The sequence below is a fragment of the Notolepis coatsorum genome (assembly GCF_963971535.1).
Source record: "Notolepis coatsorum genome assembly, chromosome: 12".
Classification (NCBI taxonomy): Eukaryota; Metazoa; Chordata; class Actinopteri; order Aulopiformes; family Paralepididae; genus Notolepis; species Notolepis coatsorum.
Genome location: NC_140176.1, coordinates 52,883,577 through 52,949,182, shown reverse-complemented (window position 1 = coordinate 52,949,182; position 65,606 = coordinate 52,883,577). Strand labels below are relative to the sequence as shown.

The 65,606-nt window shown below is 44.9% G+C and overlaps 1 protein-coding gene across 2 annotated transcripts; it reads left to right on the top strand.

The window, feature by feature from the left end:
• The first annotated feature begins 17,855 nt into the window (after positions 1-17,855).
• Positions 17,856-35,905, top strand: cdk13 (cyclin dependent kinase 13). 2 transcript variants are annotated; one of them, XM_084326556.1, is made up of 15 exons: positions 17,856-18,565; positions 18,796-19,911; positions 20,448-21,017; positions 22,824-22,997; positions 23,115-23,254; positions 23,607-23,777; positions 25,144-25,333; positions 25,495-25,551; positions 26,177-26,278; positions 26,847-26,924; positions 28,479-28,595; positions 28,698-28,829; positions 31,640-31,836; positions 33,572-34,081; positions 34,220-35,905. In XM_084326556.1, the coding sequence occupies exons 2-15, from the start codon at positions 18,800-18,802 to the stop codon at positions 34,918-34,920; spliced, it is 4,251 nt and encodes a 1,416-aa protein (XP_084182682.1). In that variant the 5' UTR covers positions 17,856-18,565; positions 18,796-18,799; the 3' UTR covers positions 34,921-35,905. The 2 variants fall into 2 exon arrangements, with proteins under 2 accessions (XP_084182682.1, XP_084182683.1); XM_084326557.1 differs by lacking the exon at positions 17,856-18,565 and having other exon boundaries at positions 18,590-19,911.
• Positions 35,906-65,606: the final 29,701 nt, after the last annotated feature.

Sequence of the window (65,606 nt, the reverse complement as noted above, 5' to 3'; positions counted from 1 at the left end):
TCCACGAATTAGATTGGTAACCTTGGTAACCAAATCCATAACATGGCTGTAGTCAAGCTTCTTGGCACAGAGAGCCTCCTATATCAGATACAAAAAAAAAAAAAAACGATTTAACGACTCTCGCATATAATTTGACTACACTCGACTCACATTGGTCATTATAATGACCCACAATAGATGGAAATTATGTTAGCGAACTTACCTGATGTATAATGCAGTGCAGCATTGGACACTCAATGCCACTCTGCCTTAGAAGCCCGGCGAATCCTGTGCGTTTTCCTTTCATTGCCGGTGCTCCATCGGTAACAACAGCCGACAGTCTATCAAAACCCCCATATTGCTGCACGGCACTTTCAACAGCGTTTCATATGTCCACACTAGGGCTGACCCCTATTAGTCAAATAGTCGACTAATCGATTGAAAGGAGCCATAGTCGACTGCCAACTCTTCTTAGTCGAATACAATACAAAAAAATAAAAAATAAAAAAATAAAAAAATAAAAAAATAAAAAAATAAATAATTTTTTTATTTTTTTATTTTTTTAATATTGGCCTGGGGCCGCATAGAACGTCGGTGAGGGCCGCATGCGGCCCGCGGGCCGCCAGTTGCCCCTCCCTGACATAGACCAAAGAACACTGTGAAGTATGTCCCTCTTCTTGGTACCTCTTTGTTTGTAAGACGCATTTATTTTTATTAGATAGTTGCTAAATAATTTAATGTCTCAATTTACAACATTGTTGACAGAGCTTATTTATTATAAACCACTATAAGTCTAATTACTCCCAAGCTTTTACATTGACAATAAGCGTGCTATAAGTTTTCATTTAGCTGTTAGGCATTCCTGTTTTCAACCCTAACAAAATATACATGGATAAATTGGCTTCCCTTGAAGAATTCCTTGATTTTGATTTGGACACAGAAGACGAGATCCAGTCGAAGAGCCACATCCAATCCAATCCAATCCACTTTATTTATATAGCACATTTAAAACACAAAGTTGACCAAAGTGCTGTACAAGTCCACAAACATAGGATAAAACATAAAACATAAAAAATGTAATAAAAGCAGGGCGGCTACGTGGCGTAGTGGGCAAGGCACTCGCCACGAAATGCTGGAGACGCTGGGCTCGTCAGTTCGAGCCCAGCGCTCCACATTTGCTTTCAGTTTAGCTGGTCGTCCGTACTAATACACATTGGCCGTATTAGGGGGTGGGAAGCTAATGGGTGGGGATCGGGCGTTGTGGACAGCGACTCCTACAGGTCGGTTGGTGCGCCTGCGCAGTAGAATCAGGAAGTGTCGGGGGCTCCTCGCCACTGAGAGATCGAGCTGCGCAGGTGAAAAGATGCGACTGCTGTTACCTCAAGTACCGGAGGGGACTTGTGCTATGTATGACTTAGTCCACATTGCAGCCGGCTTGTGGGAGGCAAGAAACAGCGTCCGTGACAGGGGAGGGTTGAATTGGATGATACGAGATTGGGATGGGAGAAAATATAGAAAATGGGAGAAAAAGTTAATAAAAAAAAATGTAATAAAAGCACATAATAAAACAGTACAATGTGTCACATAAAAAAGGCCAATCTCTCAAAAACGGTTTAAAAAACAAAAGCCAGAGCAAATAAGTGTGTTTTGAGGCGTGATTTAAACACCTGCAGTGCAGAGTGGGGGCCTGCCTAACATGCAGTGGCAGCTCATTCCACATGTCTTGCATTGCAAATAAAAACTTTGATTCAGGTATATTATACCTTGATTGGTGTTCTGCAATACATTACACCAGTATCACACCTCGCCTACGTTCAGTGGTAACTGGCTCTCATGTCTCGCACAGATTTAATTCAATGTGTTTGTTTGTAATAATTTGTTTTCTCTTTGTTTATTTTATTTATTCACGCAATCGGTCTGCCTTTCTGTTACTTAAAATGTATTCTTGTGAATTGGCTTGTGGACTGGATGAGGCCCAAATATTTATGGCAGGATTTAAATGGTGATGTTTAACAAGTTGTCTGGACATATTTTGTGATGTTTGTGTGAAAACTCTGCATACTTCAACTTGTTTTGCCTTTTATATAAATACCATCGGATTTAACTGGATATCTATTTTTGTTTGTATAGTTTGTATGCACATCATTATACTTTATTTTGTCTGTTTACTTATTTTTAACATAACCTACGTATTCCTATCTATTTGCGACTGCAAGAAATGAGATATAACTTTCAGTAAATTTGTATGAGTTATTTGAAAAGACAAATAAAGCAAATAATATTGAGAACATTTTACAAACATACCCAAGCTCTTTGGAAGAGTTGTGTCTTGACTAAAGAGACAATCTGAATACTTAATTGTGACCATGTTTCTTTAGTCATGAATTACATATTTCTGTATTACGATAGGTTAAAGGTGCTATAAATAACATTCAGCCACTAGATGTTGCACTAAAGCACCAGCATGTCATTTATCCAATCGGGTGCATTCCACATGGCGAAATGGGAAATAGGGAGGGGATACATGCATGCATGTAAACAACATTCATTTTGGACCTGCCACATTTTTTTTTATTATACTTTCTTTTTGGTGGAAAAGCAATATTTGTATTCCACACTTTTCTAAAAGCTCTGTGGATGTATTATTATTATATATATATTTTATAATATATAAATTATATATTTATTTATATATATGGTACTATACGACTATGCTTGCACCTCATGGTACCAAAGGCCCTAAAAAGACTACTCCTAAAACCCACCTCACCCCTGCCCATTTTGACAACCTAGGATGGCTTAGAGTAGACGACAGAGTACAGCAACTTGCAATGGGCCTGGTCTACAAGATACACTACACCACTAAGATACCCATGTACATGTCGAAATAGTTCCCAAAGGTCAGTGAATTCCATGACCACAACACCAGAGGCTCAAACAAGGGACTAAACACATTTTGCAATTATGCCAACAATGTGGAACGCCCTACCCACAGCTGTAAGAGAATGTGAATCCCTACCCTCCTTCAAAACCGCTCTCAAAGGGCACCTATGGGTGGCTGCAATTTGAAACTGGCCCTGGTAAATGTCCAAACCCCCCATCCACCCAACCCACTCCAATGTACAGTTTCTTCCCCCTCGAATGTATATATTTTTTTTATGATCTCTTTCTCTGAAACTACTGTATATCTTGTATGTCATACATGTCTGGATGAAACGGTACTGGAAATAAAGCTGATTACGGCAAACCGCGCAATGTAACCATGAGAAGATTCACATGCATCACATTAGATGAACTCTGCAAAACTGTCTCAGAATGTAACTCCTCCACCTCAGACATTGATCCTATACCTACAGCTTTCTTCAAACGGGTGTTTAATAGTGTCTCAAGCCCTATGTGCTAGATATCATCAACACTTCCCTTAGAACTGGTATTTTCCCAGATGCCTTTAAAACAGCAGTTGTAAAGCCATTACTAAAAAAAAATTACTTGGATAGTATGTACTGGCAAACTATCTACCAATATCTAACCTACCATTCATTAGTAAAGTACTTGAAAAGATAGTTTCAGGTCAAATGAATTCCTTTCTTGAAGAAAAAAACATCTTAGAAGAATTCAGAAAATATAGCACTGAAACTGCCCTCACCAAAATAATCAGTGACCTCAGACTAAACTCTGACGAGAATAAGGTCTCCATCCTTATCCTGCTAGATCTCAGTGCAGCATTCGATACAATCGATCACGATATTCTAATCAATCGTTTGAAAACCTTGTCGGTTTCTCAGACTATGCTAAGCTGGTTTAAAACACATCAGAGGGAGGAAATGTTAAACTAGGAGGCCACATGTCTGAGATATATGACAACAACTATGGAGTTGCACAAGGGAGTTGCTTAGGTCCTTTACTCTTCTCCCTTTACATGTTACCGCTGGGTGATATCATCAGAGAACATAATGTACATATCTGCTGAACCAAATGATACAGCTATTAACTCCATCATAGACTGCTTATTGGCAATAAATAAATGGATGAGTACGAACTTCCTGAAACTAAATGAGAACAAAACTGAAATTCTAATTATCGGCCCCAAAACAAAGAAAACGTTAATAAAGAACCTGGGAGGACTAACCCCTTGGATCAAATCTGAGGTCACAAGTTTTGGGGTTATCATAGATTCAGAACTGAACTTCAATTCTCATATTAACAAAGTGACCAAAACATCGTTCTTCCATCTCAGAAATATAGCAAAAGTACGACCATTTATTAATCAAAACGATGCTGAGAAGCTAATTCATGCATTCATATCTAGCCGGTTAGACTACTGTAATGCACCTTTTACAGGTCTCCCTAAGAAAACCACAGAGGCTTTGACAGCTAATCCAAAACTCTGCAGCCCAACTGCTTACTAGAACCAAAAGGAGAGAGCACATTAGTCCAGTCTTAGCTGCTCTACACTGGCTTCCTGTAACATTTAGAATTGACTTCAAAGTCCTTCTCCTTACATACAAAGCTCTAAATGGACAGGGACCTAGTAGCTACATCGCCAACACTAATAAATTACAGGTCAGCAAGAACACTGCGATCATCAGCTGCTGGACTACTAGAGGCTCCCAGAAACAGTCAAAAGAGGATCGGTAATGCAGCCTTTATCAACTATGCCCCAAAACTATGGAACAAACTACCCCAAAACATCAGGGAAGCCAACTCACTATAGACATCTTCAAAAGACAGCTTAATAACCTCTCTCTTTGCTCAGGAATTTAAATGAAACATCAGGGATATCCTGACACAAATTGTACTTTACCTGCACTATTCTTACCCTACCTACTTGTATACACTTCCTATCAAATTCATGTGTCGGTTCTATGCAAATGTTATCTCACTATCTCCTATGCACTGTCATTTTAAGAGCACTGCTCTGTTGTAATTCAGAATTGAACTATTTTATCACACTTTTTTACTTCTTACTGATGCACTGCTCTGTTGTATGTTAAATACCCTGTTGTATGTCCGTTCTATTTTATAATTTTTAGCCTATTTTTAAACTGAATCATTTAAAACTATTTTTATTATTTGTATTACTGAATGAAACTGTAAACAGAAAGGCCTATTTGGATGCTAGATCCTAATGTGAAACACTGTGATTTACCTTACCTTGCTACCTCTATATTTTTTATGCTCGCTTATGCCTGTATTTTTTACTGTTGTGAAGCACTTTGAACTGCAACTTCTGTATGAAAAGTGCTATACAAATAAAGTTATTATTACTCCGTAGCTAGCTATCAACATTTACGCTTCGTTCCTGTTGAAATTGGGCAATGTTAATAAGTAGTTGTAGTAGTATTAATACTATTACAGGTACTAAACTGTAGTAGCAGAAAAGGCACTACTGTAAAGAAAGAAAATAAAGAAGTCTTTATTTTGTCAAGCACCTCAATCAACATGTATAGGATGAAGATGAAGGATGAAGGACATCTCGTGGAGCACGTGAAGAGAGCAGTCTACCAGGGTGGTCACATGTGAAGAGAGCAGTCTACCAGGGTGATCACATGTGAAGAGAGCAGTCTACCAGGGTGGTCAGTGGTCACATGTGAAGAGAGCAGTCTACCAGGGTGGTCACATGTGAAGAGAGAAGTCTACCAGGGTGGTCACATGTGAAGAGAGCAGTCTACCAGGGTGGTCACATGTGAAGAGAACAGTCTACCAGGGTAGTCACATGTTAAGAGAGCAGTCTACCAGGGTGGTCACATGTGAAGAGAGCAGTCTACCAGGGTCACATGTGAAGAGAGCAGTCTACCAGGGTCACATGTGAAGAGAACAGTACCAGGGTCACATCTGGTGGAGCACATGAAGAGAGCAGTCTCCCAGGGTCACATGTGAAGAGAGCAGTCTATCAGGGTCACATGTGAAGAGAGCAGTCTACCATGGTGGTCACATGTGAAGAGCGGAGTCTACCAGGGTCACATGTGAAGAGAGCAGTCTACTAGGGTCACATGTGAAGAGAGCAGTCTACCAGGGTCACATGTGAAGAGAGCAGTCTACCAGGGTCACTTTGGACATTTACCGGGGCCAGTTTCGAATTGCAGCCACCCGTAGGTGCTCTTTGAGCAGTTTTGAAGGAGGGTAGGGATTCACATTATCTTACGGCTGTGGGTAGGGCGTTCCACATTGTTGTGGCATAATTGCTAAACGTGTTTAGTCCCTTGTTTGGAGAAGCATGCAGCTGCAGAGCCAGCGGCGCTCTCAGGGCCGCACTGTGAGGGCCGCTCAGCAGCGCCACCCACCCAATCGCTGAATTGGAGTATTGCACTGTGCGGGCACAGCTGTGAGATCCGCGCGAGGCCAGAGGATGTACATACTGTATGAGTAAATTAACTATACTTTTGCACTGCTCTGTTGTAATTCAGAATTGAACTATTTTATCACACTTTTTACTTCTTACTGATGCACTGCTCTGTTGTATGTTAAATACCCTGTTGTATGTCCGTTCTATTTTATAATTTTTAGCCTATTTTTAAACTGAATCATTTAAAACTATTTTTATTATTTGTATTACTGAATGAAACTGTAAACAGAAAGGCCTATTTGGATGCTAGATCCTAATGTGAAACACTGTGATTTACCTTACCTTGCTACCTCTATATTTTTTATGCTCGCTTATGCCTGTATTTTTTACTGTTGTGAAGCACTTTGAACTGCAACTTCTGTATGAAAAGTGCTATACAAATAAAGTTATTATTACTCCGTAGCTAGCTATCAACATTTACGCTTCGTTCCTGTTGAAATTGGGCAATGTTAATAAGTAGTTGTAGTAGTATTAATACTATTACAGGTACTAAACTGTAGTAGCAGAAAAGGTACTACTGTAAAGAAAGAAAATAAAGAAGTTTTTATTTTGTCAAGCACCTCAATCAACATGTATAGGATGAAGATGAAGGATGAAGGACATCTCGTGGAGCACGTGAAGAGAGCAGTCTACCAGGGTGGTCACATGTGAAGAGAGCAGTCTACCAGGGTGATCACATGTGAAGAGAGCAGTCTACCAGGGTGGTCAGTGGTCACATGTGAAGAGAGCAGTCTACCAGGGTGGTCACATGTGAAGAGAGAAGTCTACCAGGGTGGTCACATGTGAAGAGAGCAGTCTACCAGGGTGGTCACATGTGAAGAGAACAGTCTACCAGGGTAGTCACATGTTAAGAGAGCAGTCTACCAGGGTGGTCACATGTGAAGAGAGCAGTCTACCAGGGTCACATGTGAAGAGAGCAGTCTACCAGGGTCACATGTGAAGAGAACAGTACCAGGGTCACATCTGGTGGAGCACATGAAGAGAGCAGTCTCCCAGGGTCACATGTGAAGAGAGCAGTCTATCAGGGTCACATGTGAAGAGAGCAGTCTACCATGGTGGTCACATGTGAAGAGCGGAGTCTACCAGGGTCACATGTGAAGAGAGCAGTCTACCAGGGTCACTTTGGACATTTACCGGGGCCAGTTTCGAATTGCAGCCACCCGTAGGTGCTCTTTGAGCAGTTTTGAAGGAGGGTAGGGATTCACATTATCTTACGGCTGTGGGTAGGGCGTTCCACATTGTTGTGGCATAATTGCTAAACGTGTTTAGTCCCTTGTTTGGAGAAGCATGCAGCTGCAGAGCCAGCGGCGCTCTCAGGGCCACACTGTGAGGGCCACACTGTGAGGGCCGCTCAGCAGCGCCACCCACCCAATCGCTGAATTGGAGTATTGCACTGTGCGGGCACAGCTGTGAGATCCGCGCGAGGCCAGAGGATGTACATACTGTATGAGTAAATTAACTATACTTTTGCTCACACAATATCTTGAATGAATGTGTTTATTTATTTCGAACATAAATTGAAAATAAATAATAATAAAAAACATGTAATAAACAGATTAAAAAACAAACAAGCAGGAGTAGGAGGATGAAGTGTAAACGTATGTATTCCTACCCCCTTGATTGATTGAAAGCTTTATTAACAGATTGCAGAATGGGTACAATACAGTACGGCTCAATACACACAATTGTTAAGGATCCGCAGACCAGAGAAAGACTTTCGTCATACATACATGACATACAGATAGATAGTATTCAGTATACCTTCACACTCTATTATCTTATTATTAACTCATATTCACTCCACAAACTGAAATATACATACATTGTTGAATGAACAGCCTGTTTCTTGAAGTTAGACTCTACTCTAAATTGAACCGCTTGTCGTAGAGACTTGCGGGTTGTACCATTGGCCTATTGCTTAATGCCAAGTCAGTAGTGCTGCTTTTGCTTCCGCGTTTTCCCTGATTGGCTGCGCCATGCCCCGCGGCAGGCGCGGCAACCGCAGAGCAGAGCGAGCGGAGCGGCAGAGCGAGCGGAGCGGCAGAGCGCGAGCGGAATTATGTAACCGCCCTAGTAATCCGCCATGATTTTCATTCGGCGCTTCAGCTCACCTGGCAGAGCAGCGGTCCTGCGGTCCTGCGGTCTGTTGTTGACGAGTTCGAATCCCATCAAATTTTTTTTTTAACATGATTTTTTTTTAACGTGTATTCTTTCGCCGGTTAAGGTTAGGCATGGTTAAGGTTAAGGTTAGGCATTGTTTCGGAGTTGGTTAAGGTTAGAACGGTTAAGTTTAGGCGCTGTTAAGGAGCTGGTTAAGGTTAGAGTTTGTCTTAGAGAATGGCAATATTCTTTCTATGGTTAAGGTTAGGCATGGTTAAGGTTAAGGTTAAGGTTAGGCATTGTTTCGGAGTTCGTTAAGGTTAGAACGGTTAAGTTTAGGCGCTGTTAAGGAGCTGGTTAAGGTTAGAGTTTGTCTTAGAGACAGCCTATTTCCGCACTGCCGCTCTCCCGCGTTGCCGCGGTCACATGGTCAAATTGTCACATTCTTGCACTACTGGCTTGTGAAAAAGCAACACGCGTACCATTGTACTCAGTAGGGATATCCTCTTTCATTGGTCTATATTGACCACTTCATTAGGCCACGCCCCCTTTTTGTATCTTTTGAACCGTTTGTCATTGAAACAATACAGACCCTCTCCCGTTGGCCGGTGGTGCACAGGCATCACCCACATGTGGTGTCTCCATTAGGCCTGTAGGCTGAGCTCTAACATAGAGTATGTGTTACACCTGGCTGGGTGTGCTCCTGTGTGACACACAAAGTAGAGTGTATGACTGAGCAAGGCAGCTCTTGGTATGGATGTGAATAAAGCAAGACGCTAGTACTAAAGTGTCCATTCCTCGTTCTTACTACGACATAACATATTGGCGACGAGGATGTCGATGTTGAACCTAAGCCAACCGGCACCTTTTCTTCAAAACGCCGGAGAGCCAGCCATTCCATTCAAGGCATGGATCCGCACGTTTGAAAATTACCTGCTAGCCATGTCCAAGAAGGAGCTACCTGACGCGCGCAAGCGTGCCCTGCTCGTCCATTGTTTGGGAGTGGAAGGACAGAGACTTTTCTATACAATGACGGTGGCAGATGATAAGTACACCACAGCTTTATCAGTTATTGGAAAGTTCTTTACACGGAAAGTTAATGTAGTGGCGGAGCGCTACCGTTTTCGCCAACGTAGCCAATGCAATGGCGAGAGCACGGACCAGTACGTTGCCTCTCTAAAAGAGCTAGCTACCACTTGTGAGTTCGGGGTGATGGAAGAGGAAATGATCCGGGACCAGCTGGTCGAAAAAACCAACTCAGCACGCATCAGGGAGCGACTACTACTGGAAGTTCCACTGACACTGACCAAGGCTGTAATGATCGCTGGTCAGATTGAAACTGCGGTGTCGGAGGCAAAAGTCATGCTTCAGGGACAGCCAGAGAGCACGGTAGAGGCGGTCCAGTTCTCACGCTCGCGACAGTACAAGTCACAGCGGGGTAATTTTAATGCGTCACCGCAACCCTTGCCTACACAGTCTATGCAGGGTAAGACATGTTACAGATGTGGCTCTCCTCAACACATCGCCAGCTTTGATGGATGCCCTGCTAGGGATGCACTGTGCAACACATGTAAAAAGAAGGGACATTTTTCAAAAGTTTGTCTGGGTTCTAACAGAGTGAGTGAGGTAACCGAGTCTGAGACTGTACCTGAAGTGACTGTATTGTGCATGGTAGATGGTGCACGCTCTGTTGAAAAGATAGTGTGTACAGTTCAGGTTAGCACAAATGAACGAGACGGTCAGGACATTGAGCTCATGCTAGATACAGGTTCAGCTGTGTCTATTTTGCCCAGAGCGAGTTACATGCAATTATTCCCATCTCTTACAACACCAAAGCTAAGTCTTGTCAGCTACGGAGGTAATGCAATCCCCGTCCATGGATGCTTGAAGGCTAGCGTAGCTTTTGGTGACCGCTGCACTGACGCAGATATTTACATTGTGCAAAATGGGTCTCCAGTGTTAGGGAGGGACCTGTTTACTGCGTTACAGATGCAGATACTAGACGGCAAGGTCACGTCAGCTCAGTGCAACCAGACAAATTCAGTTGCGACCAGTGTTGAGAAAAATACACTTCGGTGTGCAAAGGCATTCACACATCGGGTGAAAATGCATCCAGAAGTCAGACCTGTACAACAACCACTACGTAGGTTGCCATTCTCAGTTAGAGCAGCTGTATCCCAGGAGATAAAGAGACTGGTAGAGCAGGACATAATCGAGCTTGTAGAGGCATCTGAATGGATCTCACCCATAGTCGTTACTACAAAGAAAGACGCAGGATTACGCCTCTGTAGACCTGAGGGAGCCAAATAAGGCAGTAGTCATAGATGGGTTTCCACTACCCCACATGGAGGAACTGTTTACAGAATTGAGGGGCGCAACACTGTTTTCGACATTAGACCTTCAGAGTGCTTATCACCAGGTTACACTACACGAGGACAGCCGTAGCTTGACGACATTCATTACTCATGATGGACTGTTTCGCTTTAAGAGAGTGCCGTACGGACTGGCGTCGGCACCCAGCTGCTTCCAACAAATTATGTCAATAATCCTCAAAGGTCTGTCGGGGGTCCAGTGCTATCTCGATGACATCATTGTCACAGGTACATCAGTGGAGGAACACGACAGGAACTTACCTGACTGCGGTGCTGCGAAGCATAGACAACGCGGGGCTCAAGCTCAACTACTCCAAGTGCCACGTCAGGAAAACAGAGCTGACTTTCCTGGGGCACACAATGTCAGCCAAGGGACTATACAACCTGACGCATCTCACGCTGCTGCTGTGTCTGAGTTACCCCCACCTACAGATCTCATCAGGCTGAGGTCATTCCTGGGGCTCACAGGGTGGTATTCAAAATTCATCCCAGACTACGCCGTTGTCGTGGAGCCGCTGCGAGCGCTGCTCCGAGGGTCAGCAACATTCGACTGGACTCCTGAGGCTCAGCAGAGTTTTGAGGCAGTTAAAGGACTCATAGTTGATAGCCCTGCACTCTCACTCTTTGACCCTGAGCTGCCCACGGTCATCACTACAGATGCATCGGACTACGGTCTGGGCGACGTCCTCACCCTGATGCATCCGGACGCCTCAGAAAGGACTGTGGCGTTCGCCTCCCGCACGCTGTCCCAGGCAGAGAGAAAATATTCTACTGTGGAAAAAGAGGCGCTGGGCTGTGTGTGGGCAACGGAAAAGTGGAGGACATACCTGTGGGGAAGACATTTCACACTACGGACAGATCACAGTCCCCTGACCACACTGCTCTCTTCAAAAGGTCAAGGTAGAGCGGGCATGCGCGTAGCCAGGTGGTCCGCTAGGCTAATGTCATTCTGCTATGACATTCAGTACAAGCCCGGCAGAGAAAACATCACTGCGGACTGCCTGTCCCGTCTCCCACTACCCGGCTCAGAACCTAGCCAGGAGGAGGACGTGGAAGTGGTAGCCCTTGTCTCTAATCTCTCAGCTATCACGGCGGCAGAGTTCAAAGCTGCATGCACTGCCTGCCCGGTGCAACTGAAACTACGTGAGATACTCACCTCCAGATGGCCTAAATCCGAAAAGGATCTAGGCCCGGACCTACGGATGTTCTTCAAACTACAGAACGAACTCTCTCTACACGATGACTGTGTCGTGCAAGGCACATATAGACTGCTCGTCCCAGAGAGTCTACAGCCCAAACTGATCTCCCTGGCTCACGACACTCACCAGGGAATTGTGAGGACAAAACAGAGACTCAGAGAAGTATACTGGTGGCCTGGCATGGATGCCCAGGTTGAGTTGGCTATCAAAGCATGCAACACATGCCAGTCACATGACAAGTCAGCAGTCACACGCACCTCTCCACTGCAGCCTGTGCCCTATCCTACTGGGGCTTGGGAGAAACTGGCAATTGATAAAGCGCCCCTGGACTGTCGCTTTGCAATCACACTAATAGACTACTACAGTAAGTGGCCTGAGATAGATTTTGTGCCACAGGTTACATCACGGACTGTGACAATATTCCTATCTACAGTTTTCAGCAGAGAGGGCAATCCGAAAGAGCTTATCTCTGACAATGGCTCTCAGTTTGTGTCTCAGGAGTTTGAGGCGTTTCTCCAAGACAGGGGCATAGTGCACAGGAAGTCATCTGTGTATTATCCACGGGCAAATGGGGAAATAGAACGCTTTAACCGCAGTTTGAAAGACAGCTTGCAGACGGCCTCGCTGGAAGGCAAGCAATGGAAGGAGTTTACAACAGACTTCTTACAGGCCTACCGGTCTACTCCTCACTCTGCGACACAGCACTCACCAGCAGAACTGTTGCATGGTAAGCCTATGCGCACCAAACTCCATGTGGCTGGATTTCAGATTGCACAAGCCACACCACACTCGTCGGAGGACATAGCTGCCAGAGTAGCCGTGCAACAGGACAGAAGCAAGGCGTACACGGATCAAAGGCGAGGTGCGAAGAGTGTGTCATTCCCATGTGGCTCATACGTTCGGGTTAAGAAACCTGGCATTCTGCCTAAGACTCAGTGCAAGTTCTCCAAGCCACTCAAGGTGGTGGGACAGAAAGGACCGCACACCTACATGCTGTCTGATGGACGCTGTTGGAATGCTTCCCATCTGGCACCGGTCTCTCTTTGGAGAGGAGAGGGGGACGGCGAGGGGTCGCCTTTGGACGGTGACATTACAGCAGTGCCACTTTCTGACACACACACAGAACCTGTAAGACAGGCCAGGCCGAGACGAGCACCTGTGTGGACTCAGGACTTTGTGATGAGCCACTGAGAAAAGTGTTATGTAATATTGATGTTAGTAATGCTGAAAGGTGAAAGAGTTAACAGTTCTGGTTAATTATAATTGTGGCAGACTTGAATGCTAGTAATGCATAGAATTGAAAAATGTATACAAATGTTTATTCTGTTTTTCATAGGCCGGAATAGGAAAGGTAGAGTAAATGTTATTTTTACTGCTTAGCCTTAAAGTGGAGATGAAGCAGTGAACAATGTGATCCTAGTTTGTTTGTTGTGTACCTTGTGTAAGACAGGGTTCTATAATCAAATGTGAAATCTATCTTATTTGTCTGAAAAATCAAATATAATATCCCTGTTTTCAACATGGGCGCCGCCATTTTGTTGCTGACGTCATGGGGCTTGTTTGGTGTATACACTGCTGGTTAGCTGCCTATAGTGAATGGGTCAGTCAGTAAATAAAATGTTGCCTACAAAACAACGGGACCGCGGTGGTTCTGTTTGTATTGCTCCTGGCTGTTCAAACTAATTTTACCATGTGAGAGAGAGGAAAGTTGGTTAATTTCCACAAACTACCAGTGAAAAAAACAGTGTTGTTGGCACGTTGGCTCAGGCTGGCTGCACTCAGGCGGCGCGACCAGCCTGTTGGACAGGGAAGGAGGATCTGCAGCTGAAGCCGGACGCGGTTCCCTCAGTCTTCGACAGACAGACCGGCCCCGGCAGTTCAGCGTCGCGGAGCATTCAGCCTGCTGGCTACCTAGATCCACTTCAACCAGCCGAGCGTCGGGAGCTCCAGCAGCTTGTCGATGTGCTAATAGCCTGGAGCCAGCTACCGTTAGCTTGCCGAGGCTCCAGCACACCGACAAGCTGTGTAGCCAGCTACCGTTAGCTTGCCGAGGCTATTAGCACACCGACAAGCTGTGTAGCCAGCTACCGTTAGCTTGCCGAGGCTATTAGCACACCGACAAGCTGTGTAGCCAGCTACCGTTAGCTTGCCGAGGCTATTAGCACACCGACAAGCTGTGTAGCCAGCTACCGTTAGCTTGCCGAGGCTATTAGCACACCGACAAGCTGTGTAGCCAGCTACCGTTAGCTTGCCGAGGCTATTAGCACACCGACAAGCTGTGTAGCCAGCAGGCTGAATGCTCCGCGACGCTGGTTGAAGTGGATCTAGGTAGCCAGCAGGCTGAATGCTCCGCGACGCTGAACTGCCTGGGCCGGTCTGTCTGTCGAAGACTGAGGGAACCGCGTCCGGCTTCAGCTGATTAGTGGTCTTCTGGACAAACATCCCACCCCAACAACATAATCCGAGGCAATGAAGTGTTCGCTGCAGATCCTCCTTCCCTGTCCAACAGGCTGGTCGCGCCGCCTGAGTGCAGCCAGCCTGAGCCAACGTGCCAACAACACTGTTTTTTTCACTGGTAGTTTGTGGAAATTAACCAACTTTCCTCTCTCTCACATGGTAAAATTAGTTTGAACAGCCAGGAGCAATACAAACAGAACCACCGCGGTCCCGTTGTTTTGTAGGCAACATTTTATTTACTGACTGACCCATTCACTATAGGCAGCTAACCAGCAGTGTATACACCAAACAAGCCCCATGACGTCAGCAACAAAATGGCCGCGCCCATAATGATAAATGCTTCAAAAATGCACATAACAAATCGTTTTTTCTTAGAAACTGCTTATTTTTATAACGTTATATTTAATAAAGCGTATATATTATAAAGCCATTTTTTCTGTGGCTTATCTAAATACTAATGTGATGCTATGAATATGTATTTATCGCACTGCTTCATCTCCACTTTAATGGACTCTATCTTAGTTATAACTTAAGAAAGGTAAGAGTAGCCTACACACTTTGAAATGTTCTTTACTGTTTAGCCTTAATGTTTCTAAGTTACAGTTATAACCAGCCCTGTAAGTGCTGTCTTATTGAGAAGGATATGTGGTGTCTCCATTAGGCCTGTAGACGGAGCTCTAACATAGAGTATGTGTTACACCTGGCTGGGTGTGCTCCTGTGTGACACACAAAGTAGAGTGTATGACTGAGCAAGGCAGCTCTTGGTATGGATGTGAATAAAGCAAGACGCTAGTACTAAAGTGTCCATTCCTCGTTCTTACTACGACATAACACCACACTTTCACAATTTCCCCGCGCGGAATTGTCTATTTTTTGTCTGTCTAATTGTCTATTTTTTTTTTAATTTAAATGTTTTTATTAAAAACGAAGGTTTGAACGTCCGTTCGAAGAACCCTGACGAAGTTTGAATCCCAAAAACAGGCTTCGGGGACAGCCTTACCAAACATATTATTTATATTATTCAAATGGGACTCAAACATGTTCTGTTGTGATGTCACAGTATGATGTCATAACAGCACATTCTAGAACATTTGTGATGTCACACTACAGTATGATGTCATATATAACATTCTAGAACATTTGTGATGTCACAGTATGGTGTCATAATAGAACATTCTAGAACATTTGTGATGTCACAGTATGATGTCATAATAGAACATTTTAGAACATTTGTTGTCTATATTCAACAATTCTCTCAGAAGATCTCTCAGAAGACTTGTGGACTGTCGGGTGTTTTTTGTTCCATGTTTGTGTCTGCTTTCGGAGCCTGAGGGGGTGATTTTTTTGGTGGGTGTTGACAATTATTTGACATTTTTCAAAAAACAGCTTATATTCTGGGGGTTTTAATGCAGTTTTATAGGGCCTTTTTATTAGGCGGATTTAGGTGTCAATGGGTTAATGCTACGGCATTGGTTAAGGGCAGAACGGAGAGGATTGGGATGATGACAGGAGGAGCAGAGAGGAAGGAGACAGCCAGGAGGAGCAGAGAGGAAGGAGACAGAGACGATAGTAATGTGTTTTGAAGATGAGAAGAAGAAGAAGAAGAAGAAGAAGAAGAAGAAGAAGAAGAAGAAGAAGAAGAAGAAGAAGAAGAAGAAGAAGAAGAAGAAGAAGAAGAAGAAGAAGAAGAAGAAGAAGAAGAAGAAGAAGAAGAAGAAGAAGAAGAAGAAGAAGAAGAAGAAGAAGAAGAAGAAGAAGAAGAAGAAGAATGTAAACAATCAAAAGTTGATTTACCAGAGACCATACTATGGAAACCATACGAACTGAGGAGGGCAGTAATACGCCATGTCTACACTACCGGAAATTCAAAAGAAGAAGAAGAAGATCTCATTGTGCATCTTTGAACAGTACTGAACAGATAGACTAAACAACATAGATTGAAGCCTGCATTTCTCAACCAAGGTGCCTTGTGCCGTCGGTTGTGTGATAGTAAAGGGTTAACCTTCTGAGGATAGAAGCTTCTTCTGAGTCTCTCTGTGCTTGCCATGAGACTCCGGTATCGCTTGCCTGACCGCAGCAGTTCAAATTGAACCGTTTGTCCTTATGCCGCGCCCCCTTTTTGTATCTTTTGAACCGTTTGTCATAGAGACAATACAGACCCTCTCTCGTTGGCCGGCGGTGCACAGGCATCACCCACACTTTCACAATTTTCCAGTGGGGAATTGTCTATTTTTTGTCTATTTGTCTAATTGTCTTTTTTTATTTATTTATTTATTTATTAAAAACGAAGGTTCGAATGTCCGTTCGAAGAACCCTGACGAAGTTTGAATCCCAAAAACAGGCTTCGGGGACAGCCTTACCAAATATTATTAATATTATTTATATTATTCAAATGGAACTCAAGCATGTTCCGTTGTGATGTCACAGTATGATGTCATAATAGAACATTTGTGATGGCACAGTATGATGTCATAATAGAACATTCTAGAACATTTGTGATGTCACAGTATGATGTCATAATATAACATTCTAGAACATTTGTGATGTCACAGTATGATGTCATAATATAACATTCTAGAACATTTGTGATGTCACAGTATGATGTGACAGAGCCAGCCTCTTTGAACAGTACTGAACAGATGGACTAAACAACATAGATTGAAGCCTGCATTCTCAACCAAGGTGCCTTGTGCTGTCGGTTGTGTGATAGTAAAGGGTTAACCTTCTGTAGTCTGGCAGTGAAAGGGTTACGGTTCAACAACATTATATTGTCATTATATTGTAAAAAAAAAAAACAATTTAAATAATAATGGTAAATGTCTTGGGAGAGTGGGAAGCCTTCATCTGATAAGTTGATGAACGTGATTTACTTGAAAAATGTAAGGCTGACAACTTCAAGATGACAAGGGCTAATCAGTGCCAGCATAACCGGAACACATATACCACTTCAACATAACCTTTAGTGGTCAATTAATGAGGGTTGAATTCTCCTAAGCACTGATATACAAGAATGTAGTTATGTGTAGTTTTACTTTTCAGTATAAAATATGTGTACTTTTATACCAGTGTACTCTGGGTAGGCCATTTCTGTTTTTACTGAATAAAGGAACTGTGTACTTCTTCCACCACTGTAATTTAATATTACCTCATTGTCATATTAAGTTTACTGTGCAGGGTTTGTATACAGCCTTGCAAGCACTAGCTTGCACTCACTAATCATCAATAGCTATCTGAAACATAAATATTTGATTCCATCATTAGCCTGGACATTAACAAAGATCGCACTTGTGGTGACGTACCCACTGCTCTGGATTACGCAGGCGGGTATCATTGGTCACAACAGCGACGCACAAGGCCTACTGTTTGAAAGCTCTCGGGGCCCAGGCGAGCTGTAATGTCAGCTACTTTGCGAACAAAGTTCAAACATTTGGATGCAAATTCAAGTAACTGCTTGACCAATTAAACAGAAAATAACACTGTATCGCGTTTTTTTAAACTGTGCAGTTGCGAATAGGATTACCCAGCCCGTCTGGATATGTGGCAGCAGATGTGTTTGTGAATGTTTTATTGAATCTACCGGAGTTGACTTGGAAGTCCACACGCAAGGAGAAAGAAAGCTAACTAGCTAGCCGTTAGCTATCCAGCCAACTCGCGTGTGCTAGTTACTTCCTTGTTGCTCGTTGGGAGTGCGATGGAAGAAGGCGTAAAGAAGTTTGTGAGCAGGGGGGAAAGAGTTGTTACTTTTACTTTGATCACGTTTATTGAATGGATTTAAACGCCCACATAATCGGTGGCATTTGTGAAGAACTCACTTTTCAACAAATCGGGAGTCTTCGGGCCTGCTGTGCACACTGAGCACGGAATGGAATGCGACCGTCTAGCTGGACACCGTTGCTAGCGAGTGACGGCTACTACTAGCTAACGTTGGCTAACTCGTCTAGCTAGCATTCGCTAGCCGATCAGGGGAGATGTTCAGCTCTGGAATACAATGATCGATCAACCAGATGGCTCACTAACTAAACTCGTTGTTGTGGAATTGGATCGGATCGTGGATGTTACTGGTGCCAAATGTGATGGATTACCATCTGGGATATAGCTCGCTGCTCCTGCTGGTTAGTCATTATTAGCTTCCAGCTAGCTAGCTGTGGAATGCTAACGTCCTGCTAGTGAGTTAGCTGACGTTAGCTTAGCTATGCATGTCGCTGTCACGTTAGCTAACTAGCTTGCTACCCGGTTAACGTCACGTTAGCCAAATGTCTTGTTTTTATTGTGTGGACCAAGGATCATAGTTTAGGCGAAAGTGAAAACAAATAATAACACTAAGCCTTGTTGTATTTCATAGATAAATGCCTAATTCAGAGGTGCTCCGCGAGGCCCGGGGAAGGAGCCCCTCGGCACAGAGACATGCTGCTAACAGACGCAGTGATCCTGGAAGCGGTGTCGTCCAGAGGCACAGAGACAAGAGGCGGACATCGGCTTCCAGGAAGAAGAAACGCAGACAGGCCAGGGGGGACAGAGACCCCTGGCACACCGGCACACAGGTAGAACTCGGCGGTGAACGGAAGAAGGGCGCCTTCCGGAGAGAAGGTGAACTCGGGACAGTGGTGGAATATGACGACGTGAGCTCCCAGTCGGAGCGCTTCTCTGGGAGTCCCTCTCCCAAACTTGACAGGCTGTCGGTGGACCGACTCAGCGAAGTGGACTTGGTTGACCACAACGGACCGTCGTTCCCGGACAGAAGACACCACCAGAGAGGCCGTGGTGTGGTGCACCCCGCAAAGGACGCGCAAACCAGGGGGGCATCGGAGAGAAGCAGACCGGACAAGGAGCCGAGGAGAAAGGACCGCCAGAGCCGCGAGCGAGACGCTGTGAAAGCCCGTAGTGGAAGTGGCGTGAGCGGCTCTAAAAACAACCGCGACACTACAAGAAACAGCGACAGAAACGGGAAAAGGACACCTGCAACTCAGCCCCCATTGTCTGTGGATAAAAGGGATTCTAAGAGTCACAGGAGTAAAACGAGAGCTGACAAGGAACCCCCGTCTGCATACAGGGATGCACCTCAATCATACAGAGACGACCGTGACGAACTCAGGGCCTACAGGAGGAGTCCTGGTTTCAAAGCAGAAAGTCCCTATGGGACATCACATTCATACGGATACCAGTCTCCTAGTGGTAGCTACAACCAGTTGATAACTAGACGAAGCCCCTCTTATGGGAATAAAAGACTGTCCCCTAGTTCAGCATACCACACCCGAGACCCAGAGGTTTATGGTGCCTATAACATTTCAAAGTCACCCAGTACATACTCTAGCAACAAAAGAAAGCGGTCCCCCACCAGCCCAGCACACTGGCGCAGGTCCCCAAGTTATGGCCGGCACAGTCCATATGAACAAGGGGAACTGGGCACAAGTCCCTATGGAAACCGGAGGAGATCACGAAGCCCAAGTCCAGATGTCAGGTAAGTTGCCTGCCAAATGACTTGTGTGTTAAGGACTCGCCTCTTTTTCTCTTATGGTGATTGTGTCGAAATGCATTATTAGCCCAATATCCTCTCCTGTCATAGTTGTGACTTCTGAAATGACTGACGTTGGTTTGGTTTATGGCCTAAGTAGGATTTTTGCGTTGTGTTGTCCAGTTATGCTTATGGTACGTGCAAATCCGTTCATCTCACTGGCAGGCCCATTCCTCAGATCAAATGGCTTTTTTTCTTTAAGATTCCTCACATGCATTCATTACACAACGTGAGCCCGAGGGGTGTAATACTTAGTTAGCTTGTTTGATATATTCATCTCTCACCTCATCTTCTCAGTTCAGAGTGCCGTAAGCCTTCGTTGATTCTATTCAGTATTCATTCATTCAATATTGACATTCAGTCATTTCAAAACTCTAGCTAACATAATGCCAGTTAAATAAAACCGACACTGAATGTCTTAAATGTCTTGTGATGGAGAAAGAGAATCTAAGAAAGCATGTACTTTGTCTGTCCTTTTGCAGGCGGTCTGCGAGGTCCCGTAGCAGAAGTCCATATTCATCCACAAGACATTCGCGCTCCCGCAGCCGCCACCGCCACTCGCGCTCCCGCAGCCGAGCTTCGAGCCTCTCGCCCAGCGCCCTCACTTTCCAGAGCAGTCTGGCCGCCGAGCTCAGCAAGCAGAAGAAGGCCAAAGCTGCGGAGGCGGCCGCCAAGGCCAAGAGCTCCAGCAAGAACTCCACGCCCACCATGGGCCCCTCTGCCCACCAGCCCAGTCCCAAGTCCAACCACGCGCCCAGGAAGGGCCGCCCTCCCTCTCCGCCGCAACCTGAGAAGGGCCCCAGGACCCCCGTGTCCAGCCAGCCTCAGTCTCCCCCCGACAGGCCCTCCAAGAGGACGGCCGAGCACCAGCCTAACCGGGACAGGGAGCGAGACGGGAAGGGGAAAGACGAGCCCATGCATCGTGACAAGAGGAAAGCGCCAGCATCTGGACCAGGCAAAGAGAAGGAGCGAGGGACCGCCCCAGTCATCTTGGCGCTGTCGTCTCTGTTGCTGCCCCCAAACATTCTTGAGCACATACAGAAAGGAGACAGGTATTGGTTCATTGGTGATTTGCTTTTATCAGCCATTGTTATGTCTTTTATATAGAGTTGTTCCGATACCGATACCAGTATTGGAATTGCCTCCGATACAGCCTAAAATGCTGGTATCGGTATCGGCGAGTACACGTCCAAGTCTACCCTCCGATCCCATATGACGTAATTTATCAACAACACGTGCGGTATCCTCCTGCTGAGAGTGAGCATTATAAAACAAACATGTTTTTAATCGAGCGTGAATTAAAGTGTCAATGCTGTTTGTCATTTTCACAGCAGATACTTTCTTAAATGCCATCGTCCCGACAGAGCGGTGTTGACGGGGAGCTCTGATGTATTAGCTTGCTGGTGTTATTAGCATTAGCTGAAGCGCTAGTTTTAGCTTAACGTTACCTTGGCTAAAGTTGGGGCTATTCATAATCCAGCAATAATGGTTGCAGACCTGCAAGCAAAGTACAGCAATTTGGCAAAGGAGTATTCCAAGGTAAATCACTTTTTCACCAGTAAGTTACTGGCAGTAACGTTACATTATTTCCATCTAGCTCATCGACCTCTCGCACGCAATTAATGACATGTTGCGGACAGCCATACCGGTGACAATGTTTAGCTTTTAGTGCCAAAGGATAAGAGTCTGAGGCGGAGTCTCAAAAGAGAATGTTGAATATTTATTTTGCATCGAAAATCCCAACATACACGCTACTACTAGCCAGAGCCTCTGCAGACTGGATAACAAGTGCAACAACGTATAACGTCCGTGCGGAACCAATGTCCCAACAACCTTTCCGTGGGTGAACTCATTGAGCATAGTTGTCAATTAATGATACTAATACTAATCTATACAATCACCTGTTGTTGAATAAATACCATTATACTTCCTAGTTATTACTAAAAAACAGTATATATAAAACAGTATCTGTAGCTGTAAAAAAGAAAATTATTTTTAATATTTCTTTTTTTAATGTATGCACTGGTATCGGATCAGTATCGGTATCGGCCGATACCCAAAGCTTAGGTATCGGAATAGGATCGAGAAGGAAAAAATGGTATCGCAACATCTCTACTTTTATATATCTCAAACCTAGCTTCCCTCGAGGGAACAGTTGTGATTCGAGGATCTAGAAAAGGGTGGTGGCTTTGAGATGGGTCAATTCTCTTCACTCGTGCTGTGACATCCTCCAGGCACGACGCAATTAACACAAGTAGATTTCTTGAACTGATTTTAATGAAGCTTGTCCAATCTCCATCCAAACCGTACACAATACATACAAATGATACAATTAACAATTGAAAGCACATCAAAAACGTAGCTAAACATCAACCGTCAATATTAACTGTCAACATATAACGAAAATCATCATCCATAGAAATAAATACCGTATTGGCTGTGTGCCAGTATAAGAGAACATTGAGAAGTTCTGGTGTTGTTTATGTCTTTCGTCTTTGTCCTTTTTCTTGTTAGATTGTCTTGTTAGACAACTATCTTTATTTACTTGCTAGAATTGACCGCAAAGTCAATACAGCCATCCATCAGGTCATGTCAGGACTCAAAGCGAGCAGGCGGAAACACGTCACCAGATATTAAGTGAGACAAAGTCTCGTGAAACTAAATAATTACACAAGTAAAAAGAAATCATGTGCTATTCAAATTATCTATATAAAACCATATGAAATACAATGAAATACAATCACGTGTATTATCAATATGTAAAATAAACATATAAAATTGTAAGCGAAAATAACTATAAACTGTATGTAACCATTGCTGCATTTACACGTGCCCTCTCTTTTACTTTTTCTCTCCAGTCTGAAGGACGGCTCATCATCGCTTTTGGGGAAGAAGAAGCAGCTGGAGCGAAAGGCCCGCCAACTCCTGACCGACCTGCCTCTTCCTCCCGAGCTTCTCTGTGGCTCAACGTCCCCCCCGCACAGCCCACACGAGGATAAAAAGGCCCAAATGTCACTTCGCCGCAGGCCTAAGTATGTCCCCGATCAAGGTGGTCGCATACAATATTTACAGTAATGATCTCATTCTGCGTTTTTTTTGCTCAGTCACTGCAGTTCCTCTCATATGTTTTTGTTTCTTTTAATCCCCAGAATCTGCGGCCCGCGGTTCGGTGAGATCAATGAGACTGAGATCGATTGGGGAAAACGTTGTGTGGACAAGTTTGAGATCATTGGAATCACGGGGGAGGGCACCTATGGTCAGGTGTACAAGGCAAAAGACAAAGACACTGGTGATTGTTTTAAATAGTTTCTCACATATCTATGTTTTTATTGCAAATGGAAATTAATGTGGTGTTTTGTGACGTACATAAAACTATCGTACAAAGTAATTTGTTGAAATTTGTTGCATTATAACTACTACTAACTATAACTATCTTCACACTTCCACACTGTCTTGTGTGTACACTGTAGCACTCAACTGTGTGCACACTGTAGCACTCAACACTTTGATGAACATTGTTATTCAGCTCATTTGAGTTGTGCCCTTCCTGATGACTTGTCGTACAGAACTTGTGAGTCGCTTTGGATAAAAGCGTCAGCTAAATGACTAAATGTAAATCTTATCCCTCCTCCATGGTACAGCCGAAATGGTGGCTTTGAAGAAGGTCCGACTGGATAACGAGAAGGAGGGATTCCCTATCACAGCCATCAGAGAGATCAAGATCTTGCGACAACTCAACCACAAAAGCATCATCAACATGAAGGAGATTGTCACAGACAAAGAGGATGCAGTGGACTTCAAGAACGACAAAGGTACTTTTTTACTGGGCATCTCTGAGGCCTGTGTGTGATGATGTGATGAGGAAACCCACAACCCCCACGTATCGACTGCAACCACTTCAGTTCATATTGTCCTTACTGATTATTAGGGCTGTCTTAAATAAAGTGTTTCGTTTGTCTAAGATTTAAAAAGGTTTAAACTTTACAGCACTGACAAAGTTGAACAAAGTGCTGTACAAGTCCCACAACATAAAAAAAATATATAAAATTAAAATAAACATTTTATATATTTTTTTGTATTCTCGAAGCTTCGAATTAAAATCGAATCTAGGCCCTAGTAGGTCAGCCCTACTGATTATTAACAAGGCCTGTGTTTTTCAGTGGTGAAAAGTAACTAAGTATTTTTACTCAAGTACGGTACTTAACATGTTAAGCTGTAACCCTGCTGTTTTGATCATAAATCGATCAATACAGGCCGTATTAGATCCCACGTGGGGTATCATTGGAAAGCCACACATTGGCTACAACCCTGTCCAAATATTTTCAAGATCGCCAAATGATTGACGGAGCTAGAGCCCCGGGAGTTGGGGGTGGTAATGTGTACTTTGGTGCACGCCTCACATTTCGGCATGTAACTCGAGAACCGCTGAACGGATTTTGTTGCCTGAAACGGCAATCGACAGGCAACAAATAGGGCTTTAATTATATATATTGTATTAAAAGAAATTCACACCCGAACGGCTTGAGGTCGGCAAAGTGGCACGTCGCGAATCGTCCTCGAGGGCCCACATGTGCCCTTGGTTAATGTTGTGTTTTCTTTTTCAAATGTAGCCAAGAGTAAAGACCATAACCCTATCAAAACAGCAGTCAAAGTGTATATTTAAATGTTTACCAATGTTTTTAAACCTCTTAACGCATCCAGTGCCACGCCTCTTACTCATCATTAACCCCTCATTTCACCTATTAACCCCATGTAAACGATCACCTTGTTTGTAGAGCTATAACCATATTATAGCTATGGATACAGTGCTATAGTCATTTGACATTGGGTTTCTTCCGGTCAAGATGCAAAAAAGATTTCCCCCCCCCCATCCATACGTTCCCGTGTTATACCGTGGTGAATATAAGTATGGTTTTAGGGCGGTCTATTGTAATCCATGAAATTCTGAGTAATAGCCCTACACGTCCATTACATTGTGGACTCTAGCGTTCCTCGCCTGAACCCGCTATTGTTCCGGATTCAAGTCCACATTATCGGCATTATGTTCCATGAAAGGGGGGGGGGGGGGGGGGGGGGGCGTTTTAAACGACTAAGAGACTATAAAACGTTTATAACAAAACATTTAGTTATAAACCCCTGATGACTGATTAAACAAAAGCCTTCCATCTCCTATCCCAGGTGCGTTCTACCTTGTGTTTGAATACATGGACCACGACCTCATGGGCCTGCTGGAGTCCGGCCTGGTTCACTTCAACGAGAGCCACATCAAGTCTTTCATGCGCCAGTTGCTGGAGGGTCTTGATTATTGCCACAAGAAGAACTTCCTCCACAGAGACATCAAGTGCTCCAACATCCTGCTCAACAACAAGTGAGTTGGTTGGGACATGGACGCAATCTGTCTCGCAGCGCTTATTTGTTCATTTGGTATGACATTTTTTTATTTTGTGAATGGGAGGAAAAGTGTTGTGAATATCTTTCTCCCTCATTAGCGGTCAAATAAAGTGTTGTGAATATCTTTCTCCTCATTAGGGGTCAAATCAAGCTGGCAGACTTTGGCCTGGCTCGGCTGTATAACTCAGAGGAGAGGTGAGAGACTTCTGTTAACGCCTGTTCTGACCTGCTTATTTTGACCCTTATTTAGCTTCAGCTACCAGAAGCACATTAGACTTGATGAGCTGTATTGCTTTACCAGTGACTTGCCATATTGAAAACAGTAGCAACGCCTATTGATAAAGTGGTATATAAATATTCATAGCTTTCATGAAATACACAAAGTAGGTGAGAAGAATGACAATGCCTTATTGATGTAAAACTATTATTAACCTCACTCCAATCGCTTCTTTGTGTATGATACTCACAAATCTAATTCAAATATTAATGATAAAATGTACATATTATAACCACATCATGGCAGCCATAAAATGCTTACAATTAACATGTTTATTGTGTATTGTATTTGCTAATAACCAGTGATACATCTTCATTTCACCTCATATCAATAATATATATTATTATTATTATTATTATTATTATTATTATTATTATTATTATTATAATATATATATATTTTAAATTTACATTCAACTGGCAGTTTGGTAGTCAAATAATTATTATACTTTCTTCAAATTTCAATATTGAAATTAATTGTGATAACCCTAGTGCTGATGAACAGATACTCATGTCTTTATACATTCCTGTTTTTCCCTCCAAGTCGACCATATACCAACAAGGTGATCACACTGTGGTACCGCCCCCCTGAGTTGCTCCTTGGAGAAGAGAGATACACACCTGCTATTGACGTGTGGAGCTGTGGGTAAGGGTGATGATTAAATAGATTTAATCTCCGATCTCCATATTGAACAATCTCTTCAATGACGATACAGAAATGTTAAATCAACTTTGCCGCCATCTTTATAACGGGGACTAAGACCTGACCCCTATGTCTTTGAATAGGGCGGCATCCATATCTAACGATCTGTCATACATATCATAGTTTTTCTTTCATATTTGAAGTCACTGGTAAATTATTGGCAACATTGAATGATTAATTTGGTCAAAAGGGAACATTTTGTGATGGAAGTATTTTTTCCACCTAGACCAGCTTCTACACATGTGCCATCCAGTGGTTTCTTCAACAGAATCTTTACTCAACATAACATTTAATTATTTTCTTTGAATGTGTTTTTTTCTAGCAAGTAGTGCGTTGTTGCCGCCATCTTTACTGTTCACAATGGATCAGTCCATTCGTAACTCCCCACAGTGCTCCATCTCTTCTGTATATACACGGTCTCTGGTTAAATGTCATTATGTCCGTCCTAGATGCATTCTCCTCAGTATATAGACTGTCTCTGGTTAAATGTCATTCTGTCTCATCATCCTAGATGCATTCTGGGGGAACTGTTCACAAAGAAACCCATATTTCAAGCCAATCAGGAGCTCGCTCAGTTGGAGCTGATTAGGTAAGTAAAATCCTGCTGAAAGTGGTAAAAAAAAAACAAGACCGTCAGTCTTAGCAGCAGCGTGGACAGCCAGTAACCAATGTATCATCCTCTATAACCACAGAATTCTAAACAAGTAATCCTCCACAGTGCCAGCAGTCTAATGTAATGATGTGATGCACTGACAAAAGTGATATTGCACACCACATAACACGCAGAGTCGCGAAGCGGTCGCCCCACGTTCGATTCCCCGACCCAGTGGCCATATGCTGCATGTCTTCCCCTCTTCTCCTCCCGTTTCACCCTCTCTCCTCTGTCGGTCCTGCGTGGCCAAAGGGTCCTGCGTTGACTAAAAAAGCTGAAAATGCTATAAATAATTAAAAAAAATAATAATAATAATAAAAAGTGATATTTCACTGTATACTCTGTAAAATGTCCTACAAATAGAATCAAAGTCTTTGGCAACATTTGTATTTAGCTAGCCAGCTATAGCACGGTTGAAATAGTTTTGCATACGAGAAGTGATAAGAAACTTCTCATAACTTCTAAAAAGTGTTATTAGTGAAATTATGAGTTGATATCTCGGCGCATCCCGGCGGAAACCTGATGAATTAGATGGAAACAAAGGGATCATATCTCACGGCTCGAACAATATTTCAGCGCTTCCCGGCGGAAACCTGATTAATTAGACGGAAACAAAGGGATTAGGGATGTCCGATATTGGCATTAAAATGTGATATCGGCAATTATCTGTATAGTTTTTTTTTTTACATTTATTTAACCTTTATTTACCCAGGCAAGCAAGTAAGAACAAATTCAGATTTAATTTATTGTCAAAAGTATGCATAATGTTGTGTTAATTCCACTACAAGAGATATGTAATGTTAATTACCTGAAATTATTCCGTTTTTTGGGGCGTGAAACCCTGCATATATCGGTATCGGTTGATATCGGTATCGGAAATTAAGAGTTGGACAATATCGGTATCGGTAAAAAAAGCCAATATTTATTAACTTAATTTATTAACTTATTTCTTAAAAATAAATACAAACATTTTCAAACTTTCTTTCTCAGTGGAAGTCAGTTAATCTTTCAGTTTCATTCTGATTAATGACTAAATAGATACCATAAGAAATACCGGTACTATGTACCGGTATATGATGATAAATGTGGATTACCGGTACCTTTTGACATAAAATACCCCATGCAATGGAAATGACAAAACGTTTGTAAATTACCAGCTATCTTTGTTAACTCATTCTACGCCAGCCACGATACTGCAAATTAAGGTGAAAAAAAGTTATTAAAGTATTTTTCACTAGCTTGGTTTACATGATGCAGCACGTACAAAAATGTGAGAATGTAATATTTATTGATGGTTTTGATGATTGCTTTATATGTTTCATGAAACTGCAGCAGTCTAGGCTATTTTCAACAGGGGTGTCCTGCCTTAAACTCGCATTTTCACAAACGTTTGTTTGAGTTTTAAAGTTCAAGATTGTCCTGTTGTCATGTCAACAAAGAGGAAAACGGTGTTCCATTGTGATCTCAAACAAATTAACCTGTCTCCTGCAGTCGTATCTGTGGCAGCCCCTGCCCTGCTGTCTGGCCAGATGTGATAAAGCTGCCCTACTTCAACACCATGAAACCAAAGAAACAGTACCGCAGACGATTACGAGAGGAGTTTGCTTTGTAAGTAAAAGAAATTACAACAACTTGGCTCAATTGTTGTGTAAAGGACAAGCCCTCCCGCTGTGCCTTTTCACTAAGCTCTCGATGCCTCTCTTTTGTCAGTATTCCTCCCTCAGCCTTGGACCTGTTTGACCACATGCTGAATCTGGACCCCAGCAAACGCTGTACAGCTGAACAGGCCCTGGGCAGTGAATTCCTCAAGGACGTGGACCCAGACAAGATGCCCCCACCAGAGTAAGTTTCAGTCCCATGCCAACGTATAGACCACTGCACTTCCGCGTTACATTGAGCTCATGGAGGAGAGAGCGGTGGGAGAAAATGAATGAATGTGGATGAGAGCCTTGCCATTAAGTGGTTGTAGATACGGCTGTGGGGGTGTTGGAGACATGATCCAATAATACTTTTATACGTTTGAGTCTCCAGAACACGGAGAGACCAATCCCACATCGATCTGCACTTTCTTGGCCGAGCTATAGTAACTTTTTCGCACCTACTCCCGAACTACACATGCGCAGATTGATGAACCTAGACTCCGTGGGCAATCTGCGTATGCGTAGTTCTGGAGTAGGTGCGGATTGGTCACTCCGTATTCAGGAGACTCAGGCGTATAAAAGTCTATTGGATCATGTCTCCAGCACCCCCACAGCCGTAGCTACAATCACTTAATGGCAAGGCTCTCATCCACATTCATTAATTGTCTCCCCCCGCTCTTTCTACCATGATTTCAGAATACCAGAAGTGTTGCGGTGGTCTATTAACTCAATGGACGCCACGCAGTTGAGCATCGTTTGTACTTACCACGCCAAGCTCTAATAGATAGGAATAAGTGGCAGTGTTTGCAGGGCTATAACTATTCTATATTATAGCTATGGATACAATATAATGGCCCATTTGACATCGACTATCTATCGTTCAATATGTGAACAAGAAATAATTGTTTCATTCATACATTCCCATTTTATACCGTGGTGAATATGAGTATAGTTTTATAGTTATCCTGTCTAATCCCAGAAACGACGCTCCTTCGCAGCAATACGTGCATTTCGCTAAAAGTGTTGCCGTTTCTCACCTGTACACGCTACTATTTCGAAATCAAATCTATATTATCGGTATTATGTTTCATCATGAATGCATGCGTTTTTTGATGCTTTGATCATCACCAACGGCATACGTTGTGGAGTAATGTTACACACATATGTTGTGATCGAGGTGAAGTCATGGTTGGATCACAGCAGGATTGATATCATATAGCCCTTACCTTCACTAGGATGTACCCCAAAAAGAATAGTCCAATTATCTGATTGCGAGTCCCAGTATTGGTGTTGATCGTGTCGCCAACATAATCCGCCACACATCATGCATCGGGAGCATTTCACGCTTCTCAATCCGATCGGGACAACCGCTCTACTTGCCAGACAAAGAAAAGTCCGACCGGAGACATTTGATCGACGCACAGACCAAGATATAATGTTTCAAAGGGTGCTTGATACTGCTACCTGGGTGCATGCGGCCGGTGTTGCACTTTGGCATTCTCAGGATGATTCCCCAAGTCAGCCAGAAGATCCTTAAGAACTTCTACTCATGTACAATAGAGAGCATCTTGACCGGCAACATCACCTCCTGGTTTGGGAATAGCACTGCACAAGACCGAAGCAGACTACAAAGAGTGACACGTTCAGCCGAACGCACAATTGGAGGGGGGCTCCCCACCCTCCAGAACATTTACTACAAGCGTTGCAAGGGCAAGGCTAAGAGAATCATTAAAGACTCCAGTCACCCGAACAACTGCCTCTTTGAACTGCTGCGGTCAGGCAAGCGATACCGGAGTCTCAAGGCGAGCACAGAAAGACTCAGAAGTAGCTTCTATCCCCAGGCCATCAGGCTGCTAAACGAACAATGAATGAACACTACACAACAACAACAACCACCAAACGCACATAGCACACACATCCACACGCACACACTCACTTTAAACAAACACACTGTAGCACCCACTCCACACACTTTATAGCACACACCCACTTTAAACAAACACACTGTAGCACCCACTCCCCACACTTTATATTTATGGATGAAGGATTGCACTACAACTCGTACACCTTACTGTAAATTGTACCTAAAATTGTACCTCATCCCATTTCTGCTTTGCACTAGATAGTACTGTACATTAGTACACTGCATAGTATTGTGTATTGTATATTATATGGTAACTCAGAACATTGTACATATGTCTATACCGAACACTGTGACCTCATTTTCTTCTTCTAAATTCATGCTATATTATGTTATTATGTTATTTGATACTATCTTGTCTAGCACAGTCTCTGGAGCGTAACAGTAAGAAGCATTTTGTATGAAAGTATTCTGTACTTCTGTATGACAACTATTAAAGAACTTGAACTTGAACCCCGAGTCCGTGTGCCTGTAATGAATGGAAATATCGAATAAAAGAAATAACGATGAAAACCCGACTATACTCGGGTTTTCGGGGGTCCTGGCACTCAACGCATGGCGAGATAACCCGACTATCATCGGGTCTGGCGTCCAAAGAGTTAAAGGGGCAGTTTGCCAATTTGTTTTAGCCTCGATCCTATTTTCCTGTTGTGAGGAGGACATGTGATAACCAGGTGTGAATCTTACCAACATGTTCTGTGCCTCGAGACCCTGGCCACATCGGCCCTCTGAGATGATATCACCTGGCGGAGAGCAGACCTCTGTTGAACTCTATTTTCTCAACCATTTTGAACTGTAGTAGGCCCAACATTTCTTTTTTGAGGAAATGGTGTCTGCAGTTCACTAGAGGTCTGCTCTCCTCCGGGTGACGTCATCCAGCAGAGTTTCTGCAACGCAGCCGAGCTCTCGAGACACAGAATACAAGTTTTTATGTCGGAACATCTCAACTCACAACACAACAGTAGGATTCAGGTTAAAGACATGGGCGAAACGCCCCTCTTTTGTTCAACTGTTTTTCTATCAAAGTTTCCAGGTGCCATATATTTTCTCACCTCTGGTCCCGACTCTCCTTTCCTCTACCCTTCTCCCAGTCTCCCTCTGTGGCAGGACTGTCACGAGCTGTGGAGCAAGAAACGTCGGAGACAGAAGCAGATGCCAGAGGAGCTGGCCGCCCCTAAAGCGCCCCGGAAGGAGCTGGGCCACGACGACAGCCGCAGTAACACTCCACAGGGCTTCCCTGCTCCTGGGGGCCTCAAGGCCCAGGCGGTGGCTGCTTCTGCTCTGCTGGGTGAGGCCCGTGTCCACTGGTGTGTCAAGAAATGGAAAATAGATAAATGAGAGGTGGCCCTATGGTTTCAAGTTGTATTATGATGATATAATAAACTATAATCAAAAGCCAAAAAGTGGGTTAGACTTTATTTACCGACCCCGATTTCCGATAGAAAATTTGCAATTTTTTTGCCTTTTTGGCGGATTCACAGCTGATTGAGATATTAAAGATTAAAGACCACCCAGAGATTAAAGATTGTTTTACAATTTATTTCAAGGTGAGCGTAATGTTGCAGAAGCACACACATAGCTCAGAATATTGTTTATTTTGCTAGAGAATGTTTGAGATGCAATTTCAAGTAGTTTACCATGCTAGTTAGCAATCGGAAATTAGCCTAGCATGCTAGCTAAGTTAGCCATGTAAATATTGCACACTGCAAAATGGTGGACTGAAATGCTGTGATTGCTAATAATTGTATCCATGTTCAGTTAATACAAATAATTGTATCAGACTATGTTTATTTAGTTGCAAGCTAACAGTTGTATTTAGTGAAGAAGAAAGCTGAGTCAGTGTTTAGAGGTATCACAGTGTTTGTCGGGTCTATCACAGTGTTTAGAGGGTGTTTAGAGGGTCAGTGTTTAGAGGGTCAGTGTTTACAGGGTCTATCACAGTGTTTAGAGGGTCTATCAGTGTATCAGAGTACCACACACTTCCGATTAATTCATTATTTATTTATGGTATTGTATGGTATGGCATTGTAACATGGTATGGGCTACCATACCAGGCTTAAGGTAGGGGTAGTAAGTCTGAATGAGGTCCCAGGATGTAGACAAGCAGCCATATATGAAAATGTATTTTGTGGAAATGGTGGAAATCTGCCAAAAAGGCAATTTATTTTTTAAATTTTTCTATCAAATCAGGGTAGGTAAATAAAGTCGAACCCACTTTTTGGCGTTTGATTATGGTTTATTATATCATAATACAACTTGAAACCACAGGGCCACCTCTTGACACACCCTTCCAGCCTCTCTCCTCATCCATAACCCGTGTCCCTTTTAAGAATGCTCTTGTCCACGCTACTCGTACTTGGTTATAGCTAATCTGCAGGCAAAGAATTCTGACCAATTCCTCAGACAAATGAGTTTCAAACAGGGCGGATAGGATTCTAAGCAACAAATTACAATGGCAATAGGAATAGGGGGCCATTGATTTATCGGCAGAACTCAAACTTGAAATATTTTTAAATCCTTAAACTGAATTCGACAACAACCTTCCCAATCAGAACACATCAGGACGCCTCCAAACAGGATGCCTGCCTTCCCGAAATGATTATTTTTGCGTTTCTTTAGTACTATCGATTTACTGTTGAGATATTATAAGAAATCTCAAATGTTGCCGCCTATTGATCCTTTACCCACTAGAATTCCTCAGATCTTTATTTATTTATTTTTTTACAAAAAGTGATTATAATAATATTTATTACAATCTTATTTTTTTATTATGTTTTTGGTAGATTTTTATTGTTTTTACTACCGGGCAGTCCGGTAGAGAGAGAGAGAGAGAGAGAGATAGAGAGGAAGAACGGGAGACAGAGCGGGGGGAAGTCATTCGGCAAAGGACGCCGGGTCCGGGAATCGAACCCGGGTCGGCCATATCGCGACGCAGCGCGTTGCATGGTTCGCCACTTGGGCGCCCATATTTATTATAATCTAATAAAATTATACATCTATGTTCTTGCATTTCCCCCCTACAGACCCGAAGGGGCCCAACTCTCAGCTGACTCAGGAGCAGCTGGCTGTCCTCCTCAACTTCCTGGGCCAGCCGAAGGGCGCCATCAACACTGCGCAGTTCGCCCAGGCCATGAGCTCCAAGGTCAACCCGGAGACCCTGCAGCAGCTCTCCAAAATCCTCCCCCCTGCCGACCCAGAGCGGCTTGCGGAGCCCCCCGTTCAGCCCGCGCCTGGCAAGCCCCCCCAGCCCGCCGCTTCGGGCGGAATGCCCCGGACGCCCCCCATGCCCAAGCCCCATTCGCCGCCTCCGTCGGCGCCGCCCGGAATCCCGGAGGGGGAGGCCGCGGCCGCGACCCAGACGGCCATGACCATGCTGATAGCGCAGCTGCTCCAGGCTCAGCAAGCTCCGAGGCAGGAACCCGGGGAGGGTGGAGAAGGAGCGGAGAGCGCCAACCCTCCAGCAGGTGCACCAGGGGGGCCTCCCCCCCCTCCAGAGGTCAAACATCCCCCGGAGCCCAGCCCCATCTCCCCAGGTATCCGTCCTCGAGCGGTTGTTTCTTCCTCATGTCGTTGAAATGTTAATGTGAAATGTTATTCTGACATCAGATGGATTAGAACTAGAACTCCCCGATCATATATGTACTAATAGTTGTCTATGCTCTGTCCCTCAGTGTCTGAGGTTGGCGGGGTGTCCATCCTGCCTCCGGACCAGAGACCCCCTGAGCCTCCAGAGCCGCCCCCGCACGCAGACTTGGATTACCGACAGCCACCCCCAGAGCACAAGACGGGCCACGTCTCGGCCATCGCGTCGTCGACAGGCGGAGTGGACGGAGGCCGGCCTCTGGAGCCAGAATACCCTCCTCTTCGCGGTGTGGAGGGGCCGTGCTACGGCGGAGACTACGGCCGCCCGCTGCCTCCTCTTCCCTTCCCTCCTGCGCGGTTCGGGGACAGCTACATGGGCCACATGCTAGGCGGCGGTCTGCCGGCCCATACCCTGAGGGAGGTGTTCAGCGGTGGGCCCTCCCAGCCCCCCGGTTCCTCCTCGGCCGTGGGGCCTCTCGCTCCGGCCCGCCCAGAGTCCTACCCTTCAGGCACGGCAGCCGCCGCCAGCAGCATGGTGTTCACCGGGGACAAGGACCACCGCTTTGAGTACAATCACAGCCCTCTGCCCGTGGAGGCACAGCCCAACCCCACTGCTATCCACCTGTACAACCACGCCATGGGCAGGAGCGACGGCGTAGCCCCTCCCCTGCCCCTCCCGCCACCGGGCCAATCCTGGGGCTCTCCCTCCCAGGCTCTGCCCCACCCGCTGGGCTTCGCTCCGCACGTGAACTCGGCAGCAGCGATCCGAGGTCGAGGACTGCCCTTCTGAAGACCGAGACTGTGACATGTGACAATGACATGGGCCCCGCTTGTGACAATGGACACAGACCGGCGGGACTCAAGATAAGGAGCCTGATGCCTCTCAGGCTAGACGGAGGGATCTAGAGATGCACACTTGATTTGTAATAAGTTAAAGAATCTGTAAGGCGTTGTATCCCTCCTCTATCTGGGATATGTTGCAGAAGGACAGAGAAATTGCAAAGGAGGAGCTTTTCTTGCTCATACCATTTTCATATTTTTTTGTAATCTATTCTGCTGTCTTTTAAATTAAACTTTTACCTTTTTTGAGTGTACATTTATCAGGCCAGGTATATTTTAAATCTCTACCTTAGCCTTTCTTTTATTTTTTTTTGCTCAAGGGCAGACTAGTATTAATGTTTTGCACTACTGACTCAAGTAGGCGGAAACTATTTTAGTTATGAAACGAAATGATGTGCTTTGTCTGCACAATTAGAATCATGACCAGTAATGTAGTTTCCTCTCTTTTGGCCAAGACTATGTTGAGATGATGGTTCAGTTAATTGGGTTCATGGCAGGGAGGGTTACTTGGGTGGGGGGGGGGTCAGTACTGTTGGATCCAGAGAGCCTGCTATCACTTGGGACGACTGCAGTAAAACTGATGGCTACTGAATGACTTGATGGAGAAAGGCTGTGTTTTACTTTAAAATATTCCCACAAGCCTTCTTGCCAATAGCCATTATAAAACCCTAAACACATTGAAAACACATCATGTAACTCAAGTTAAAAAAAGAAGAGACAAGCAGCAATGTCTTTGAACTAAAATGTTTTTGTTTCTCCCCTTGGCAAATGTTTATTAAAAGAAATGGCAGCCATGTATTATGGAAGTGTTATTTCTTTTCTTCAGTTTTTTTTCTTCTTTTTTTTGAATGACCTCCAGGCATATTTCTGACATGACTCTACTGCCTCATGCTGCACATGATAAATGATCAATAAACTTACAAATGTGAACCACTGGAGGGCAGTATCTTGTCACATACCGCCACATCCAACATTATTTGCACATTGCAGACCTCATCTTTTTCCTTTTAGAATGATGAATTGTGCCGTTTTATCCTAATGCAGGTTGACATGCAGTGCTGAGACTGAGGTAACAGTGCTGACAGTCTCCCCAGGACTGACTGATTGCACTACACCTCACTCTTTGCTGAATGGAGATTGCAGGATGTGATGCTATACGACATATTTCTGGCAATCTTTGGTAAGGCAACAGTTTAACATAAACAACGGCTACATCATAGCACAAATTATTTGTGCTATGTTGTAGCCGTTTATGTAAAACTTGACATAATGAAGCTGGTGTGTATTGTCTCTGTTTTGTGTGTTGCCCCATTTGCTGCCATTGTTAAAGGTGCTGTAAGTGGTATTTTCTTTGTTATAAATAAAATAAATTGTCTACATGTAAAAGGAATAGCTCTACATTCTGACAGCCGTCAGTAACATGGGTCTCAGTCCCTCTGCTCTGCAGTAAACAGAAAATATATTTGCTGGTATCCCGTTTATCCAATGAGGAGAGCACTCCACACAGCAAAAATCGTTGACAAAAATAAGAAATACAACTTGGTTATAAGCAAATATGTTTATTTTTACAAGTTTATTTTGAAACAAGTACAAATATCTAGTGTTCTCCTGACTGCAAGTGGGAAAGGATACCAGAACATTTATTTTCTGTTTACTGCAGAGACGAGATACTGGGACACCCATGTTACTGACCAGACACACTATACTAACAATACCACTTACAGCTCCTTTTATTGCTGTCGGAGGAGTTGACATTTCTTTTTACCTTAAAATGCACGTAAAAACTACAAAGATTTATCAGAAGCATATCCTAAAAGAAGAATTTCAACAAGAAACGGTGAGCTACCACTTTAAGGAACGGTCAGAAGACCAGAAACCTGAGACCTATACCTGTGCATGGACATAATGTGATCAATCAGCCTTGGAATGCAATGTGCAATGATGGGTGAGGGCGACACAGCCAATCTCAGAGCACCAAGATAAACTATCCCAACATGCAATGCAAGGCCACTGAGCTGTCACTCTGATATATAACCGACGTCAAAAAGTCATCAAAGGAAGGTAATCCGTGGCGTAAACCAGGTGGCATCTACTCTGCAGTGAAAAGCATATCTAAATAATAACCATAAATTCACCCATGACATGTTCCACCAGTCTATAATAATTCATCATCCAAATATTTGTAACTAGATGCATTATTATTCATGTTTCAACATGAGCAGAAAAGCAATTCATCTAGGAAAGTTCAGGGCCATGCTTCCCCTGAGAAGTATTAACACTTAATGTATCCTCGAACATGAAAAAAAAAACATGTCACAGTCAACAGTCAGTGATCTGCACAAACAAAAATACTCTTAATAACTCGCTGAAATCTTGACAGATTTACAAACTGTTTGGTTTATAACAAACGATGCTTGGCCATGTTGAAATTATTTTCATATGAAAGTCCATTATAAGTATGCAGTATGATATCTACTTCTCTGACGTTTATAACAAACCAAACCGGTTGAACATTTTGCAAGCTATGGTTATTTCAATAGTACATGCACTATAGACATTCATGTTATGAGTTGGCGTGCTGCCTGTGGCAAGATGGCCGCCATGTGGCAACGTCGGTCTCCATTGGCCAGCAGTGCGAGTGAGTTATCTAGCCTTTATACATGTCTATGTAGGTGCACCTCTTCCAAAACGTAGCTGCGCCTAGGGCGATGAAGGGCCGCAAAGTGCTGTGATTGACCCACTTGCCTCGAGCCACGAAGGTTCCGCATTCACTTTGCTCTGAGAGATTAGCAAAAAGGTCACGCAAAAGAATATAAATGCTCACACCCTCACGACCACCGCAGATAAAGAACCAGTGTGGAAGTCTGCTTCGGCATCCCCTGCGGTGGTTGAGGTGGCATGAGCAATTATAGTTCCATGCGACCCTTTTGGTAATCTCCCCTCCGCATGAGAGCAAGGTGCTCGAGGCAAGTGGGCCAATCACAGCGCTTTTCCCACACACAGTTACATTTTGGGATCGGTGCGCTGGGACCGGTTCGAGTATAATGTAGGTTTTAATGGGTGGTGGTAGTAATGTGTATAATGGCCTTTACATACATCAGTTGTCCCAAATTCAATAGACTTATTGATATTTGCAGGATTGACTAGACCAAATTACACTCAATCAGGGTCACTTCCTGCTGCTGCAGGGAATTAACATGGTATTCCTGTGCCCCACTCCAGTTCATAGTTGTGAACATGCACCACATCTCTCCTAAAGAGAGAGAGACCTTGAATATGTGCATGTAAATCTCAGGCTGCTCCATAGAGGTGACTTCTAACATCCAAATTACGTATTGTTTTTGCTAAAAGGTCTGAACCAGAATTTGAGCTCATACAAAGTTAAGTATTTTCTCTGTTGTTGTAGCCTCTAGTGGAAATTAGCCACAATTTTACTATGCAATATAGAAACTCAGTTATTCAAGCTAGTAAAGCGTTTGCATACTGTAAAATATAATTAAAAAATCCTTTTTGTTAACTCATTTTGCACCAAACCCGAGATAGTTCGGGTTTTCAAATCCAAGCCTTGAGCGCCAAACCCGAGATAGTTCGGGTTTAGATCCTTTTTTTTTCCCCCCGATTTTCCCATTCTAAACACTCGCGCAGACCTGCCTGTGTCTCCCTGGCACCGCTGCCTACCTTATAATTGCAATGACGATCGAATCTCGACAGGTGGCAGTATCGCCTACCTTTTGAACTGGGTCTCTCAGTTGTCTTTCAGTTGTCTTTCAGTGCCTCTTTACCTCCGGCTGTAGGAATCCCCTCCCCATCAAAGTGAATCAGCACACAGCCATCTGTCGCCGATTTGCTCGCCTGAAACCTATTGTTTCCCGTATTATAGCCAGGCCCAACGTACACAAGTAATGGCGATCGTGATGGAACTACTGGGATTATCCATTTGAGTACCTTCTGACAAAGGTAAGGGCTATTTTAGGTCTATTTTACTGAACCTAAAACATGCTTTTTTTTTATCCACTTTTTCTCCCATTTTTTCTATATTTTCTCCCATCCCAATTTCGTATCATCCAATTCAACCCTCCCCTGTCACGAACGCTGTTTCTTGCCTCCCACAAGCCGGCTGCAATGTGGACTAAGTCATACATAGCACAAGTCCCCTCCGGTACTTGAGGTAACAGCAGTCGCATCTTTTCACCTGCGCAGCTCGATCTCTCAGTGGCGAGGAGTAACGCGTGGGAGGCTCACGCTGCCCCCGACACTTCCTGATTCTACTGCGCAGGCGCACCAACCGACCTGTAGGAGTCGCTGTCCACAACGCCCGATCCCCACCCATTAGTTTCCCACCCCCTAATACGGCCAATGTGTATTAGTATGAACGACCAGCTAAACTGAAAGCAATGTGGAGCGCTGGGCTCGAACAGGCAAGCCCAGCGTCTCCGTCATTCGTGGCGAGCGCCTTGCCCACTACGCCACGTAGCCGCCCCTGAACCTAAAACAGGCTTTTGTATTGATCGCAGCTTTGTAAAACGACCCCCCCCCCCCCCCCCTTGATGACTTTGTGATGGGAAACATCTATATGGTATACTAGGGATGTCCCGATCACGTTTTTTTTATCCCGATCCGATCCCGATCATGTGATTTTTGAGTATCTACCGATACCGATCTTTCCCGATCCGATCAAAAAAAAATAATAATACAAATTTAGAATATTTGGTCCAGCACGTCCAGCTCGTCTTTTGTTGGATTGGCATGTGTAATAATGCTGTTTTTCTTTTCTTTTTTTTTCATTTTTTTTCTATTTTCCTCCCACCTGCCAGCGCGGACTCTCATTGGCGAGGTGTAACGTGTGGGAGGCTCACACTACCCCCGCCATTTCCTGTCTCTGCTGTGCAGGCGTCCCCAACCGACCTGTAGAAGTCGCTGTCCACAACGTCCAGATTACCACCCATCGACTTCCACCCGCTAACTCTGCCAATTGAGTTAGTATGACGGCTGGCCCAAGCCGGAGGCAACGCCGACAGCCGGAGTTGAACCCGTTGTCTCTTGCGTTGGTGACGAGCGTAATGTCCGCTGCGCCACCCAGCCGCCATAATGCTGTTTTTCTGAATACCGGTAGATGTAGGCCCGTCCTCTTTATCTATCCACTCATTTATGGTTAACGGGTACGTTAAATCAAACGTAATGTTGTTCGCGGAGGAGGTCATGTTGACACAGTTTCCGTTTCCATTCCATTCGGCAGTTGAAACTTTCTACAACATTCTAAAGCCAGCGCAGTATTCATGGTGATTTAACCGTGAGTATATCATGAATAATACTCACTGTTTAGAACGCTCTCACAATGCGTGGTCGGAACTCCCTGTTAAAATCGTTTAACGCACACCTGCTCGTTGATTATCCCCTTACATAGACAGTTTCAAAGTGACAACAATAACGCTCTAGAAAGGACCCACGTTCCTGTTGCAATGTTAGCAAATGCACTAGTTGACAATGTTAGCTAATGCACTAGTTGACAATGTTAGCTAATGCACTATTTGATAATGTTAGCTAATGCACTAGTTGACAGGAAATACATTTGGGTCCAAACTGTTCCTTAGCAACATAATTCAAGTGAAACTCCAGTGTAGTGCCAAAGAGATAGACACCCTAAAAAGGCAGCTAATCATTCATAATGTGAAATCCAAGCAAAATGCTTACAGGTTGAACTGAGATGGCTGCTGCACACATGGCTCATTTGCAGGGTTTCATTGTGGGTTAACTGTGGGCTGGCTTTATGTATGAATAATTTTAATTGCTTTTGATAAGACTTTCAGTATTAACACAAATAATTAAATGAATACTGCATTGACATGTTACAGGGAATTGTATGTTCTAACGTTGTCTATTTCATGAATATATACTACTAATAATTTCTTATACTTTGCACTACAACTCGTACACCTACTGTAAATTGTACCTAAATTGCACCTCATCCCATTTCTGCCTTGCACTATATAGTATTGTATATTAGTACACTGCACAGTATTGTATATTATATGGTAACTCAGTTACGTCTATTCTGCATCGAACATTGTACCTATACTGAACACTGTGACCTCATTTTTTTTTTACTTCTAATTTACATGCTATACTATGTTATTTTATTTCATACTTATCTTGTCTTGCACAGTCTCTGGAGCGTAACAGTAAGAAGCATTTTGTATAAAAGTATTCTGTACTTCTGTATGACAACTATTAAAGAAACTTGAAACTATTAAAGAAACTTGAAACTTGTACTTGTGTCTGGTCTCATTACCACACTGTGTTCAATAGTTGAATGTGCTGCTCAAGTCTTTAGATATTGATTTACTGTAGTCGATACAAGTCCACTGTGTACGTAATGGTCTGGCCAATTAATCATGACTTAACAGTAAGAATAAAGTTTGGATAAACTTTCACAAGGCTGTACTTTGAGTGTTGAAAGTTTCTTTTGTTTCTCAAATCAGATTAACTGTCCGTACTGTTTATTTCTTTTTATCTATTTTTTTTCTCACTTTTTTTCGTATTTTTCTCCCATCCCAATTTAGTCGTTATGCCAATTCCCTTCCTGGTCGTTGCGCGCATTTGCCCCACTGTCAGCCTAGGGAGGGTGAAGACTATCACATGCCTCCTCCAATACATGTGGAGTCAGCCAGATGCTTTTTTTTTTTTTTCACCTGACAGCGAGGACTCTCACTGGGGGAATGTAACGCGTGGGAGGATCACACTATCTCCCCCAGATCCCTTCCCTGCTGAACAGGCGCCCCGACCGACCAGTAGGAGTCGCTGTTTACAACGACCAGGACACATATCCCACCCGCTAACACTGCCAATTGTGTTAGTAGGGACGACTGACCAAGCCGGAGGTACTGCTGACAGCTGGATTCGATCCCAGAGTCTCTGCGGTGGTAGGTGAGTGCTTAGTCCACTGCGCTACCCAGCCGCCCCTGTCTGCACTGTTTATTGTGATCAAATCAGATCACCATAGATGGCCTTCTTTTGATCTGAACACACTTGTAGTGGAAACGACTTTTGCACTTGGCACAGTGAATCATCTTGTTATGGCCTGTTGTAGTGTGGACAGCAGGGGCGGATTTAGGATTGTAGGAGTTCCGGGGCTTAGCCCAGATAGGTGCCCACGTAATCGGGCTACGGAATTTTTTTACTTCGACACCACAACCTTTAACTTATACCACCACCTTAAAGCGGACAAAAGGCACTAGAGAACACTTAAATTCACACCCTTTAATTAATGAAGCAAACAATAATAATAATAATAATAATAATAATAATAATAATAATAATAATAATAATAATAATAATAATAATAATAATACACTGTGTTTGTATAGCACCTTTCATACAAGAATTGCAGCTCAAAGTGCTTCACAGCAGTAAAAAAAGACAGGCATAAAATGAGCACAACATTGGCAGATCAAGAGCAATGCATAAAGTGCAGACATAAAGCATAAAATAGATAGCAACAAAATAGACAAAGTCAAGGTAAGACATAGAACATTAAATCACATCGTTTTTAGGATCTAAGATCTAGGGTTAACCAGTGGCGTCGCGTGGGTAAAATAACAGGGGAAGCCAAAAAATAATAATAAAAAAAATAATTATTAAATATTTTTATTAATTTTTTTTTAATTTTTTTAAGTCAAGCAGTCACCATGTACACTACAGTATGGCTCGGCGGCCAGTCAAACTTTATTTTTATTTATTTAACAGATTGCAAAATGGGTACAATACAGTACGGCTTAATACACACAATTGTTAAGGGGATGCAGACCAGAGAAAGACGTTTGTCTTGTTTACATCAGGGTCCCCCATTTTCAATTCATAGTGACATTTATGACATACAAGACATCATGACATTTATGGCATAGGGACATACATGACATACAGGTATTTAGTATGGTTACATTTGTGACATATACGATATTCAAATATACAGTACTGTTACCCATAGATCCTGACAGAGTATATGATGGGGAGGAGACTGTACATTAGGAGGGGGTGGGTGGGTGGGAGAGAAATATACATACGGCCGGGAGAGAATATGACGTCTAGACAAACAAGACAAGACAAACGTATTTCTCTGGTCTGCATCCCCTTAACAATTGTGTGTATTGAGCCGTACTGTATTGTACCCATTCTGCAATCTGTTAAATAAAGTTTTCATTCATTCATTCATTCATTCATTCATTCATTCATTCACGTGTCTGTTGCGCGGCGCGCCCAGCCATCAGAGCGCTCCTACTGTAAAATGAGGAAGCAGCCATTTCAGCCTCAGTTTTACTCGTTTATAAAAATGATTTAAAATGTTTATTAGCAACGCCGAGCTTTCAAACCCCGCCGCATCTGTGTGTGAAACCCTAATGGAACGCTGGGTACCTTTGACATTTATATCCGATATATTTTGGACCCACCGCTAGCTTTTAAGCAGTGCTTGATGGTGCACATTAACCTGGCTACTACGAGGAATAAGTGACTGCGTATTCCAGCCCCTGGCTTGCATTGCAGTCATGAAAGGGTCTACAAGCTTGCCTGATAACGTTAGTTAGTCCTTAGTCAGGCTGCTCAGTGCTTACCTGGTCCATAATGTGGTCCTCCTCTTGCCAGATAGATTTGTTAAATCATAATATCCACAGTGGTGTGCTCTGCTGGTCCTCAGTAAATGTCCCGCCGGCGAAAATAAGTTGCTATTAAAGTGCTAAATGTTAGATATAGAGGATTCGAACGTGCCCGCTCTGTTAATAACATTTTCAATCAATCCCGCGAGGGGATGTTCAGACGTGTTCTGACCTGCCCCGCCTCCAGGGGGGAAAATATGCTGAGTGCAAAGGGGAGGCCACACTCATGTGTCTTCCTCACAGCCCCGTTTTAAACTTTTAGGGTGTGGCAGTCAGCTCGAATCTGATTGGCTAGGATCGGATTTGGACTCTAGATACATGAATCACATGCTGGAAGCCTGGAGAAAGAGACCTACCCCCGGCCTCCTCTCCTCTATACTAGCTGCAGTGAGCATAGTGAGGCTGACAGTGTGTTAGAGGGAGTGAGAAGGAGAAGAGGGAGACATTTAAAAAAAAAAATAAAAAAATTATAACACAGATGCACAGATGAAAAAGAATGTAAACTATATGATTTTTTTTTTTTCATATTTGATATTAATTCATATTTTAATAGGGAGGCATGGCTTCCGTTGGCTTCCATAAGGATTCGCCACTGGGGTTAACTTGCCGAACGTTGAGCGCCAGGACCCCCGAAAACCAGAGTATAGTCTGGTTTTCATCGTTGTTTCTTTTATTAGATATTTCCATTCATAAAAACATGCCGGCAGCCTGTGTTATCACTGGGGATGGGTCTGAGATCTCAAAAGTCCAATACAGCTGCCTAACGCCTTGCGGCTGCTATTGCACTCTATTTGAAACGATGTGGCTTGGTGTCTGGGCCGAGCTGCGGCCTGCGGGCAGGGTCTAACTACTCGGTCAAGCCAAACGCTTATAACGCATGCATCAACGAGGGTCGGGTTCGTGTTCAATGCTGGATTACGTTGGCACCTTGATCGACATCAGTACTTATAATGGCGATCAGATAATTGGAATATTCTTTTCGGGACAGATCCTGGTCAAGGTAAGGACTATATGGTATCAATATTGCGTTGATCCAAAATTCCTTCATGCTGATCGGGGCGTGTGTGTGTGTGTGGCGTGTTCCGTTGGTTGCGATCAAAGCACAACCATGCATCCATGATGAAACATAATACAGATAATCTAAATTTGATTTGAGAACAGTAGCTAGTCCAGGGAAGAAACGATAACGCGTTTACTAGAATACATGTTGCCGGCCATTACGGAGCATTTTGGAAATGACACCAGACCGCCCTGAAACTACACTCATATTCACGACGGTATAAAACGGAAATGTATGGATGGAAAAATTATCTGTTGTTTGCATCTTGACCGGAAGAAACTCAATGACAATCGACCTTATTATTAGATCCATAGATATAATATAGCTTTAGGCCTGCAAACACAGCCACATATCCCCATGTTAAAAGGCGCTGGCCTTTCAACAGTAACAGTACCATCTGGCGCTGAAAGTGTTAATAGGCCTCTTTGTTTACGGTTTGATTATCACTGATACAAAGTAAAATAGTGCAGTGCAATAAAATAGTTAGTAAAATAGAATAAAATAATGCAATAGTGCATTGCAATAAAATAGTTATCATCGTATTTTTTCGGGAGGCCGGTAAGGAGTGCATTACAGTAGTCGAGTCGGCTTGAGATAAAGGCATGGATCTGGTTTTCAGCGTCCTTTTGATTTATAAATGGCCGTACTTTAGCTATGTTTCTAAGGTGGAAGAATTATGTTTTTGTCAACTTGTTGATTGTGATTTAAAGCTTAGGTCTGAGTCTACCATAACACCAAGACTTAACTCACTCAAATACAGTTAGCAGCTGGATAGACTACAGATGGAAATTAGCTTCTGCTAAATCTGGTGCAAACATATTTTCATGTAACACTGATTAATTGTCCAAAGAAAAAAAAAACGTTGTTTTCCTTTTATTTTTTAAGTAGATTTGGGGCTTTTCAGAAAACATTCTGGGCTTGAGCCCAAGTAGCCACCCCCTAGCCCCGCCCCTGGTGGACAGTACAGTATGTATCCATCTAGGAGAATGGGGTCCATGCTCCAGGTCAACAGTACAGTGTGTGTTCATCTAGGAGAATGGGGTCCATGCTCCAGGTCAACAGTACAGTGTGTGTTCATCTAGGAGAATGGGGTCCATGCTCCAGGTCAACAGTACAGTGTGTGTTCATCTAGGATAATGGGGTCCATGCTCCAGGTCAACAGTACAGTGTGTGTTCATCTAGGAGAATGGGGTCCATGCTCCAGGTCAACGGTACAGTGTGTGTTCATCTAGGAGAATGGGGTCCGTACTCTGGGTCAATGGTACAGTGTGTGTTCATCTAGGAGAATGGGGTCCGTACTCTGGGTCAATGGTACAGTGTGTGTTCATCTAGGAGGCTGGGGTCTGTACCTGTACTTGGCTTCCTTGGATCATCATTGGTGAGTTCTGTAATGTAACAAAATATGGTCATTAGTCTCAGTTATAGCAGTTATATGTCTTGTTTGTAAAGTTTCAGTTCCAAACTACAGTAAATCCTCTCCTCAACAATCCCCTTCTGTCGAGAAAAATGCCCTTATAGTGTATTTAAGAGCAAAGCTATTAGCTACACATTTCCATTAATGATAAATATGACTGAAAATTAACTTGATAATGAAAATCAATTGATGTTCATGCCTTTCACATTAAGCATGCCACTTTTCTCAGGAATGTCTTTGAGCTGGCTGGCTGGCTGTCCTCTATCAGGCTGGCTTGTATTGATCTGACTCTGAGGGCTGCTGGCTTGACCTCTCCTGGACACGTCTTACCACATGCAGGCCCACTGTTTCACACAAAGACAAAATCAATGATATAGTTAATAACAACAGTAACCACAAAGCTGGCATTCTTAGTAGCGTTAGGTTATTTCATAATGGTAATCACCATTTACGAATGTTAGCAACATTAGCCTGTAGGGGTGTAAAGGTACACGTATCCGTACCGAACCGTTTCAGTGTGTACCGTACCGAACAGCTGTGTACCGAACGAATACAACGGTATGTTAATCACTAATGACCGCCCACCGGGGGCTGTTTTCTTCACAATCTAATATAATTATTATCATTTTGTTTACAAAACACTGAAGGAGTCTATGAAAACTCTTTGAAAAAACACCCCTTTCTACTCTTGACCCCCTCCCCCCTCTCTTTATCTCACACACACACACATCATTTCTTTCTGTAGTCAGGAGCAACAGAGTGCAAAGACTCACATTAGGAAATATTCAAATGTTAGCAATTGCTATTCAGACAGGCATTAAGGGCTGCCTAATCTAATTCAGCTCAGACGTTATCATTCTCACAGTCACTCATCCGTCCTGCAGAGATAATACAAACCACACAGGCCAGCAGGGGTTAGACAAACCTGACGTATGGACCATGACGTCTCCTGGATGTAATGGGGCCTCAAAATGACACAAGCAACTGGAATGACATTTTGCAAAGGGGCTAAGAACTTGAAGGGACATATTTCAGACACATGTGTCCTTTTATTTTGCCCATTCCACCCAAATATGCATTTGTCACGTCACATCGCTGATGATGAAAAAGCCATTATCTCCGAGGGCTTCCATTCTGGAGAGCTAATTCTGAAGGTGACGGCAGCTAGTCTGATTAATACGGCGTGGATGATAGATTGCAGAATATTTAAACCGGCTTCAGTGAGACCGGCAGCGTTGCGTGTTCTCACGACGGGGGACTGAAATAACTTAATGTGAATCGAAGTGAGGTCAAAAATGATTTCTGAAATATTTTAAAATGTCGAGCTGTATCACAATTCCCGTTGCCATGCAGGCAAATATTATGAGCATCAAATGGATTAATTAACATTTGATTATCCACACCTAAGCATGTTAGTAGTACTGTGTATTGTCAATATATACAGTATACATATATAGCCTTGGTCCAGCCCTGGTCTGATTGTGTCACAACTTTTAAAAGAGCAAAATCACAAAAAGACACTGCCAAGACTACTGACAAGCTGCTCAAGCTGATGATGGGTCCCCGTGACGTTTACGGCAGGAGCTGAACAGGCCCATGTGAAATCAGGACTTGCAGATGAGACAGTCTTTATTTGCGGTGGTTGTGAATGTAGTGACAGAGAGAGGGGCAGAAAGTAATCACACAGTCTGCATGATCGGTGGCGAGATAAAAGGCCCCTCCAATAACCCCTACAGAACCCCACGCTGTCTCACCATATGACTGAGTCATGCTACTGCTGTTTACTCTCGCTCTCTCTCTCTGTTTTTTTCCCTCTGTATAATCACACAGGCAAGGGACATAAACTATGGAAATGGATTCAGACACATAGAGTATACATACAGTAGGTGCTCAATTGTCGATCAGTTTGATGTTGGGGGGTGGGGGTGGGGGGGCAGTGCCCTGTCTGGTAATTGGATGGTTTCTGGTTCAATTCCGGCTACTCATGGCAGCGTGTCGAACTGTCCTCGAGCGAGACACTTAATCCCTAACTGCTCCCATTGAGCAGGTTGGCACCCGGCATGTGTGAATGTGAGGCACGAGTTGTAAAGCGTACACAAATGCAGTCCATTTACCATTAACAACATTTGCAGACAGCACACACACACACACGCGCACACACACTGCTGTAGTACCCAAATGAGCCACAGTGTGGTGCTGAATGATCAGAGAGAAGGAGGAATGGATGTGGTTGAGGTTTGAAAAGGCTTCTCACAGTCTATCAAGTGGATTTCATAGACCCTTGTTCATTTTCAATGGGGCAATTGTGATTGAGATACGCCTCTTCATCCCAGAATCAAAGGCCAGGAATATAGACACATGTTCCCTAATACCGCTGTCAAACAAGTAGACACACTGTAGAGAGAAGTCACACTTACCCACACCCGGGCATGCGGGCCGTGACTCACCTAGCAGCAGAGGGCTTAAGCCGGTCCTAAATAGGCTACGTTGTTTATACTCGGTGTGGCTCCCGTTGAAATATGGACTACCGCTGTGGAGAAGTCAAGGGACCTTCAACCTAGGCGATCATGAGGGAGTTCCAGGGGTCCCAACAGAAACAAGTAATACATTAACCTCCAGGAGACCTCAAATACTATCTTGGAATTCAAGATGAGTTCCAGCTTGACTGCAACTGTGAACTGTGTCCGTCCTTGTTGCGAATACCCCCTCTCAATGAAATCTGTGCTTTCATCAGAGTGGGGGAGGGGTTAAATTATATATTTTAAGTGTTGTCATTTCCAAGAAAGAATCCATACTCTGACAAAGGCACGTATGGACCGAAATGTTAGTTTCAATAACTAATTGTGTTTACTGCAAGAGCGGTGGGCAGGAATTTCATGTTTGAAGTTCCAATTTGACAACATAAACATTCTAAATGGACCCAAGTTTATTTCCTGTCGCAATGTTTGCTAATGTCAGTAGTCGACAGGAAATACACTTGGATTCAAGCTGTTCCCTATAGCAACACTCTCCCCAGAAAAACATCTCTGACACTGATATACAATTCTCTTGTAAATCATATCTAACGAGGATCATCTTCCCAGCAACAACACCTTATCAAATGGGGGTCCATGATCTAATGTTTCCATGATCGTATGTGCATCTATTGATATAAAAGAAAAAGGTTTGGGAACCTTTGGACTATTGCATATATTCTATTCATAACCTCAGCATATCTTTCTCATCAGAGACATAAAAAAAGACTTCAGATCAGTGTTAACTTCCAAACCGCCGCAGGTTAGAAGGCAGTAAAGGATACATAGTGAGGGTAGGTGCTCGAGACGGTTGAGTTGAAGATTAAAAGGTCATCACTTTGTGATGGATTTTTAATAAGGATGAGAGTAATGTATTAACGTGGGATGTTGTAAATGGTAAATGACTGCATTTATATAGCGCTGTTATCCAAATTGTATCCAATTTTATTCCTCAAATTTTTACGCATTCACTCACCAACAGTGGAGGCAACCATGCAAGGTGCCAACCTGCTCATCGGGAGCAGTTAGGGGTTAAGTGTCTTGCTCAAGGGCACTTCGACACGCTGCCTGGGAGGAGCGGGAATCGAACCAGGAACCTCTGGATAACCAGACGACTGCTCTACCTACTGAGCCACTGTCGCTTTGCCTCTGGGGTGGGCTGCTTCGTTAAGGTCAGTCAGCAACGACTCATGGTTAAACCTAGTTGTGTGTGTGTGTGTGTGTTTGTCAGAGAGCGAGGGAGAGGAGGGAGGGAGAGAGAGAGAATACTGGCATACTTGAGTACCTTGAGTTTGTGCTTGAACTCGAGGAGATGCTTAGGGTTGACATTTTTGGGTAATGCTTTGTTTACTATTTCTGGTCTTATTCCAGAGCACTTACTTCCTGGGGCGCTGCTGTTAAAAGTGTTTTTTAATTAAAGTGTGAGATCCAAGAGAATACCTCTGCAGTCGTCCGAGGAAGAGCAGAGAAACCTCGCAGGAACTCAGCAATTATGCAGAGAATTAAAGGTCAGAAAGTGTAGAGGAGAATATGTATTAAATTAAACCCTAAACTTAATTTCCCCTTAAATGTTAAAATAAGTAAAGTCAATAAATACTTCCTTAGACACTGCCATGCACATTCTTCATCTGAACATTCCAATGCGTCATTCATGATACAGGGTGTTTTATAACGAGTGAATCTGTATATTCAAACCCAAGACGTACCATTTTGTGCAATTTTGTCACGCAAAGGACAATGACATCACCATTAACACTTTCAGTGCCAACGACGGAAACTCGTTAGTTCATGCCAACCGTTGAGTGCCAATGATGAGAAATATCGTCGTTTAATCGTTATTTTTTTTATTAGCGATTTCCATTAATATTTCATCAATATAGCCTCACGTTACCAGTGGGGATCTGTCTGAGCTCGAACAGGGAAAATACCGCCCCCTATCGTCTTGGATTGAATGAAACGCATGGGGAAAAAGAATCCGGATTCCACATTTTACTTGTCAGGCAAGTAACCGGAGACGATCCCAGTCATTGCCCACCATCAGAACAGCGTGGAATATGTCTTTTGACCACCCAGCGTTGGATCAATAAACACGTTTGGAATGGCAATCAGGAATTGGAATCATCTTTTTGGAGAACATCTGATCTGAGGTAAGGAATCTATTTTACCAGTATTGGGATAATCAGAGCTGTTTTCTCCTATATATCAACGTGTCCCCTATGTGTGTATGTGGCTGTGAGTGTGTGTAGCTGATCAGGAAATAAGATAATGGATTTTTCAGCCCGCTTCTATAGCGTGCATAAGTACACATATACTATCAATAATCTAGCGTTTATTTGAAAACGATTCATAAATAGGCAGAAAAATTACAACGTGTTTTGTGTATTACAGTAAAGCACGATTCCTGCAGAATATTTTCTTTCTTCTGAAAGTTTAAAAAAACTTCCTGCAGAATATTTTCTTTCTTCTGAAAGTTTAAAAAAACTAGCGTTTTTCAAAATGGTATAAAACGAAAATTAACCGATTAAAAAAACAATCCGTTTTGACAATGTTGACTGCAAACAAGTCATTGATAAGCGACGGTCGTATTAGACACATAGCCATAATTTAACTTATAGTTTATGCGTTCACAAATGTGAGAGCTCTGTCATTGAATAGAGCGGTGGCACGCAATGGGGTTAAAAGGACTGGCACGGCTGGCACGGAAAGTGTTAAAAGGAACACGCAGACATTATGGGAAATTGCGCTTACCGTCTTCTCCGGAGTTAGCCTAGCTTATCACAAATTAATGGAAGCAGATGCGGACTGCTAGCCTAGCTTCAAACTCTGGGAGAGGTGTGTTTGGCCAACAGTTAGGCTAGCTGGTCCGTATCCCACTTCCGTTTATTTGTGCTAAGCTAGGATAGCTCATCGCTGGATAGCTTTCTACTGAACGCACAGAGAGGAAATTGGTTATTGGTATCTGTCTTCTCGTCTGACTCTGGAGAAGACAGTAAGTGCATTTCCCATAACGTTGGCATGTTCCTTTAAGAATTGAACCCTTGATAAGAATAACCATATAACTCTGTTATGGGCAGTTGTAAACTCAATCCAGTCCACTGGGGAGTGTGCATGTCATGAAAGTACTCAACCTCCAGTCCTCCACCGTCATCAGAAATGTAGGAAACACTCCAGACTTACCAAGTTTTTGAAAATATTGTTACTCTGAAAACTTCAGAAAAGGAGTTATGGTTCTTCATCTGAGGTTCTCATTTATGATGTTTTAAGCCACATTATTCATATTTCCCTCTTTGCTTAGCACAGCACATTCAGTACAATCATCATCCTTGAAATCTCTCCTTCCATTTACAACATGTGTTATTCAAACAATAGACACGGCTTTAACCACACTGTGCGATTAGTTTGTTTTATCTCTCGCATTTGCATAGTTTCAGCTCATAAACAAAATAATCAGTGAATATTTGAGAGGCGGCCGTTCGGTTAATCTGCAGCGAAGAGGTAGAAGTGATCAATCATGGCAGAGAGCAAAAAGGGCATATCAGCTCCATAAAGGTCTCGTCTGTTCAACTATTTGGGCACGCTGTGTTCTGTGCCACACACACACACACACACACACACACACACATCACATTTACATTTTACATTTAGTCATTTAGCTGACGCTTTTATCCAAAGCGACTTACAAGTTCTGTACGACAAGCCATCAGTAAGGGCACAACTCTATCAGCTGAGCAACAATGTTCATCAAAGTGTTGAGTGCTACAGTGTAGGTTAGTTTATTAGGACAAGTGCATGACAGTACGGTTAGTTAGGGTTAGATTTTTTTTTATTGTTTTTTTTTTTTTTTTTTAATTCAGATAATGGTTGAAGAAGTGCGTCTTTAGTCGACGGCGAAAGATTGGACGTGATTCGGCTGTCCTAACTGGGGTGGGTAGTTCATTCCACCATTGTGGGGCAAGGACTGAGAATAGGCGACTTCTCTTTGATGACCCTCCCGGAGCTTGGATAGGAGTAGGTCTGAGGCGGCCAGAAGATGCAGAGCGTAGGGGTCTTGAGGGTGTGTAGTTAGAGACCATTGACCGGAGGTAGGCGGGAGCGGTTCCCTTTGCTGCACGGTATGCTAGGTCGAGGGCCTTGAAGCGGATTCGTGCAGCAATGGGGAGCCAGTGCAGGTCCCTAAGAAGTGGGGTGACATGGGCCGACTTCGGTAGGTTTGAGATCAGGCGGGCCGCTGCGTTCTGAATGAGTTGAAGAGGCTTAGTGGCAGTGGCCGGGAGGCCAGTGAGCAGTGCATTGCAGTAGTCGAGGCGGGAGATGACTGTTGATTGGACGAGGAGTTGGGTGGCTTCTTTTGTCAGGAAGGGGCGTATCCTTCTGACGTTGCTCAGGAGGAATCGGCAGGTTCTGGTCGTCGCTGCGATGTGAGCAGAGAAGTTCAACTGGTCGTCGAGGACAACACCAAGGTTCTTGGCGGTCGGGGACGCAGTCACAGCTGTATTCTCGACTGTGATTGAAAGGTCGGTTAGGGGGGAGGATTTGGCCGGCAGGTGGAGCAATTCTGTTTTGCTTAGGTTCAGTTTGAGGTGGTTGGACGTCATCCAGGCTGAGATGTTGGACAGACAGGCCGAGATCCGCTCAGAGACGTGGATATCTGAGGGAGGGAAGGAGAGGAAGAGTTGAGTATCGTCGGCATAACAATGGTAGGAGAAGCCATGAGACGTGATAATGTTACCCAGTGATTTAGTGTAGAGGGAGAAGAGAAGGGGTCCTAAAACCGAGCCCTGGGGGACACCCGTCCGCAGGGGGCGGGTGGCCGACAGGGTCCCTCTCCATGACACTTGGTAGGAGCGGTCATTGAGGTATGATGACAGCCATGTCAGCGCAGAGCCAGCCACTCCCATTCCTGCGAGGGCCGCAAGGAGGATCTGGTGGTTGACTGTGTCGAAGGCTGCAGATAGATCTAGGAGAATCAGGACAGAGGAGAGGCCTTTCGCTTTTGCTAAGTGAAGTGCCTCTGTGACCGCAATGAGGGCTGTCTCTGTGGAGTGACCAGTCCTGAAGCCTGACACACACACACACACACACACACACACACACACACACACACACACACACACACACACACACACACACACACACACACACACACACACACACACACACACGCACACGCACACACAGTGTCTCTTGTCTTCCTCCATAAGACATGGTCTCACCTTGGTCCTGACATCTCTATGTACTCAAACCAAGAGGACAGAGCTCCTAATCACCATCAGGATAAAATTACATTTACACCCAAACCCTTTGACGTCTCAGGGCATGTCCTCTTGTCAAGGCGAGCGGAAAAAAACACGAACGTGGGGTGGTTCGGGAACGGCGTCCCCACACTAGACAAAAAAGAGACAGAAAACGAAGGTTAGTTTACCAGCGAATGCGAATCAAAAACAAGACGATGGTTAGTCAACCAGCCAGTAATTGCAAATATGAATTAACAGGGATTGAGACAAAATAGTCAACAGTACGACGCAACCTACTGTTCCTGGTACGAACTGGCATTGTCCTCAGGGCAGGTCAGCGTTTATACTCCCATCGGTAGCTGACAGGGAGACAGGAGCCCTGATTGGAGATTGGCAACAGGTGCCTTGCTGGGAACTCCTGAGAGAGCGTGTGTGTTGGGGTGGTGTGACAGCGAAAGGTAACCTCCAGGTGGAGCTCCCAGGCTGTGGCACCTGCTCTGACGCAGCCCTCACAACAGTATCTGCAGCTTGATGGCTCGTTACAGTGTACAGCTGGTGTTTGATGACCACCAGCTATACGCTGTGGCTGTCTTAACACATTGGCGGCCACTGGGATGAGTCTAATATCACTCTAGACGACCAGAATATGTAAACAGACTTGGGGCTGTTTGTAGAGCTAAATCTATACTTTATAGTATTGCTATCTGTCCATTCTCATTGTCAATTGAGACCATAAACCGTCCCTTCAAAATGGCTTAAAGAAAAAAAAATCATCAATACGTTCTCATTTTATAGCGCCGTGAATATAAGCGTTATACGGGATTCCAGCTAGGATATTTCCTGGAAGGCTAGATAAAGGGCTAATAGCTACTAACGTTATATCCAATGGCATTTCCATTATACATAACCTACAGTTAAAACTCAAACTGCATATGATCGGCACGATCCTCAAGCATGTATGCATGAAAGGGGGGGGCGGGGCAGGGGACATTGTTTCTTATTATTGATTACCAATAACCGTGTTCGTCTAAGTAGCCACATAGGCTGATCGGCTGGTTGAGTATCATAACAAGGCCCAATTGGGCTGTAATTTACGTGAAAAAGATCTTACCATGAGCCGGTTGGATCCCCCCGAGCATTTCCCCGTTATCGATCGCCATCTGGTAGATCGATATGTCCATTGGCAGATGATAAATCCCCTTATTGCATAGTGAAATCCGCGATCCAAAACGTATTCCAAGCTACAGGCTGCACATCCAGAATCCAGCTAACTGGAAATTCCATTGAAAGTAAAAAAAAAAGAATGTTCAGCCACAGGGCACACTGCATTATCGCGACAGCGCCCCTAAGAGGATCTGGCCGGTAATGCACTTTTTCGAATTCAAAGAGTAGGGTAGATCTGCAGTGCAGCTCGGCGACCTTGAATAGGTTATTAAAATGGAATAAAAGCCAAAACAACTTGCCACGGATATATCCGTCCTTCGGTCCTTTAAGCATGGATTCAAAGCACGGATATATACGTGGCCCGTCCGCGTGAATATTAAAGGCAACCAACTTGTGTTCAGCTTTTCTCTGATTGGCCACGACCCCCCGCCCCTTTTGCCGCGAACACGGCAGGCAAGCGGCAGCGGTCCCAAATGAAATCCATCAGTGGAGGCTGCATCAGTGGAGGACGCAGGCTGCTGACTGATTATGAAATGAATGAATGAAGCACGGAGCATAATGTATAATGTTATTTCACGGCGTTTGTAACATCATAACATCAGTGGAGGACGCAGGCTGCTGACTGATTATGAAATGAATGAATGAAGCGCGGAGCATAATGTATAATTGAAGCACGGAGCATAATGTATAATGTTATTTCGTAACGTCATAACATCAGTGGAGGCTGCTGACTGAACTAGAAACTGTACTCTGTAACGTTATTATGTTATTTCGCGTTTTTAACAACCAACTACCAGATTCACTCGTCACTGTACATCACTTCTGAAGTATAAACAAACTATACTGCTGTGATGATTTTGAATATCTTAACATGTATTTACGCCCATACAATTTTTTAGATGAATGATTGTGGATATAATATAGAAAACACATCATTATGATATTGTCAGATGGCGTTGTCAGATGTGTAGAATTCACCTACTTACAATTATTTTCATATAAAATACAATGGTGAGTGAGAAATGTATCTCCAGTGATAAAACCCAGTGCTCTATGATACACAGCGTGGATGGGCTTTCAGAGGGAGAGGCATGCATGTACTTAATTTCACCATAATCAAATACAGACATAATTGTGGATTATTGTACAGTGGTCTTCTTACTGGCAGCAGAAAAGCATGATTTGTCACTCTCTGCCGCGTCTCTCAGCGCGGATAAGGGCGTGTGCTAGGGTGGTCACGTGGCCATGTGGCCAATCAGAGAAACGCTGAACGAAAAGCTGAACACAAGTTGGTTGCCTTTAATATTCACGCGGCCCGTCCTGATTGTAGGTCCCACAATATACTCCTTTTCAACAAGTTAATATAAGTCTCTGAGGTCCCCAAAACGTGTATTTGTTTTTTTGCTGAAAATATCACTCAGATTATGCATTCTAGCATGCCTCTATACCCCTCTGTTTCAGTCCTGTTCTTGAAGGGGCTGTTTCTGTAACTTTAAAAGCAAGTGAGCTGCCACTCCCTGTGCTCAGATCAAACTGTCAAACTAGGCATCTCAGATCAAATATGAATTAAGATCCAGCGATTGCAAGTCCTATTTCTCACCTAAAATGTTGTCAGAAACATATTTCAGTATACCGGTTAGGTGAGAAAGAGTGAGCGCATTGTGATTGGTGAATATTTTCTACGTCGATTACGGTTGCGATTCTGAGTGGCTTGTTTCAATTGGGAGGGTTCTTGTCACAGTTGAACTGCAGAAATGGCATACATATTTCACATTTTATCAGTGTTGAGACATTCCCCTCATTGTGTAAAAACAACCTAAAACACAGGAAAAGGCCATTTTACATTAGGGGACGTTTAACCATGACCGACCAATCTCCAGAGCTATTAAAGTAAATTGTATAAGCAAACACAAATCCATTTCTAAAAATGCAGATAGAAATATGAAATCAACTGTGAAATGTAAGAATTGCACTCTTTATTGTGCTTCAAATTTAAATGAAATACATGTATATATATATATATGTGTGTGTGTGTGTGTGTGTGTGTGTGTGTGTGTGCTGATCAGGAAATGAGATAATCGATTTTTCAGCCCGCTCCTATAGCGTGAATAAGTACACATATACTATCAATAATCTAGCGTTTATTTGAAAACGATTCATAAATAGGCCGAAAAATTACAGTTTTTTGTGTATTCCAGAATATTCCAGTAAAGGGCGTTTATCACAGAATCTTTATATTTTCCTGAAACTTTCAAAAAACTAGCGTTTTTCAAAATGGTATAAAACGGAAATGAACCGATTAAAAAACAATCCGTTTCGACAATGTTGACTGCAAAGAAGTCATTGATAAGCGACGGCCAGATTAGACACATAGCCATAATTTAAGATGTAGTTTATGCGTTCGCAAATATGAGAGCGCTATCATTGAAGTGGGTGGTGGCACTCAAGCACTAAATCGTGCGCCCCCTTCTGGCACTGAAAGTAGAATAGGTAATGTCGTTAAACAGCACCCTCTAGGCAAAAGAGCCATAATGAACATAAATATCTCTTAAAATGGGTGGTACTGCAGAATCTATAATGTCGTCAAACAGCGCCCCGCTTGCAGTGGCGGCCGGTGCTATGTATTGTTATGGGAACAGAGGAATGGGACCCGTAATAAAGCAATGCAACCGGTTCAACAGGAAAACGCCAAAAACAGCATATTTTTTGTCACAAATGATCAAAGACAAAACAGAGTACAACAAAACGATACAAAACAGTGGTGGTGTAGTGCGGACAGGTCAGAGGCCTGAGATATGAAGTGTGTGTTTACCCAAATGTGTTTGTGAAGCAGATGACTATGTGTGTGTATTAATATGTAGAATGGAGTATTACCGTGTTGAAATATGTAGTGGGTCAGGGTTGCCTAAACAACGCCAGGAAAACAAATCGGGAACCCAGAGGGAATTTAACGCGAGGGGTAGGCGAGGTGGGGGAAAACACGGGAGGGACAAGCAAGTGGAAATACACGACAAGCGTGGCGTAGTTCGAGGGCGGCGTCCTCGCACACTAGACACAAGAGAAGAGAGGCGAGGGTTAGTTAACCAGCAAAACATTTAACCAAGCTACAAGGGAGAGCACGAGGTTAGGTTTATTAATTGGTAGATATAATACGTGCATTAGCAAAACGAAGATTCAACTACATCAGAATACTGAAATGCAGTATTCCCCCTTAGTAGATTTCTTTTTAAATCAGTTGTGCAATAGTACATTTTTGTTGAGTTGTTTCTATATAATTCACTTATGACATAAGTCATAAAGCGGTGCGAGTCTCGGAACATGCTGCATTTTGTGAGAGAGAGAGAGAGAGAGAGAGAGAGACAGAGACAGAGACAGAGACAGAGACAGAGAGAGTGTGAGGTTTTTGTCCATTGCTCACTTACTCGCTCTGTTCCTTTAAGCCTACTCGCTCTGTTCCTTTTGTTTTCTGTTAATCAATTGCATTCCCCTATTCACACGCTTCTTCCCATAGACGCCGTTGATTGGTGCTCCCCCAACCACACGCTTGTCAATCACATCCCTCAGCTGTCACTGCTTGTCAATTAAGCATTCCCGTATTATTTATACCCCGTTTCCCCATTCAAGTTTTGTTGGATCGTTTTGATATTTCAGTAGCATTCGCCGTTCCTGCCTTGCCTGCTGTTTTCCCTGTGCTTTGCCTCCAGGATATTCAAGAAGTATTCCGCTTGGACACCCGTTTCCCGTGGCGACGCGCTCGCCCCGTTTTGATCCTACTCTCTTTACGCACAGCGCCTGGGTGAGTTTTTATGACTGTCTTTGATCCTATTCTTTTTCGTGTGTTTAAATGACACTGAAGATATCCTGCTTTTTGTCAGACAGTCACTCACCCAGCGTTCAGCTTTTTTGGATTGTTCATTGGGATAATATTTGGCCTTAACATCGCTCACTGTGTGTTCACACACCGAAGATATAATCACTTGGATTTGTTGTTTGGGACGTTACTCACAGTGTGTATATACACCGAAGATTCAGTCACTTGGATTACTCTGTTTTTTGGTACAAGTCACCTCCCCTGTCACCTGCTCTGTTCCCAACTGTACTCTGAGCTAACCCGCTCCCTCTCTCCCTCTCGGTCCCGTTACCACCTCGGAGATCTGCCGAGAGAAGTCTGCAGAGCGGCTCTGACGTCATCGTCTGCTTCCCCAGTCTAACCATCCCGGGAGAAGCTGCAGAGCAGCAACATTCATCTATGCTTGTATCCCAGTCTTTGTCTGTTCTCTACCAAGTCTATGCTGTTTATTTAGTGTAAATAAACAAGCCCTTGTTTTTGGCAACTCTGAATCTACTCTCTTGTGTCGTTGCGTTTGGGGTCGGTGTCAAACCATAACATTACGATCCAACCAAAATGACGACCCCAGCCGACACAGAGAGGGTCAGAACCGCACTAGCTAATCAGATCGAGTTGACCAAGGATCACAGTCACCAACTAGAGAGGGCTGCGGCTGCGGTGCAGGATCTCAGGGAACAGGTCCAGCCTATTCAAGGGTCCCTGGCCGCCCTGGCAGGACAACAATCTGGTATTCTCGTTCAGCTTCACTCGCTGAGCGACACCGTTAACGCTTTACTTCCCTCACTTCCTTCAGGAGCATTCCCCGCAGCCCCAGCAGTTCCCACGTTTCCCGATCCCGCACCTCGGGAACCCCGTCTCTCCGTCCCACGGCTGTTCGACGGCAATCCCGAGGAGTGTGCCACATTCATCATGCAATGTGAGTTGGGTTTCCGTCATCAACCAAGTCGATTCACTTCTAGAGGGGCCCAAGTGGCCTATATGACAAACTTGCTTTCAGGCCGTGCTGCCCAGTGGGTCACTTCCTCCTGGGCAATGGATGCAGATTTTGTTTTCTCCTATCCAGACTTCGTGGCTGAGCTCCGCAGGGTGTTCCACCATCCAGCCCGTGGCCTGGACCCTGGAGCCCGGTTGGGTACCTTCCGACAGGGGAGCGGCGGGGTAACTGACTACGTCCTGGAGTTTCGACTGGCGGCGGTGGAGAGTGGATGGAACGACCCTGCACTTCGCCTAACCTTCTTGAGGGGGCTCAGTGACGCAGTCAGGGACCAGCTCGCTACCCGGGAGGTGCCTGACTCCCTCGAGGACCTGTTTAGCCTCGTCATCCGCATCGACGGACGCCTCCAGGAGAGAAGGCGAGAGAGGACCCGACTGTTACCTCCTGAGGTACCCCGGATTCCCCGGACTCATGACGTTACTGCTGGTCGCCCTGCCCTCAACACGACTGGTGGTAGCGGACCCTCCTGTTCGGTTCGCGAGGAGGAACCCATGCGGCTGGGACGCTCTCATCTGAGCCAGGCTGAACGTGAGGCAAGGCTCAGTTCCGGTCTCTGCCTCTACTGCGGAAGGGAGGGACACCGAATTGCCAACTGCCCCACCCGGCCAAAAGACCAGGCTCGCCGAGACCCCGGGAAATCCTGGTGAGCCGTTTTTCCCATTCCCAGAGCCGCGCACCACCTGGCCATCTGATGAGCGTCACCCTGGCCTGGGGGGACCAACGAGCCACGGTGGAGGCCCTCATCGACTCTGGGGCAGACGAGAATTTCCTCGACTTCGAGTTTGCTACCCGAGCCAACATTCCACTTGAGGACCTTGTGAGGCCCTTGGAGATCTTTGCGTTGGACCAACACCGCCTGGCCGACATCTCTTAACGCACCGGCCCAGTCGTGCTGACCATCGCTGGGAACCACGTTGAGAGAATCCAGTTCCTTATCACCCGATCCCCTCTTGTCCCGGTGGTCCTGGGTAGGCCCTGGCTCGCGCTGCACGAGCCCCACATCGCCTGGTCCTCCGGTACCATCAGGGGCTGGAGCTCCTCCTGTCACGCCCTGTGTCTGCAGGCGGCGTCCTGTCCCCCGCCCCGGAGGCCCGCTGGTGAGTCGCCTCCGGACCTTTCGTCCATACCTCCCGATTACCACGACCTCTTGGAGGTTTTTAGTAAGTCCAGGGCTCAGGCCCTTCCACCTCACCGCCCTTACGACTGCGCCATCGACCTCCGCCAAGGGGCTCCCCTTCCCGGCAGCCGCCTTTACAGTCTGACCGTTCCGGAGAAGAAGGCGATGGATCTGTACATCTCTGAGTCATTGGAAGCAGGACTCATTCGGCCTTCCTCCTCCCCGGTGGCGGCCGGTTTCTTCTTTGTTGGTAAGAAGGATGGGGACCTTCGACCCTGCATCGACTATCGCCAGCTCAACGAGATCACCATCAAGAACAAGTACCCTCTACCCCTCATGAACTCCACCTTCGAGCCACTCACCCAGGCTACCGTCTTTACCAAGCTGGACCTCCGGAGTGCCTACCATCTTGTCCGTATCCGTGAAGGCGATGAATGGAAGACCGCCTTCAAGACCCCCAGGGGCCACTACGAGTACCTGGTGATGCCGTTCGGCCTCACCAACGCCCCGGCGGTATTCCAGGCACTCATGAACGATGTCCTTCGTGACATGCTGGAGGTGTTCGTGGTGGTGTACCTGGACGACATCCTCATCTTCTCCAGGACCCTCGAGGAACACATCCAGCATGTCCGCCGTGTGCTGGAGCGCCTCCTCCACAATCGGCTCTTCGTCAAGGCGGAGAAGTGCCGTTTCCACTCCGACTCCGTCGACTACCTGGGCTTCATCGCTGAGAAGGGCTTGACCCGAGCGGATCCTCGCAAGATCCAAGCTGTGGAGGATTGGCCTGAACCCACCACTCGGAAGGAGTTACAGAGTTTCCTCGGGTTCGCCAACTTCTACCGAAGGTTCATCCGGAACTACAGTCAGGTGGCGGAGCCACTTACCAGACTGACCTCTCCCGCTCTGCCGTTCGACTGGTCCCCAGTGGCATGTGCTGCGTTCCGCTCCCTCAAGAAGAGGTTCACTTCCGCCCCTATCCTGCTCCACCCTGACCCCAAGAGACAGTTCATTGTTGAGGTGGACGCCTCGGAGACTGGACTGGGCGCTGTCTTATCCCAACGTTCGCTTACGGACCAGAAGGTACATCCTTGCGCCTTCTACTCGCGTCGGTTCCTCCCTGCCGAGAGGAACTACGACACCGGCAATCGGGAGCTGCTGGCGGTCGTGGCTGCGTTGGAGGAGTGGCGTCATTGGCTAGAGGTGGCCGAGTAGCCTTTTACCATCTGGACGGACCACAAGAACCTGACGTTCATCCGCGCTTCCAGGCGCCTCAACGGTCGGCAGGCGAGATGGGCCAGTTTCCTCAGTCGGTTCGACTTCTCGCTGACTTTCCGTCCCGGTTCCCGCAACACGAAGGCCGACTCCCTGTCCCGGTTACACTCCAAGGGGGCTCCACCCTCTGAGGACCCGACTCCCATCCTCCCGGAGGCCAGGGTGGTTGGAGCCATCACCTTGGGCATCGAGGGGGTGGTTAGACGTGCCCTACGCTTCCAGCGTGCTCCAAGCAACGTTCCGATTCATCGTCTCTTCGTCCCCGACTCTGTCCGGTCCCGGGTGCTGCTATGGGGCCATACCAGCCGGTTCGCCTGCCACCCGGGCGTCCATCGCACGTTCTCCTTCCTGGCTCGTCGTTTCTGGTGGCCCACCATGCGGAACGACGTCAAGGAGTTCGTATTGGCCTGCGCGGTCTGTGCCCGCAGCAAGGCCTCGCACCAGGCACCCTCCGGGCTTTTACAGCCACTTCCCGTTCCGAGCCGTCCATGGTCACATGTGGCGCTAGACTTCGTCACAGGTCTTCCCTCCTCCCAGGGGAACACTTGCCTTCTGACCGTGGTGGATCGATTCAGCAAGGGGGTTCACCTCGTGGCCCTTTCCAAGCTTCCCTCGGCGGCTGAGACGGCGGACCTCCTGACTCACCACGTGTTCCGCCTTCATGGGTTTCCCCAGGACATCGTCTCTGACCGGGGGCCCCAGTTCACCTCCCAGGTATGGCGGGCCTTTTGCAAGGGGTTGGGGGCGACGGTCAGTCTTTCCTCTGGTTATCATCCCCAGACTAACGGACAGACGGAGAGGATGAACCAGAGCGTGGAGTCTGCTCTTCGGTGTGTGGCAGCCGAGAGACCGTCATCCTGGAGCCGTTTCCTTCCCTGGGTTGAGTACTCCATCAATTCAATGGTCAGTTCCGCCACCGGCCTCTCACCATTTGAGGTTTCCCTGGGCTACCAACCCCCTCTTTTCCCCGCACAGGAGGCGGAAGTGGCAGTTCCCTCCGTGCAGGTCCACCTCGACCGCTGCCGACGGGTTTGGGAGATCACCAGGACCGCGCTGCTCCGGACATCTGAGCGCGCCTGTCGTGGGGCCGACCGGCGCCGGGTTCCTGCGCCGACTTACCACCCTGGGCAGAGGGTGTGGCTCTCCGCGAAGGACCTCCCGCTTCGGTCCTCGGCCAAGAAGCTCAACCCCCGTTTCGTCTGACCTTTCGAGGTCCTGAAGGTACTCAGTCCGGCGGCCCTGCGTCTGAAACTTCCTGCGTCCATGCACATTCACCCCGTGTTCCATGTCTCCCGGGTTAAGCCCGTCTCCCTCAGTCCCCTGGTGCCTCCAGCTCCTGATCCTCCGCCTCCCGTGATGGTGGATGGTCACCCCCAGTGGCAGGTCCGCCGGTTGATGGGCGTTCGACGGCGGGGTCGGGGGTTCCAGTACCTGGTGGACTGGGAGGGTTACGGCCCTGAGGAGCGGAGCTGGGTCTCCCGGCAGCTCATCGTGGATCCCGGCTTGACCACTGACTTCCATCGTGCCCATCCTGACGAGCCGGGTCGGCCTGGTCGCCGGGTGGCTCCCGTGGAGGGGGGGGTACTGTGAGGTTTTTGTCCATTGCTCACTTACTCGCTCTGTTCCTTTAAGCCTACTCGCTCTGTTCCTTTTGTTTTCTGTTAATCAATTGCATTCCCCTATTCACACGCTTCTTCCCATAGACGCCGTTGATTGGTGCTCCCCCAACCACACGCTTGTCAATCACATCCCTCAGCTGTCACTGCTTGTCAATTAAGCATTCCCGTATTATTTATACCCCGTTTCCCCATTCAAGTTTTGTTGGATCGTTTTGATATTTCAGTAGCATTCGCCGTTCCTGCCTTGCCTGCTGTTTTCCCTGTGCTTTGCCTCCAGGATATTCAAGAAGTATTCCGCTTGGACACCCGTTTCCCGTGGCGACGCGCTCGCCCCGTTTTGATCCTACTCTCTTTACGCACAGCGCCTGGGTGAGTTTTTATGACTGTCTTTGATCCTATTCTTTTTCGTGTGTTTAAATTACACTGAAGATATCCTGCTTTTTGTCAGACAGTCACTCACCCAGCGTTCAGCTTTTTTGGATTGTTCATTGGGATAATATTTGGCCTTAACATCGCTCACTGTGTGTTCACACACCGAAGATATAATCACTTGGATTTGTTGTTTGGGACGTTACTCACAGTGTGTATATACACCGAAGATTCAGTCACTTGGATTACTCTGTTTTTTGGTACAAGTCACCTCCCCTGTCACCTGCTCTGTTCCCAACTGTACTCTGAGCTAACCCGCTCCCTCTCTCCCTCTCGGTCCCGTTACCACCTCGGAGATCTGCCGAGAGAAGTCTGCAGAGCGGCTCTGACGTCATCGTCTGCTTCCCCAGTCTAACCATCCCGGGAGGAGCTGCAGAGCAGCAACATTCATCTATGCTTGTATCCCAGTCTTTGTCTGTTCTCTACCAAGTCTATGCTGTTTATTTAGTGTAAATAAACAAGCCCTTGTTTTTGGCAACTCTGAATCTACTCTCTTGTGTCGTTGCGTTTGGGGTCGGTGTCAAACCATAACAGAGAGAGAGAGAGAGATAGAGAGAGAGAGAGAGAGAGAGAGAGAGAGAGAGAGAGAGAGAGAGAGAGAGAGAGAGAGAGAGAGAGAGAGAGAGAGAGAGAGACAGATAGATAGATAGATAGATAGCGGCTATTTATTATCTACAAAGCAGGTGTAGCAGGTATATATATAGAATATACTAATATGTATTCCACAAAGAATCCCTCCCTAACGTTTTATTTTAATTTGTTTATCATTATTTTTATTCTCAAAGTCTTTTATTTTGAAATCGTCACTTCCTGCCGAAGTGACGTATTTACTTTGTCGCGCCCCTCTTCCCGTTCAGTCTGACTTGAATGAGGAAGAGGTAAGAGATGTTCCGTGCCTCTAAAACATATCATTGGTTTAGAAGAACGTATTGATGGTTTACTATTGTAAATAAGTTGCCGGGCAAATGAACCGGGGTGTATGTAATGGTATCTAAGCAATAATGAACAGTTGTGCACTTTTTGTAAAGGAATTTAACTATGGTGACTATCTTTTGTATGACACATGTGATTGAACTAGTAGTTATGGGCTGAGCAATGCGTTGTAGGCCTCGTCCTGACATTGATTTCCCTCATTGCAGCCTGTGAACTGGAGCCATCTAGTGGACAAAAGATAATGGTGTTTATCTATTTTGCCACCAGGTAAATTAATGAATCCTATTGTTTATTTTGTATTATCTTATTGTATTGTTTCATTGTAAATGTGTTATTTCAATGTTTGATTAAAAATGGAGATCAGTCTGACTTGAATGAGGAAGAGCCTG

Bases quoted from the DNA above. Each gene is read 5' to 3' on its own strand.
- cdk13 (XM_084326556.1), top strand. From the start codon at position 18,800: ATGCCTAATTCAGAGGTGCTCCGCGAGGCCCGGGGAAGGAGCCCCTCG. The intron at 19,912-20,447 runs GTAAGTTGCCTG...GTCCTTTTGCAG, and splicing joins AGCCCAAGTCCAGATGTCAG to GCGGTCTGCGAGGTCCCGTA. The intron at 28,596-28,697 runs GTAAGTAAAAGA...CTCTTTTGTCAG, and splicing joins TTACGAGAGGAGTTTGCTTT to TATTCCTCCCTCAGCCTTGG.